The 72,089-nt window shown below is 38.4% G+C and overlaps 1 protein-coding gene across 4 annotated transcripts; it reads left to right on the plus strand.

Moving 5' to 3' along the window:
- Positions 1–2,292: 2,292 nt before the first annotated feature.
- On the plus strand, positions 2,293–55,977 carry IBTK (inhibitor of Bruton tyrosine kinase). 4 transcript variants are annotated; one of them, XM_068678097.1, is made up of 29 exons: positions 2,293–2,505; positions 10,125–10,779; positions 12,578–12,674; positions 14,026–14,150; positions 15,814–15,924; positions 17,119–17,289; positions 18,495–18,612; positions 20,375–20,555; positions 21,772–21,895; positions 24,687–24,864; positions 26,002–26,179; positions 26,981–27,577; positions 29,661–29,747; positions 30,676–30,758; positions 30,849–30,886; positions 32,568–32,664; positions 33,043–33,144; positions 34,210–34,327; positions 35,145–35,205; positions 35,879–36,006; positions 36,788–36,900; positions 37,261–37,409; positions 37,629–37,792; positions 39,554–39,645; positions 40,915–41,074; positions 46,143–46,295; positions 52,891–52,959; positions 53,053–53,185; positions 54,582–55,977. In XM_068678097.1, exons 2-29 carry the CDS (start codon positions 10,456–10,458, stop codon positions 54,705–54,707), a joined length of 4,077 nt encoding a protein of 1,358 aa, XP_068534198.1. In that variant the 5' UTR covers positions 2,293–2,505; positions 10,125–10,455; the 3' UTR covers positions 54,708–55,977. The 4 variants fall into 4 exon arrangements, with proteins under 4 accessions (XP_068534198.1, XP_068534199.1, XP_068534201.1 ...); XM_068678098.1 differs by having other exon boundaries at positions 2,294–2,505; positions 39,554–39,646; positions 40,919–41,074; XM_068678100.1 differs by having other exon boundaries at positions 2,294–2,505; positions 26,005–26,179; positions 39,554–39,646; positions 40,919–41,074.
- The last annotated feature ends 16,112 nt before the right edge of the window (positions 55,978–72,089 follow it).

A 72,089-nucleotide genomic window follows, 5' to 3' on the forward strand; every position in this document is an offset into this window, starting at 1 on the left:
GTTTTCCTACAGTCTTTTAATATCCACTGTTTGGAGATGAAGCCTTCTGAAAGGCTTAAAATAGTATATTTTCCACAACGATGTTGTAATTTTCCATTGCTGGAAAACAAAAACAAAATGAACAAAAACAATAATTTAAACAGAGGTTTGAGTTAGCCTTTTTTGTCTAATTACAAGTTATTTTATCGCCTCAAATCAAACTACATCATCCTGATACTGTGAATTGCATTCATTAGTTGTCTGCTCTTGCAGAAGCGATGCAAGATAGAAGGAATTTCTACTGCTGGCTTTTGAGCTGAAAGCAATAAACAATAGGTAAAGTAGTTAATATTCTGCCTTTTTACCAAAATATAAAACTCCTGCAGAGGAGATCAAACTTTTGCTTTGAAACCCGTTACTAAAAGACTGTTGGTTATTCTGCCAAGGTTTAGTCTGACCCAATGGACTACATCAGGTCCTATTCACGACGCATAATTATTTTCAAAGTTTTCTGTATCCCCCGTAGTCTTCTATTTGTTACAGTTGTATTTTGAGCTGTGTGAAAGAGTAAGTACCTAAAAAGCACTCCAGCATGTTAGAAATTATTTTTTTTTCATATAGGATTTACCACTGTTGCCTTGGACCTTGTTCTCTTTTAAGCCCCCTGATCTTTCCACTGTGCTGTTTACCTCTCCAAAGGATGCCTGCCCAAGCTATTCACTTGAATTTATTATTGTACAACAAAGCATTGTTTATGGCTGACTTCAGCTGTATTTGGACCTCTTTATCTCCCCAGATGGTCATTACTGTTTGTAGGCCAGCTGGCAGAATACTTGTAGCAAGGCCACCTCTGAGACATGTTCATGACTGAAGCAGAAAGAAGCTATCACTAGGAAAGTAATGCATAAATAAACCTCACACAGCATGCAGGGTTAGTTACGAAGAGGAATGACTGCTGGCAAACTGAACCTTTGTACAGTGAAATTCAAAAGGCAGACTGCAAAGTTCACATTAACTGGGGCAGATGGCCTGAGTAAAAAAATGCCTGTGATTCACCTACACACAATTTATACTCAATTTTCCCCAAATTAAACTGCTGCTGAAGAATACACATGAAACTTTTTTTCAACTTCAAATGTTTTGTGGTTAAAAAACAACTAGGTTGTTTTAAACTCCTTAATGCTTTCACTACTCTGGTGATAAAATTGTGGCTTTAAATAAACACAGAAAAATTCTAGCCATTGGCATAAACATTAATATAGCCTGTCTTTCCTTTCTATTTTGGAAAAAGTGATGTGCATTTTTTTTTCTATTTTACACTGGGTACTACTTGTCTGGTTCCTTGCTTCCCACCCAAAAAGGCAAAACCCGAATCTTATTCCAGATTAAACTGTAATCTACACCTCCTATTACATCATCCTCCCCCCCATTAAAAAAAAAAAAAAAAAAAAGTAGAACAGGAGTTTACTTCAGATACTTTCTAAGTAGGTGATTTAGAGAATTACTTTGCAAGATTGATTTCTGAAATCCTTGTGTACTTAACAGGTTTGCTTATGAGACTGCCCTGTGGGTTGGTGTCAAAAGCCTTACAAAGATCAAGTTGTATCATAAATTGGACCACTCGCAGTGTCATAGTGAGAAATCACACTGGTTTGGGAATACCCATCTCGATAAAGCCTTCTGGATGCTTTCTCTTACTTCTTTATTTCCTAGAGATCCGCAGATGGGTTATTTAATGATTTGTATTTGAGACCTCCCAGAGAGGTACTGCCCTGTCAGCAACCTTGCTCACACCCAGGCAAGCTGCATCTCTTCACCTTCCTTTGGGACAGCCTCAGATGTTGATAATAATTCTCCCGAAATGTTTTTAACATTTTTCTTAGGCAGGGGCCCGCGTCCTTTGCCTGTTTCATTCCACCAATCGATAGTGCTTCACGACATCGCAGCCAGCACTTCTAGCTGCGTGGCCACAAATTTTCCTTTTCCCATGAAAACTGACAGGAAAAAAAACTAAAACACCTCAAACACCTTTCCTCCACCCGCTCCTTCCCGACGACCCTTCCCCACACTCAGCACCCGCGGCCGCCATTTTGTTTAACCCTTGCGCGCCCCCCCGTGGCAGCACGGCGGCCATTTTGTTTAACCCTTTCCCGCCCCCCCGTGGCAGCACGGCGGCCATTTTGTTTAACCCTTTCCCGCCCCACGGCCGCGGCGCGCAGGCCCCGCCCCCTTCCCCCCTCCCTCCCTGTCACTCAATCCGGGCTCCGCCGCGGGCGGGCCAATCAGCGCGCGAGCCGCGGCGGCGCCTCGGCCAATCGCCTGCTGGCTTCTTCAGGGGTGCGGCGGCCGCCGTCGCTTCGCCGCCCGTTGCTCCGCTGGCACCGGCCGCCGGCGCCGCCTCCTGCCGCTGAGGTGCCGCGGTCCCCGCAGCGGCCTGGCCCTGCCCCGCTGTCACTGAGGATGAGCCCCCGCGCTGCCCAGCGCGCCTCCCGCCCCGCCCGGCCGAGCCCATTCATCTAGCGACTGGTAAGGGGCGGGGGCCGCTGTGTCCGGGGGGACCGGGACGGGGACAACCGGGAGGGGGGGGGGGGGCTCCGCTGAGGCAGCTGCGTGGCTGGTGAGGCGGCAGCCGGACCCCCGGCGGGCCCACACAGCCTTAGGTGGAGGTTCCCGGGAAGCCTTTGCTGTGTCTGGCCCTGCCGGGGGTGTTTGTCCGCTGCTTGTGGTAGCAACTCACGGTGTTGCTGCCGAGCCGCAGCGGTGAGCGCCGGGGAGTTGAAACGGCCTGTTTGGGCCACAAAAATGTCAGTGCGTGGCTCTGTTGGGGCCGGCCACCTGATCTCCGGCGTCCGGCCCTTTCCTTGCTGACGTGGTCAATGTGGTTGTCTGTCCGCGGGGACCGCAGCTTGGGGCTTGCAAAAAATAAATATAAAAGTACACAGGAACATCTGGTGGGGGTGCTTTGTAACAACGCTTTACTAAAAGGTCTGAGTTCATACAGAAAAGTCTGCTAAGTCTAAGACTTAATTTATTTATTTCATGGGGCTTTAAGTACAGTGAAATTCTAGAAGGCACTTCTGGTTCATTACTCTTCACTTTTACTGAAAGACAGATAAACTTAAGATCTGGAGCAGGATCCCAGTGTATTGTGGAAATGGCTTTAACTGTGCTTCTGTGTTACCACTTCCTCTGTGTTTTAATTTTTTGATAATGTTATTAAACTGTGTAGTTCTCATTGCTTCCAGAAAAGCGAAGCACAGTATTTCACAGTTTCCTGTTTGTGAACTGTTAATGGAGATACCTCATAATTTCTGACAAACTGAACTTCTCTGAGGTGTTGCAGCTGAATTTAGCCCTCAGTGTTACTTTGGTGCTTGTTTGACAGTGTCTGCCTCCAATTCAGAGTATTTGTTAGCAGTCTTAGCGGCAAACGGGCTGGAGTTGTTGGTATTCTTTTAAAGAAGGAAGTTATGTTGAAAGGCTGCATCACTGATTGTTTCATCCATGTAAGGATTGTGCTGTCCGCACTGCGAAGGCAGAAGTTGCAGAAAGCCTGGAGAACATCTAAAAGCCACCAGCTGTAGGGTTTCTAAGCGGTAGCAGAGAGGCCCCAGCCTAGTAAATGCAGCAACTTGGATCTGCCATGGCTGAGGGAACATAGGGAACCTGTTATTTTATAAATGCAATTGGATTTCATCCGTATCTGTACTTCTAGGCAGGTGACACCTATTTAAAACTTGCCAGCTTGCTTGTCTAGTCCGTTTTGAGAATACATGTGGGTAGCCTCATTTGTGCTCAGTGTATCTTTTGAAAGTGATTCCTGACTTAATCTTTTATGAAGTTTGAATGAATGAGTACTTACCCATTGTCAGGGGTAACAGGTTGATTTTTGTTCTTTTTGTAAATAACCTTCCTGTTTGAAGACTGGGGTCTGCAGGAAACACAGCTGAGGGATAAAACAGATCCTGTTTGTTCAGGCTGTACTCACAGGTTGTTTTGTAAACCTTTTGAACCCTAATTGCTCTTTCCACAGTCTTGTGGAAAGTCAAAGAGCTTGCCATGCCCTATTAAAATTATTGAGAAAGATCTATGTTTTTAGGATTGTATTTGGGACCATCTTATTTCCAAATCACCTGGAGATGGCATACAGCTTAAATTTCTTAGATTTCCCCTTTTTTGATATTCAGATGCTTTTCCCCTCTCTACTTACTCCCCCCTCCCCCCTACATATTCAAATAATATTGTTCAAGGGGTTGAATAATCTTGATTGATGTTCAGACTTCCAGCAAATGTGCAGAGGATTTCCACATGGGTTAAATGCTTTGTGGAGATATAATCTCCTGATAGGAATTAGTAATCTCGCTCTTCTTTAAAGCCTTGGTCGATGTGCTGCTTATAGCTGAAGGGTGCGTTTGCTGTTATTTATCTAGGAATTCATCTGTCTTCAGTGGGTTCTTGCTGTGTATCCTTGGGGATACATTGCTTAATGTCAGTGCTACATTATCACCTAGCTTCAACTTGCTAGTCCCTTTTATCAGATTCTAAACCGCTGCTCTAACATGTATTGGTGTCTTTAAGTAAGACTTCAGTCATCAGAAGACGCTGGAAAATCAGTAACATGCTAGCAAACATCCAGTCTTCAATTCTATAAGCTGTAATCTCTTTTTTTTTTTTTTTTGATTACTTCACAAGGCAGATTACTTGATTAGGAAAGTTTTTAGATTTCCCATGCTGTTATGTCTACAGGTCTTCAGTGATGTTATGAAACCACTGTGAATGGACTAACTTGGAGAATATTATTAAATGTCAGCATACAGGTTCAAAAATCAAAACAAAAGCAAAACACCACCCTGGAAATCTTTAAGAACTCACAGTACACGTAGAAGGTTGGATTTACCTTACTGAAGTTTGGTGGTGCCAGTCATAACTCTTTGTTTAAGCTTCTAGCAAAATATCAAAAGTTCATTCACTCCTTTTGATCATTTGATAAGTTTGAATTTTGCATCTTCTTAAAAGCAATGTTATTTACACTAATAAAAGGAGGGATATTAATCTTGACAAAGAAAACTCTAGTCTTCTTTCTTTTATGAAAAATAGAAACCATTACATGCTTTGGTTGTAGGAGAGCCCAAACTCAGGTAGTTTTTTCACCAAGTGCATCCTGGATGCAGTTGGTAGTTAGAAAAAAATCAATACTGCTTAAAAATAAATTGAAAAAGAAAAAGGAACAGTGAATGAGTGGATAAGGGTAGGTTGTGCTAATTTAGTGAGGAAATAAGGTCTGAGGAAATGCGTTCTTACTAAAGCATCCAGAAGATGGGTTTCAAAGCCATATCGCTCTTTTAACAGTCGAGTTACTGTAATGCAGTGCATGTGGGAGATGCAAGCTCAGCAATCTGTCCTTGTGGAGCATTGAATTCTCCCTGCTGGAATCTCTTCTTGTTTTCTCTTCTGTGCCAGGGCCATTGTCTTTTGTGCTATTGGGAACAAAACAAAAAAACCACCCAACAGTTGGCACTGCCTTGGTATGGTGTCCGTGTCCATGTTAGCCAGATTTTGCTAGATACAACGCTTCTTCTTGTAGACATAATTTCTGATTGTTCGATACAATAGGCTGTCCTCAGGACGAATCTGAAATACCATAGACGTGAATTCCAGTATCAAATGTATCCTAGGCTGGCACTTTCAGTGTCTGTTTCTGGCAAATGCTAGGTAGGTGTTGGTTGCTCTTCTGAGAGCACCCCTGTACTTTTAAGCCAGGTGTGTGTGTGGAAACACTTTCTAGAGAAAAAGGAAGTGTTAATGGAGAATAAGATTGACAGACTGCTCATAGCCACTTCTGTACATTCTCCTTCATCCATTAGCTCATGATCTCTCTGTGCTGACTGTCAGTGTTCCAGACATCACAAAAATGTTGTTGGAGATGCTCTGCCATGGCTGGGTTTGGCTTCTGAAGACTGTGACCAGGAAACAGGGAGTTCCGAAGGCTGCTTCTATGCTGGAACCTCTCTTCTGGCTTTATTGTTCTGAGATTTATGTTACCAGAATGTAATTGATTATATATTTTCCTCTCTTCTGAGAAGTTTAGATAATGAAATAGCTCAACAGAACCCTTGGACCAGAAGACCTCTAACCCACCAGCACTCCCTTGTAGGCAGATTTGATACGCTGTGAGATTTCTAGAGCTCCCTAGTGGGAAGCTGCTTCTGCCTGCTTTGTTTATTGTTCCAAAGATTGACCAGAATCTCAATATTTCATCTCTGCACTCTGATGTTTGCGGGAATAGAAATGTACCATTGTCATCCTTAGTTGTTACAGGATATCTTAGCTTATTCTGACAGATGGGTAGAATCTTACTTTCGTACTTGGAGAGAGAAGTGACAGTCTTGATCTCAGACTTCTTAAGAGAGACACATTTCTGCCTATTTGTAGCAACTCCTTGAAAGAAACACAAATTTGGGACAGCATGTAAGGTAGAAACTTTTCCAGCTGGAGGAGTTCTGACTCCATAAAGTCAGAGGGCTCCTCTCTCTCTATAGCCCTTACACTGGGAAGTGTGTAAAGAGAAATAATTCCTTTAAAGCTGCTCTGCTTGGAGGGAGGCTGGCAGCTGAAGGTGTGGTGGTGCTTGGCCCTCTCTAGGGGAGGAGCCGAGTGGGAAGGCTCTTCCAGGAGGCCAGATACTGCCAAGGCTTTGTTCCTGCTTTCCAACTGCCTACAGCTTGACTGTAATCTTTTTAAGTTTTCTTGGGCTGTGAATACATGTATTATACTAAGTAGCTCATGTCTCTTGGGGGAAAATGCAGAAAACCACTTGATGCTGAAATAAAGATGTCTTCGAGATAGTCTGTGTGTTTTTCTAATTCCTCCATTTTGTGTCAACTTTTTTCTCTAATTAAAATGATAATTAAGAAGAATTTGAATTCCAACCCATTGTATCATACATAAAATCGTTTAAAAGGTGTTAATCTTACTTACATGTTTGCCTTTTGATAACTGCAGTGTTAGGAAGATACTAGTGCTATTACACGAATTTAGATAATGGTGAAAAGTCTATAGAAGCATCTGCAAATATCTGCTGGTACTGTACCCATTTTGAGCTTGTTTTAGGTACTGGTTGTTCAGCTGAGACATCATATAGCAGAACTAAGCATTTTGACAGCAATCACAAGATTTTCACACAGACATGAGCATCGCTTCACAATTTTAAAGTTGAAAGGTTTCATTTAAAGACCTACTTCATATTTCAAGATAGCTGGATCCGATTGTTAACTCCTTTCAGGTATTGCAATAACGTGACTGTTATTGGTGTGTCATTGTTGTGGAGGGTTGAAGCCGTGATTGACAGCCATCTGTCTTGAAATGCAAGGTGCATGTATCAATGTACTAATATAGTATCTAGTGTTGTAATGTTTATAGGAAAGGAGGGCTGGGTTAGGATGACTTACAAAGAAGTAATTCAGCAGACTCACATTTCACATAGCTGCAGTAAGTATCACCATAGTGGCATTCATGTCAGGGTTGTGTCGGTTTGCAGACTTTTTGTCCTTTTGATAATTGGTTTGTTGTCCACAGTGTTTTGGTGTTTGGTCTCTTAGGCTAGAGCTCAGATGCTTTAAAGGAGCAATTTTTCTCTTGCCCCTCTGTTCCTTTCTTGTAGTGGCACATGTGTTTTTGGAGCCAGGATGTATGTTCTCTTGAACCGTTTACCTATGCAGTTCAGTGCTGTAAATAGATGAGTACTGAAAGGGTTGTTAGACATTGGAATGGGCTGCCCAGGGAAGTGATGGAGTCACCATCCCTGGGAGTCTTTAAAAGACGTTTAGATGTAGAGCTTAGGGTATGGTTTAGTGGGGACTGTTAGCGTTAGGTCAGAGGTTGGACTCGATGATCTTGAGGTCTCTTCCAACCTAGAAATTCTGTGATTCTGTGAGTATTTGCTGAGGGAAGGCACGCCATGGGGCATGGCGGGGCTGCTGCCTTGGGTGGCATTGCTGTTTCATTCCACTGGGCCGAACAGATTAGTCAGCTTTATTTATGATTTCCCTGAGGATTTTTTCTTTGTGCTTTTTATGTTTATTTTTCTTCGTAGCACTACTAGCAATGTCTTAAAAAATATGTAAGATGTACTTCACAAGGCATGAAGTAAAATTCCTACTTCTTCCACAGCATGATCTTATTGCCTAGTAGAGTATTGATGAAATGTGACAAATTAGTTTGAAGGTAATAATAGCACTTGTTTTTCCTACAGATGTCCAACTAAGTTTTAGAATGATTGCTGTTTAGAAGAGTGTGTGATGCACTGGCAATCTAAGTCTGAAACATTTCTAAATGTTGCTCCCAGACAGAGATGAGGGACTGAACTATAGGGAATAAAGACTATTTTTTTCCACTGCTCTGAGAAATTGTTTTGAAAGTACCTAGTGAACAACTGTGATCTGTAGATATCCTATCCAAGTATTTAATCCCTTCTGAATGAAGAGGAAAAATAATCGTTGGAGGCTTTGTCATGAGATGTTTAAATGCCCTTGGATTAGAACTGTGGGTTATTTTTGTTTGTTTATTCTCTCGAAAGTTTAGATTCCATCGCTAGCATTTGTTTTAAACTGTGATGCAATCCATGATCATTCTTAAAACAGGAGGAGGACTGAGATCTCTGATTTTTCCTCCAAAGTCATTTTTCCTTGACATATCTTTTCAGATAGAGGCAGTAGCAAAATGCTGTTATATGTTCAGTGCCTGAGAACAATAGAAGCTGAGATCGACAGGCTTTTGGGGAGAGAGCAAGGAGTGGGGTATGCATGGCTATACCTATGCAGGTCTATATTGACTGCTGAGCTGGAATGATGGCAGATTTTTTTTTGGGGTGGGGGGAACGGAGGTTGTTAACAGTTTTATTTATCCATCTTTCATGGTAGCATTCTCTGGCTTCTTTTGGAATATTTTACTCATTGGTAGAACGACTTTAAACTGCGGTTTGAATAGTGAGCAAAACCATCAAGGAGTTTGGTGTGATTTAACACTCCTTGACTCATTTTGATGCTTATGCTTGAAATGCTAGTGTGAAGTCTTTTGGGACTGAATAGCAGTTTGCTTTATGCAGTGCGCTGGTGATGCACGTACTTCACTTTTTCTATTGTAGATGGTTTTATGTGTAACTTTTATTCTCTCAAGTTTGTGTGCTGTGACACTTAAATTTAACTGCACGTTTTTAATAGGCTAGATGAGTACTTCTGTCAGGCTTTGCTTACAGTTCTTAAAGTATATGCCAAAGAAGGATGGTAAAAAAACATGTAATACATATGTAATAATGAACATGTAATACATACAATATGCTAAAATACAGCAAGCATATCCGTAATATCAGCATATGAAAGTATACATAAATAAGTGTGCAGATGTGCTCCATTCCTATCCAACCTAGACCAGGATTTCTTCCTGCCAGTTCCAGGAGCTTTCAACCTTTGCTTTGCATGACTGCAGCAGTCTGAATTCATGTCTCTTGTACTAGTTGCTTTTCTTCGCTTTGTTGCTATCCTCCCTCTCACCTTTGTTAGTAGCTCTGGGAGTGGTGGAGAGAAGCCTGCTTTGTGGGGAGATGGGTGGATGTTCAAGCCAGGGAAGACAACCTGAGGATAATACTTCATTGAAGTTGCCAAAGGAAACTGTGGTGGTCCCTCCCTTTGGCTGGGTGGGACTGAAAGCTTGTGTCAGCCAAGATGTACTCAACACCTGTGTGGGTTTTTTGTTTCATTGTTTTCCCCATCTGTCTTTGCTTTCTGATCACAAAGTAATAATATAATTAGTAAACTGTTAGGGTCCTAAGGAGGCTGGGAAGGAAAGGGTTATTTTTTTTGTTGTTGTTCTTTAGGTTACTTTTTGCAGCAGTTCACTGAGTAGCCTCAGACTTCTGTCAAAGGAAGGGAGGAGGTATTTTCTGAGGAGGTATTTTCTGGGGTGGGGAAAGGAGTCATGGCTTTTCAGACTGGCTGAATGCCTTATTTAAGCTCAGATGGCATGAGGAGTCGGTTAACCCTTGCCACATTGCTCTTGTATTCATAAGCTCTAGTTATGCATTTAAGTTGGTATAGTTGATGGGGAAAAAAATTCTGTTTACTGATCTTTTCTGTTTTGTTCTCTTTCAGGTCTCCCTTGCAATTATGGAGTTTTAGAAGAATAAAGGTGTGTGGAGGGGGAATCCCCCTCCCCACATGTGAGGCAGTTCTCTTTGGAATTTTTTATGGACAATATTTGTTATATATGATGGTGAAATAAGACTTCTTAAAATATATATTTATAAATATTTATTTGGATCAAGTGCCAAACATAAGTTTTCTAATGGCAGCTCAATAAAACTGGATTTATGTCCTTGGAGTTACAACTTTTTGAAGGCACTGTGTTGTATACTGAATTGGAGTGCCTTGATATACTTGATGGTTGTTCCCCTTAAGGAGAGGAGCAGCCTCCGAAGTGAAGATGAATTCTCTCATGCCAGACTGCACGTCAAAGTGTCGATCTCTACAGCATGCTCTGGATGTTATTTCTGTAGTAACCAGAGGAAGTGAAGGCCAGATCAAGGCCTTTCTCTCTTCTTACTGCTACAATGCTGCAACTATAAAGGATGCCTTTGGTAGAAACGTTCTACATCTTGCTTCGTCTTGTGGCAAAAAAGGTGTGCTAGACTGGTTGGCTGAGACCAAAGGAGTAGATCTCTCGGCGAAAGACAAGGAGTCTGGATGGACAGCTTTGCACAGAAGTATATTCTATGGGTACATCGACTGTGTTTTGTCATTACTGAAGGTGAGTAATTTGCAGCTGCTGTTTTCCTTGGTAGCTATAATTTTTAGATTTGTATCACTTCTAGAAATGTAGATCTTTAAACTTGATGGAAAGCCTCTTGAGACTTAGTCTTAGTGCACTGTGATCTCAACATAAACTGATTTACTTGAAACTTGTCTTTGTATTTACCAAAGGCGTCTGTCTGTGCCCATGTAGACATCAGCACTGAGTCAGGCTCCTTGATCAATCGTAGACTTCCTTAAAGACTGGTTTGTATGAACAGTATCGGCACTAGGATCTGAAAAGTGCAGAATGAACGTGACGTCAGACTAAAGATGTTGCAAAAATAGACCCGTCAGTAATTATACCAATTAGTATTTTTAGACAGCATGAAATAATGAGCTTGAAAGGGGTAGTAATTAGCAGTGGATCTCACGTTTGGGAGAGAAGCAGTTCAAGATGCACAGCATTTTATTAAGTGAATCCCCATTTCATTTATATGTTAACCAGGGCTTTCGCTCAGTCCCCTTCCTTTCTTTCTTGCATTGCTGTTTTTTCCCTGCTTCTTAACAAGAATAAATACATATTTCACGTGCTGTATTCCTACATAGAGAAGATGTTTTCTTTTCAAAATAAGTGTTTTTAGGAGAATTGTGATTCTGTTCTTTAGAAAACTCAAAGCTGTGTGTGAAGTTTGGAAATGTATTGTATCCTCTAACATGTGTCTTTGTCTGTATCTTTGATACTTGCTTATATGTGATCTACGCTGTTTTCCCCAAATGTATTCTTCTTTTCTGTCAGTTGCATAAGGGAGTGAGGTTTTCATGATAGGTGGCTCTGTTGATATTCCTCTAAGAAGCAGAACGAGTCATGGAGAGCGTTCTACCTTCCAGTTCCTTAGCCAAAGTCTCTCTGCTGTACTGTGTTAAGAGCGAGTGTTCTTAAGGTATTATAGCAATGACAGGAAGGGATTATAGAATATAATTATAAAATAGCTGAGCTAGAAGGGGTGATAGTCTTGTCCAAACATCTGCATTCTGGTGTTCTAACACCAGGCCAATAAAAATATTTTTATACGTTTAAATGGAATTTCTTATTTCAATTTGTGCACATTGCCACGTGGTTTATCACTGGGTAGCACTTATAATACCTCTTCCCCCATCTCCTATCAGGTATTTTTTATACCTGTTGATAAGATTTCACCTCTCCCTCCCCTCAGTAAATCTTCTCTAGATTAATCTTGTCTATCATGTCTAGCTATTTGCATCCTCTTGCTTTTTTTTCTCAGCAACTGTGAAGTACTGTTCTCTGCTTGTTTTCAAATTCATAGTAGATTTTTTCAAAATTTTCACTTCTCTAGTGTATCAAAACTTTTAAAACAAAAAACAATCAAACAAAAACAAACAAAAACTTGACAGTAGAAGAAAATGTATTTTTCAAAGATGATAAAAGCATTTTTGGTAAATAGTTGCCCTCTTGCCTTTTCTAGATGGCAGTGCTTTACTTTCATTTGGGTGAGTTTCCTCTGTGTGTCCCTGATTCTTATTGCTCAATCAATTTTCATGCAGTAATTTCTCAGTTAATGAATCACCACAAAATGTATGCAGCTGAACAGAATTAAACTGTTGGTGTTTTGTTGTGTTATTTTTTTCCCCAGATCTACTTAAAATTAACCATAAATTTTCTGAAGATTTTCTTTTATCAATATTGAAGTTCAATTAAAGATTTGTCTAGCTTTGTAAATGTTTACGTGGTTTACTTCAAGCTGTGGAGTTAACCTTAGCTTTTCTTCTCTTCCCTGTCTCTGCTTCTATTTCAGCATGGTGTTAGTCTGTATGTTCAGGATAAAGAAGGCTTATCAGCCTTGGATCTTGTGATGAAAGACAGGCCAATCCATGTGGTGTTCAAGAAAACTGGTAGGAAATCAAATAACTTACATATCCTTGCAAAATACAATTTATGTCTACAGCATATTAACGTACATACCAGCACAGACAGTATTTTCAGTTTCTGACTAGGACCTTATAAATTATCAAATACCTGAAGACATAGTGTCCCTGATGTCACAAGACAGCAAGTGCAGAATGTAGATACTGAATGCACATATGTACCCTGAATGGACAAAAGATGACTGGCTTAGTGGTTTGTTTTTTTTTTTTAAGGGAGAGGGGCCTGGGGGAGAGCAAGTGATTTAATAGGTTGCCCAGAGACATTGTGGAGACTGACCGTGGAGATACTCAAAACCTGAGAAGGACGTGGTCCTGGGCAGACTAGATGGTTTGGTCCTGGGTGGACTAGATGGTTTCCAGAGGTATCTTCTAACCTCTGCTATTCCACAATTTTTCTCTTTATCAAAATTCAAGTTACCAGAGAGGCTATCAAGTTACCAAAGACAATGTCTTTGAATTCATCAGGGTAGTTTACATCACTTCTATATCTTTTGTGGAAAGAGAGGGACTATGTTCTTGAATCTTCAGAATACATTTAAGGTAAGATAACTTGGTACATTAGCTACAGTCACTCTAAATACAGTAACTTGAAATAGGAAACGATTGTGTAAGAATAACTCGTATCACACAAGCTTTTGGACAGGAAACAAATTCTTCCGGTGTTTTTTTACTTACTTTTATGCTGTTTTATTATTTTTGTACCCCTCTTCTAGGTCCTTTTCTCCATGTCTCCAAATGTAGTGTGGTTGTACATGGAAAGTCCTTTTCAGCTTTTTTTCCAGTCAATTTAAGTGGTTTTGGTTCTGCAAATCCTGAATTTCATGTATTAATTTTACATTGCAATGTAGTGTGAAATTCTTTAGTTCTTATAATAGTAGTGCAACATGATTGAATGTGCGTTGGTTTCCTGGATGTCACTGTAACTGAGAGGTTATTTAAAAAATAATAAAAGATAATGAAGGTGCTTATGGCTTCTGTGCATAAGAGTTTCTGGGAAAGGCTTTTTGCTAAATTGAAAAAGAAAAGTGGATGTAACCTAAGGTGGTCGTAATGATCTTCTGAAAACATCTACAGTAAATATACTGATGTGGAATGCTTGCATTTTATGCAGCTGGAAAATAATGTGAGTAGTGATGGTTGTTTTCTGTATGTTGTGGTCAAAGTATTTTGTTGTAGCGTCTTACTTCTCATAAGAATATCTTTTTAAACAACTTTTCTCTTCAAATCTTAAATAGAAACAGCAGGAGTTATTTTTCAAATTCAGTATGCATGACACTGCTATGTTGACAAGCTGCAGAGATAATATTTTTCATTGCAGATCCCACAGAAGTTTACACCTGGGGAAACAATATAAATTTTACTTTGGGTCATGGCGGTCAACAGAGTAAACATCATCCTGAACTGGTGGACCTCTTTCCTCGGAACAGCATTTATATCAAGCAGGTATTCTAGAAGTCTTATGTAGGCATCTTACTCACCGAACCTGGAGGGGTGTGTAGGGGGAAGCAATTATCAAAAATGTCATCAACTTTTGAAAGTATACAGAGGAATAAAATGTTGGGTCTGATTTTTATTTTATTTATTACGTTTTTTCTTCCTAGTTATTTTTCAGCAAGCAGTCTCCATTGATCTGGCAAGCAGCTTAGAACAGCCAGGAAATGCTTGACTTGGCCTGCTCTATTATGTTTTTGCTGCTCTACATCCCCATATCCCCCAATGGGAATTATGGTTCTCTGTGTTTGGTGGGGAGAATGTTTTTTGATAGATATTGATGATTTGCCTTGGATATATGGCTTGTAGATGACTAAAATAATTCAGAAGTGTGATGCTTCTGTAAATGTTTTATGTTTCTCACTTCTAATGCAGCTCCCGTAGTGAACTGAAGTGGGACAGTGAACTTGTTTGGTATGTGTGGAATTAGAAGTTGTCTTGTGTTGAAAGCAGCTTGTGCTGTTACAGCACTTCTATTAATGTAGTTTGTTCCTAATAACTTGTGACTTCAGTTTAAGAATAGTTTACAGTACAGATTGAACAAGCATTTAGTGCAAAATGCAAAATCTACAGCAGTTTTAATGTGTTTCTTTCAGCAAATCTGAGTTGGTATTGTTGCCCTTAAAACTGCATCTTTTGGGCTTCTGCTAACCTGCAGGGCCATGCTTGAACAGATTTTGATAAATACAAACTCTTGAAATAAGTTAAAGCAATATATACTAAATTTAAAGCAAGTGTTTTGTGTTCCTTGTGACTTGATTTGGTACTGCCTGTGCTGTAATACTGGAATCTTACCCATATTTTCATGAAAAGGTAAATCATAACCTTAGAGAGTATTTGTTGTATCATTTAAATCTCAGCTTTTAAAGAGGTTTACTACACAGGTAAAGCAGTGAAATAACGAGAAGTGTGCCTAGATCTGTTACCTGAGTAACAGAAAATCCTGGCAATAGTTTTATAAATTGGCCTACTTTCCTATACTGTGGCCTACACTGTAGTTTAATCTGTTCTGGGGACTCTGTGTGCTGTGGCCAGCCTAGTCATCAGATTCATATGGAAAGCTGCAGTAAATTCGCTATCTAAGCAGAGATCAGGGAAATGCATGCAATAGATGCATTTCACTTTCAATTGAATTTTCCCTTTCTTTGTGAGGTTGTTTGTTGTGGTTATAGTGGTAATAGAAAGAACTCACATTGGTTAACTGAACTAACTTCAGGGCAGGTTTTGCAATTGAGGCTGTAATCATGCCTCTTCACTGTGTTTTTACCTATTCAGTAGCAACAATTTCTCTTTTTTAGTTTGTTAGCGTTCACATGAGTAATTATAAAAGCATGCTAGAAAGGATATCGTAGTAACAGCTTGGATTATTTGCATTTTTGAAAACACTGCCTAGGTTATTTAAGCCTTGGGTTGAAGATTCTGTATTGCAGCATTGGATACGGATTTACGAGTTCTGTTTGTATTACGATAAGTTATCTTTATTAAAGTTGGACTTGTTTGTGTGGTAGTTTTCACAGCTGTTTTGGGACTATCTAAGAAAACTAATGTGTCCTAAGAAAACTAATGTGTCCTGTATTCCCCCTGCCCTGCTCTTTTTTTGTCCCTTTTCTTTCAGGTGGTACTCTGCAAATTTCACTCGGTGTTCCTTTCCCACAAAGGTCAAATTTATACGTGTGGACATGGACAAGGAGGACGTTTGGGTCATGGTGATGAACAGACATGCCTGGTATCTTAATCCTGTCTTGTGTGTAGTCTAGCATGATATTTCTTTGATATCAAACAGGAAGTCTGAATTAGAGTTTCTGTGAGTGTACTCTTAAATTTTTTTTAAGCCAATTTACTGTTGATTTTAAATAAAAAACATCCCCTTTCCCCACCAAAATAACAGAGGAAAACTGCTACAGTACTAGAAGTGATGTGACAAAGAGTAGAAGCACATATATTTAAATATCTTATAATTTAAGGTAACTTTATACTGAGGTGAAACTTTTGGGTTAGGGTTAAGTTTGTCCAAAAGGTAGAGGATGCCAGGTAAGTGGAAGCAAATGGTTTTCTGCTGGGCTGGTCTCTTAAATAGATTGATGATGCTGTCAGATAAGTGTCAAGACTGGCAGAAGCAGTTCTGTGGAGTTGGTAGTGATGGTAGGGTTGCTTCTTGTTAGACTTGCACAGCTATTAAGTGAACTCATTTGAATAGTAGTATTGCAGTATGCAAAACCAAAATTTGAGAAGACAGATATGATGGCAATATAACTCAGATTTCAGTATCTTATCCTGTGTACCTGGTAGTGTGTATTTAGTTTACAGCACAATGCTTCTAATTTTTAAGAATTACTAATATTGAATATCTGGTAGAACTTGATACTCTGTTGCTGGATGCTATGGTGAAGATTGGAGATCTCTTTTGAACGTTTTTTTAAAGAACACAGTTCTAGAAAATGAGATTTTCTTTTCAAAGGGGATACAAACTGTTTACAAAATGGGATGTTGCTCAGTCAAATAAAATTCCAGGTAGAGGGTATAAAGCGTCAAAGATACAGAACTGCTTCCTTATTCTGTGTAGTTTTCTTTAGATTATCTTGTATTTGGGTGGAAGGGAAAAACCATTATTGCTCACTGTAATTTAAAAACAAAAGATCTAACAGTTAATACACTTCTACCTTCCTCATGATATGGTTCCCACCCTGATTTCAGAGCAGGTAGTTTAAAATCTCTCTCTTGATAGCAAAGGATGTGTTTCACATACCTCATGGAAAGTAATTTGTCTCATTGCATTGGATGTGGTAACTTTGTTAGTGAGTATATTGTATTTTCACATCGATTTTCATCTGTATTTGAGTATTTTATGATGTTCTGTTTGTGTCATTGTAGTTAATTATGTGGCCAATGACTAAAATAAAACTTTTTTTTTCTTGTTTAGGTTCCAAGACTTGTGGAAGGCTTAGTTGGCCACCAGTGCTCCCAGATAGCAGCAGCTAAGGATCATACTGTTGTTTTAACAGAAGATGGATGCGTTTACACGTTTGGTCTAAATACTTTCCATCAGCTGGGTATTCTTCCTCCTCCTGCTAACTGCAATGTTCCCAGACAGGTAAAAATAAAATAACATCAGCCAAAAACTTGTGGCGTGGGGTTTTTTTTGTTTGTTTTCTTTTAACAGAAAATGAAATAGAAGATCATATAAATAACTTTTAAAGTTTTGCAGGACAGTAGAATGGAATCTGAGTTCAGATAAAATCTGTTACCATACGTCTCAATCTTAAATACTTACTTACCTGTGTCCTGATTTACATCTCAGTTTGTAACCTGGAAAATGCTAAAGTTTTTAGTAGCTAAAGTTTTTAGTAGCAAGTACAATACAAGCTCCAGTTTATGAAAACCTTTCCCCCCAAATAGTTTTGTAGCTGAAATGGACTAAGAATAATGAGTATGTATTACTTAAGACTAATAATCCTAAAACTTTTTGGATTACTGAATGATGGATCTAAGAATTTGACATTAGTGTACTTTGCTGGAAGCACTGATTCTGGAATTGTAGTACTTTGGGAAGAATAGAAACGGGAAGGAGAAATAACCAAAGAGAGCTCATGAGGCTTCAGGAGAGGTTAAATACTTGCAACTTCACTATATTCCTATGTTTGATCTATATATATTTCTAAAGGAAATAAGAATTATTTCACCTTTTATTGAAAAGAAGTTTGATCTGGAGTAAAAAAAGTAAAATAAAGTTGTACTGCTAGTATTATAAAAGTACGCAATAATATTTGGCAAAAGTGCAACAGGGTAGTGTTTTGGGGTACAATGGGATGCCCTTCAGTTGTGTAATGATAACTGTTTATCCACAGTATTTACTTTAATCTTGATCATCAAGAATTATCTGGAATACCAAAAACAAGTTTGACATGTGGAATTAGCATTACAGTGTTCTGCAGTGTGTTTAGGGCATTATGGCTTACAAGCTGAAACTTTTTTAATTGACACTTTAGCAGCACCTGAGTTGTCTTTGCCTGTCTTACATGTGTGCTGTGCAGTCCTGTTTGGCATCTTACATATGAAGACAGCCTAAGAAGATTAGATTCTAGTTCTGATGAGATACTGAAAAGAAAGATTTTTTTGGTCTCAAGTGTCCCACTCGACAAACTTCTGAAATAATCCTGACTTATTAGACTGTACATGGATACTGTACCAATACTGTATTCTTAATGACTTTGGGAGTTAAATGTTGTCAGAAGTTTGTACATGTGAAATTCACCCGTTGCTGCTTAATATTAAGATGTACTTTGGATTTGTGCTTAGGTTCAGGCAAAAAACCTGAAAGGTAGAATGGTGATTGGAGTGGCTGCAGGCAGATTCCATACAGTGCTATGGACTAAGGAAGCAGTGTATACCATGGGGCTGAATGGCGGCCAACTAGGTAAGGTAGAAGTGTTCTGAAAGTAAAACCCAGCCATTAAAAGATGTTACTCATACTAAAGCTGTTGTTTGCTTCTTACAACAGAAGCCTGGTTAAAGCTTTCTCTCTTTATTTTTTTTTTTTTCCTCTTCCAATCTGGTGATTTCAAGCTTCTACGCTTCTTTTGGAGAATATTTTTCATTACTGGCAATCACTTGCATTTTGAGATGATGGGAGCTAGTCTGACTCTAGCTCTGGCATTTGAGTTCTTTATAATTCATTTTCTTCCTATGTATCTTGAGTGGTTCTGCTACTGAAGCCACTCAGGAAACAATGTTACTGTTTGTGTTGCAAATTACCCCAAGTCTCACTGATACTGTCCTTAATAAATCATAAACTAGCATTTATCAATCCTGCCTATGTCCTTTTTTTCCCTGTGCGCTGTAAACAAGCTACGGATAGCTTTTTGTATACTATCTTTTTGAAATAAAATGCTTTCCCGTATGTAGATTTTTTTTCAACATCGTTACCAGAATCTTCACTTAATTCAATATAAGTCTGAAAGAAAGAAAACGTTTAAAAAAATATATATTTTGCCAACTAGTGAACTTCCTAATTTATTGTACGAATGGGATATTTTAATTGCATTTGTCTCTTCTAATAAACAGATGTTGCAGTTTTGGTTTAGATTTTGCACTTCCACATTTCTGTATCTTTGTGCATACAAAACTTAGCTAGCTTGGTACTTAGTTAATGGTACTTAGTTAATCATTGTCGCTTCTGACATCAGGTTCAGACACTTTTGTATTCCTATTTAAGATTGAAAAGGCATGTGAAAAAACATGTCTGTCTGAGAAGTATCTTACTATTGCATATTTGTTCTTTTTTTTTTTGATGCGTTTTTGTATATGCATCTATCACATTTCTTTGTGGTTGCGTGTGCTGTTGAGATTCTTCTGATATGCACATGGCCCAGTGCAGGACCATACGGAGACAGTAACTTGTATCATAAGTGGTATAGTTTTATCAGCTGGGAACCGTGATGGATCTGTGGTAATAAACTTTGTCCCTCTATAGGAGGTTTGGGCATAGCACTACCCTGTCAGAACAGGGCTGCTTTCATCTTTAGAGGTAGATCTGCTGCATATTCCTGGATTTTTGTACCCCAGTCCACTCTGTGGTGCAGACATAAGTGCATGCAAAGCAGGATTATGCTGTGTACCTTTTCATAGATTATTTGTTTTCGGATTCTTAATGCAGCAGAGCAGCAATGACTTGATTTTTTTTTTTTATGTTTTCACAGAATTTCACAGTTTTCGGAGTTCTTACATTACAACTCCAACCTTGTCTTTTCTTTCACATTAACTCCCAGCCTTTGTGCACTTAACAGCAATTTGTATTACAAGCTTGCTTAGTTTATTCCAATGGCTTTAATAACCTGTAATTTATGCCAGTGTGATAGCACTTCTAGTGTCATGAACTGTAATGTGATCAAACAAACGGTCTTTCTTTGGAATGAAAGGCAGTATGACTGTAGAGTCTAACCATATTAAATAGCTGGCCCTGTAGAATATGTCTTACTTTATTATTTGTATCAGATCTTGAATATTTTCTAGTATGTGTGGTGCATCTGTTACCTGTCTTACTTTGAAGACAAATTATCTAACTACCGAGAAAGTCTTACAGAACTTAAAAAGTTCTTCAAAGTAGCGTAACGATGTCCTCTGAATGAACAATGTGTGGAATGTGAAATGATGCTTTTGGGGTGGGTTGTATTTTCTAGGTTATCTGCTGGATCCTAATGGTGAAAAATGTGTAACTGCGCCTCGCCAAGTTTCTGCTCTGCACCATAAAGATACCTCTGTGTCCCTGGTGTCTGCAAGTGATGGTGCTACAGTGTGTGTCACTGAAAGAGGAGACATATATCTGCTTGCAGACTACCAGTGCAAAAAGATGGCTTCCAAGTATGTGTAACTTATCTAACTTGTCGTGAATTATGAGGTGAAGATTTCACTGTAGTCTTATGCTTGCAACTATTTTAAAGACTTTTGTGTATAAAGTAGTGCTAATACAATGTTTCACCAAGTTTTCTTCATTTGCAGTTCTTACATATGAACTGGAGCCATCATTTTTTTTTTTTTATTAGATGAGCCTAAGATCCACTCGTAGTACACTGAGGAAGTTTAGAAAAGCATATTAACAAGAAATATTCCATGCTGTGGGTTTTAAAATTTTGAAACTGGTATTTCTTGTTCATCTGTTGACCTCAGTTTGTATATATTTGTCTTGGCAGAGGCACTGAAGGTGTGCTGTTGTGTTTAGTTATGTTGTTATGATTTTGAGTCAGTAAGCTCTGTATTTAATAAAGAACATGTGGATGTATCACGCTACGCGGAGTAATTTTGGTTTGAAAGGGTGACCTTGTGAAGTCATCTGGTCCATGTGCTAAAACTGGAATGTAAAACCTGTTGAAGAAACTAGGCCTATGACTCATAAATTACTATTATTAAATCATATGGTCCCATTCCCTCTGACTTAGTTTACATTAACAATTCAGAAGAGGTGATTAACAAATTTTGACAGCTCCCAGTTATATCTTTTCAGCTATGATTAAAATTGTACCAATATTCATATACATGTGTTAGCTTAAGGGTTATTTTATACTTTATTTTTTACATGTTAAATAACAGTGCTGATACTTGGAAAAACTTAACTCTGTTTACTACAGTCTTGTATTAGGAAACTGAGAAGTGTTATCTTGCATGGTTCTGATCAGTTAAAAACAATGCCCCCAAAGAAAGTGAGAAACAGCTTACTGGGATAGAATAGGTCTTTTAATAAAAACTGCTAAATAAAACTCTTAAGACTGTAGTCTTTGTAATGCTTAAAATCAAAGCTAAACCATACAGTAGTTTTTACTCATGGAATTTTGTGAAGAATGTGTGGATAGGATGCAACTTACTAAAAAAAAAAAAAAAAAGGCAAAAAATGCAGTCTACTAATGGTATTTTATTAGCAATTGTTAGCTATACCAGCGGGGGATAAGTAAACTTAAGTAGCTGTTCAGTGTCACTACTTCAGCTTTTTTAAACCGTTTCTCTAAATGAGCGAACGCATTTTATCATAGGAGCAATATCTGTACATGAAGAAGAAATACTATAATATTTTGTGTTCTTTCAGACAGCTGAACCTGAAAAAAGTTCTGGTTAATGGGGGCTGCTTGGAATACAAGGTAGATACCCAGCATCTTAAAGAAAATGGGGGTCAGAAGATTTGCATTTTAGCACTGGATGAAGCTGGAAGAGTAAGTTGTGTGCCTAAAATCGTAATTATATAGTAAGCTGCATAAATAAGCTGATTAATAAGGGTGAAACCATTTGGGCTCCCTTGGTGAGTCTGTGTTTTGATATGAGAATTGAAGTGAAACTTACCTTGGGTAGGAATTTAAAATGCATGCTGAAATAATAACCAGATAACTGTATCTTTACTGTTCTACTTTAAACATAAGTTGGTGGTACAAAATCATTCATAGAGAATATGCAATTCATTTAAAAAAAAAAAAAGACTGTGGTATGAACTGTGAAAGTAATGTACAGTAGTTTATTTTTAAATCTGTAAACATCTGATGTCTTTTCATTGGAGGTTGAAGCTCTTTTACTTCTGCCTGCAGAAGTGGTTATAACATGCATGGTCTTTTCTATTTCCTGTCTCCTTTTATCCTGCATCTCTGGTCACTTTTATACCTGCCAGAAACAGTTTTTGGATTACTTAGAAATAGCCTCTGACATGTTTGCTGAAAAGCAGCAGTTCCGTAGATATTGTCCCCTGTATTGCAGAGAGGTTACAGCTAAACCCAGTGAATAGCTTAGGATTTACAGCTAAATGTAGACACTGTGTTTTCTTAAAACTGCAGTAATATGGAAGATTTATTGTTTTCTTTCCTTGTTCTCTCACAGAGGAATAGTTCATGGGGTACTTCAGTAGCTTTTTCTAGCATAGGTCTGTTCACTGGGAGACCTAAGCCTTCAGTGCCATCTAGTGGCATTTGAGAAAACATGTTACTGAAGTGCTGCCTTCAAGAATGTTAAAAAGTGACTTTGTGTATCAAAATAGAGATCAGTGTGTGTATTTTCCTTTCTCTCATTGCATTTATTTGAATAGATCTTATCGGTTTATTAGGTCATTAGTTGTATCAGAGATGATAAACTGCCAGTTCAGTATTTGCTCATATGAGGCTTAGCATCTCTAGCATCTGTACTATTGGTAGTGCCCTTTTGATGTTTTTGTGATACTACTTTGACAGGGAGAAACTACTTATCTTCCTGCATCAGTGGAACTGTGCCAACCTACCTGGCATACTTCCCATGCTAAATGCTGGCAAATGCTAGGATTTGTGATTTAGTGATGTAGGCGTTACGGAGTAAAGAGAGGGATGGGATCTTAGTACTTCTTTTTCCTTAATCAACACTTCCTAGTCTAGTACTTTCTTCAGGAGAGTGCTTCTTAGCCAAGAGAAGAGAGGCCTTGGAGGGAATCTCAAGGAGGTTCCCTCTGAACATCAGGAAGGTTCTTCACTGTTAGGGTGACTGAGCATGGATGTAGGTTGTCCAGACAGATCGTGGAGTCTCACACCTTGAATATGGTCAAGCCATCTGGCCATGGTTCTGGGCAGCCTGCTGTGGTTGGCACTACTTGAGCAGAGCACTTGGACCACTCTGATTCTGCAATGCACGAGAGAGGAAAATAGGTCAGATTCCTTTGTCCCTTTCTTAGGTAGGTATTGACAGACCTTTGCACCTCCTTCAATGGGACGAGAAGAAAGCCCAACTTTAGCACCACTGATGTCACATCTGGGCCTACTTTCCACAGGATTGTTGCTGTGTGCGCACTTCTTACAGGCACCCACAGTACACCTGTGTATGGGGTCCTGCTGTGCATAAAATCATAGAGTGGTTTGGATTGGAAGGGACCTTAAAGATCATCCAGACCCAACCCCTTGCTGGGGGCAGGGACACCTCCCACTAGACCAAGTTGCCCAAAGCTCCATCCAGCCTGGCCTTGAACACATCCAGGGATGGGGCATCCACAGCTTCTCTGGGCAGCCTGTGCCAGGGCCTTGCCACCCTCTGAGTGAGGAATTTCTTCCTTATATCTAATCTGAATCTACCCTCTTTTTGTTTAAAGCCATTACTCCTTGTCCTATCCCTGCACTCCCTGACAAAGTCTGTCCCCAGCTTTCCTGTTGGCCAACTTTATGTATTGGAAGGTTGTTCTAAGGTCTCCCCAGAGCCTTCTCTTCTCTAGGCTGAACAACCTCAACTCCCTTAGCCTGTCTTTATAGGAGAGGCGCTCCAGCCTCTTGGTCATCTTTTAGTACCTCCTCTGTACTCATTGTAGTAGGTCCATGTCCTTCTTGTGCTGGGTGCCCCAGAGCTGAACATGGGACTCCAGGTGGGGTCTCATGAGAGCAGAGCAAATGGGGAGAATCACCTCCCTCAGTGTACTGGCCACACTTCTTTTTCATGCCTGTAGTCCTTCATGTTTGTATTGAATGTTTTCATGTTTATATTTGGTTGTAGTCTCCGCTGCAGAACCTTGGATGCTACAGAGAAAATTAAGATTTTTGTCAAACAATTAGCAAGAAATGTTTTATGTTTTTGCTCTGTTAGCTTTGAATTTCCCCTGATTTCTAAGCAAACTAGGGGGAAAAAACTTGTAAATCAAGAATTGGATTAAGCTTGTTGCTTGACTTGACTTGTTACCTTTTGCTGTCTGTACTGAAATGGCAGTAAAAATTGTCCTGTAAATAAATGTTACAAAGATGTTTAAATAATCAGAGAAGCTTTTCAAATGCCCTTTGTAGGCAAATAGATTAGATATCGTAATAGGGTTTCCCTGTTTTACTTGTAGGTTCTTCGTAATAGATGCTCATAATGTTTTAGGATAAAACTTTAGAGGACATTGTTCTCTTTCTATATGTGACTTTGAGGTGGCACGTTCTTGTGTTTAAAAAATACTGTGTTGTATAATATCAACTGTCTTTATATTGTATGGGTGTTTTCCCGTTCTCTGAAAAAATGGTACTGATGTTACAGGTTTTTTGCTGGAAGTCGTCTAACAATTCCATGAAGCAATGTCGTTGGGTGTATGGCCGGCAAGTCTTCATGTCCGATGTTGCTTTAAATAAGAATGAAATGATGTTTGTCACACAGGATGGTGAAGCCTTTACTGGCAAGTGGCTGGAAGAAGGGAAAAAAACGTCAGAAAAGAAAGGTTAGTTACGACTTTCTAATTTGAAGTACTTAAAATCAATAAAAAAGTTTGATTAAACTTTTACAGTCTGTTTCCTGCTGCTTGATCTAATGGTACTATGTGTCAAATTCTTTCTTTCAGTGTTGGTACACTGACCACTACTGTTTTCTTTCATCAGTAATCCTAAGGCTTACGCTTTGGTTAACCTTCAGGTGGAGATTTCCAGGAAGAAGAGTACTTCTAAAAAATCAGTGATAGTACAAGTGTCCAGCATAACAATTTTGTCACACATTAAATGACCAGTCCTAGAAAACTGGCATTGAATTAAAAGAGGAGCATGTACTTGCTTCTCATTGCTCAGCCAGTGAAACCTTATTTTGCTTCACAGACCCTTATCTGAAAGTAGTATGGTCTCCAGAGCAGTTTCTTCCTTATTTTCTTGGCTCATATTGCTGAGAAGAGGTCCTAATGGATAGTTGTTCTGTGAAGAACATACCCCTCTACTACAGGACAGGATTTTAATTGAAACTGTGGTCTCTATTTATTTAGATGTCTTAAAAACCTGTAGATAGCAATGGATTTACTCCCAACCTGGGATGTATTTGAGCTTTACAGATTTATTTTGTAGTTCTGCCTTGTTTGATACCTAGATTCCATCTTTAGTTTTATGCAGAAGTGGGCTTATTTTTTGACAGCAAGAAAATCCTCTGTTGCTCATTGCAGAGTTGCGTACTAGTTTTGTTCTGTCATTACTTTCCTTTATTCTACATCATATACTGGTTCCCAAACACACCTTTTTGCATTCTTTGTCCTGGTGCTGCTATATATCTGTAGGCACTCTGTTCTTTCTGCTTATTGATGTTCGTTTTGTAGCTTTAGTATCTTTAAGGAAGCTTCAGAATTCAGATCTGTTGATGGGGTGAATGCCTAGTTGACGTTCTGACTGCTTTGCAGTAAATGAGAGCTTTCTATGTGTTACTGTTTTTTTTGAAAGTTTTAATAAACATGTTGATATGTGAGCTGAAATCTTCAGCATAGTCCAGACTCTATCAGTGACTGCATCAGTGGACTTGAAGGCAAGATTTATGACTTCTTTAGCAGTTGCACATTTTAATTAGCTTGACCATTTTGTGTTCTTTTTCACATCTGTTTTTTTAGCAGAACTTGTATCAAGCCCTCAGAATGCTTCATGTGAAACACCTTCTTCATCCGAAACAAACAGCGTGTATGAAAGAATTCGACTTCAGAAACTTACTTTTGTCCACCGAGCAGTTAGTGTTGCTACAGATCCTAATGGATGCAACTTTGCTGTTTTACAGTCAGATCCTAAAACCAGGTATATTTAAAATACCAATGAATGTATTTCTTCCTCTGTGTGTCTGTGCATGTGATAACAATTAAATTGTTCTGCTTTTCAAAAAAGCCTAATTTTCAGCTCATAAAGAAGTCACAGTATGTGCGGTTATCTATACTGCCAGAGAATAGCACTTGTTAGTGATCAGCTATGTTATACAAATGAATAAGCTGAGTTCTTTGAGTAATTAAGATAGGTAGCATTGATATCTTATCTGAAGAGTTTAAGGCAAGCATTTACAATGTAGTTCTTAATACACTCTGAGAGCTAAGCACTGTAGAAATTCATCCATTCATCAACTTCTAAATGAAAGCGAAAAGTGGATCTCTGTTTGGAAAAATGAATAGACTACTGAATTATGTTCCTTGCACCCCTGTAATAGTTTCTAATATATCTGACACAGGAGTAGATATTAGCTTTTTTCCTATTGCTTTGAACTGTAATGTGAAATACAGCAAATATTTGTGTCCTGTTGTTGGAAAATTGAGAGAGATCTGAAAATACATGAATACAGGCTTAATTATGAAGATGAAATGCTGGTTTTGATATTCTGAAACGATGGATTTTACATATGTGGTTTAATAGTCTAAGTAGCATATTATTGGTTCTTCTAGTAAAGAATAAGACATGAAATTGATTAGTCTAGCAATGTAAGAAAATAATAATAAAAAATGATAAAAAAAAAAATGAGAACACCCTCACAGCTCTTCACTAACTGTACTGTGTAAAATTTTATGGGATTGTAAAAGGTAGATTTTCTTATGGGATTAATTTTTTTTCTAGTCTCTATGAAATTCCAAGTGTGTCATTATCAAGTTTTGGAGAGGATTTTGGCAAGCTGTTAAATGAAACAGATGAAATGGACAGCATCCATGATGTGACTTTTCAGATTGGCACAAGAACTTACCCTCTGCACAAATACATCTTGGCTGTACGCTCTGACTTCTTCAAGAAGCTGTTTGTTTCCAGTGATGATCAACTAGACACTCCAGATGTCTACCGTAAAGATGAAGATGCTGTTGGATGTGACCTTTATGTAATTGAAAAAGTTCATCCAGATCTGTTCGCATACCTTCTGCAGTTCATTTACACTGATACTTGTGATCTTTTGACTAATGGTTATAAACCAAAAATCCTGCATAAAGAAAAATCAGAAGAATATGAGAATACTTTAATTTCTAACCTGAACAAAATGAGCTTCGAAGAAGATATTAACAGAAAGTCTGCATTTGAAATTTACAGAAATAATCAAGTGCAAGTTCTAAATGAAAAACAGAAGAACAAGTCTAAAAAAGGCAAAATTGTTCGTGAGGAATCTAACCTCATAAAAATGCTGCAAAGTACTGCAAAAAAATTTGGACTCAGCAATTTAAGTGGAAGGTAGGTGAAAGGAAATATGTTTATATTCTGGCAAGCTCTTCGTGGTGTATTATTTAAGCTGATTTAACTTGTTATTAAAGTTGAAGACTAGTTAGGGTTGCTGAGTCTGCCTTTTTTGCTTTTTTATGTTTTTAAGTCTAAAAGCTTACAGCATAGGCTATGTCACCTCTTTGAAGCACTGTCAGTTTGTTCTGATCTTCTTTCGTAAGACAAAGCATACATGACTTCTTCGAATAATGTCAGAAGCAGACTTCCTTAGTGCAGTCCTGTACTTAAAGCAACATTTTCCAGTAAGCTTCTACATGCTGTGAATGTACTGTTGGCCCTAATTCTAAAGGCCAAGACTCAACATCTGATGCAAATGACCTGACTTTCCAAAATGACTATCGTAAAACATCTCTTTTGTAAGAGTCAGCTGATCTGATTGAGTTTTGGATTGATGGATTTCTATGCTGTGGTCCATAGTCTACCACTTTTTTCCACAGACAACTTTGCCTTGTTTTATTTATTTACTTTGTCCAAATTCCTGTTTAACTGATGCACTCTTAGTGTTGAAACTAATGGAAATGATTTCAAGTATCTCTGTAGAATTACGTTACTCATTTTTTTTCCTGCATTTGTCTTTCTGTTTTGGAGGAGGTAATGAGGTGTTTTATGGCAGTTGTCTGCACTGTATTTTTCACAAACACTGGAATTAATCAGCAAAGATGTAAAGCTGCTGCTAAATCTGAGTTTCCAAGTAAAATTGCCGTGATAAAACATAGAATCATAGAATATCCTGAGTTGGAAGGGACCCTTAAGGATCATCAAGTCCAACTCTTGACACCGCACAGGTCTACCCAAAAGTTCAGACCATGTGACTAAGTGCACAGTCCAATCTCTTCTTAAATTCAGTCAGGCTCGGTGCAGTGACCACTTCCCTGGGGAGCCTGTTCCAGTGTGCAACCACTCTCTCTGTGAAGAACCCCCTCCTGATATCAAGCCTAAACTTCCCCTGCCTCAGCTTAACCCCATTCCCACGGGTCCTGTCGCTGGTGTTAATGGAGAAAAGGTCTCCTGCCTCTCGACACCCCCTTACGACTTACGAGGAAGTTGTAGACTGCGATGAGGTCTCCCCTCAGCCTCCTCTTCTCCAGGCCGAACAGGCCCAGTGCCCTCAGCCGTTCCTCGTACGTCTTCCCCTCCAGGCCTTTCACCATCTTCGTAGCCCTCCTCTGGACACTCTCCAACAGTTTCATGTCCTTTTTATACTGTGGTGCCCAGAACTGCACACAGTACTCGAGGTGAGGCCGCACCAGCGCAGAGTAGAGCGGGACAATCACCTCCCTTGACTGACTAGCGATGCCGTGCTTGATGCACCCCAGGACACGGTTGGCCCTCCTGGCTGCCAGGGCACACTGCTGGCTCATATTCAACTTGCTGTCTACCACGACCCCCAGATCCCTCTCTTCTAGGCTGCTCTCCAGCGTCTCATCGCCCAGTCTGTGCATGCAGCCAGGGTTTCCTCGTCCCAGGTGCAGGACCCGGCACTTGCTCTTATTGAACTTCATGCGGTTGGCGATCGCCCAGCTCTCCAACCTATCCAGATCCCTCTGCAAGGCCTTTCCACCCTCATTCGAAACACTTAAAAAAAGTATAAAAAAAAAAGTATATTGCTGCATAATCCACCAGCAACACTCTTGCATCTTCCCCATTCCAACTCAAAATCTTTTTTATAAATAAGGATGTAAAAAAGCCTATGCTGAAACATACATCTCTTCCACACCACTGTCTTTGCTCAGATAACTGACTGGTGGTAGAATATATAACTCTTAGATTTTTGGCTGTGTGATATTGGACTTTGGCCTTAAGTATAGCTTAAGTATAGTGTTCACTAAAGATAAATAATAGTGCTGAGGTGTAGAAAGGTCAGTTATATTTTACAACTGGTCCTTTGCAGTTTTCTGTGAAAAATGGTTTTAATTCTTTTTCATGTTTACAATAGTAGCCCACTGAAGTGCTATTAATTCTTGAAACTGTTTTTCTTAATAGTTTAGACTGTATACTAATTATATTACTTACAACTGATATTAATGGTTTGCAGATTGGATGGAGTCAGATTAGAAAATGGAAAAATTAATGTTATCAACAGGAAGAATGGGAACAAACTGAAGTTTAATCAGAAGAAATGGTAAACATTTAAAATTAAGTTTTCCTCAGCTCTGCCATCTTCTTCTTCTGTTGTCTCATTACCTGTTAAGTGTATGCTAAAGTTGATTAGCCATGTTTTTAGCTTCTGGTGTAGCCTTGTCCCCTTCACGGTGATGGGTATTTAGAAGTTCTCTGTAGATACCCTGATCTGTGATTTGGTAATCTGGGATTGGTTATATAGTATATTTTGGCTTCTTTCTCCTGTATGTAATTATGTTCTGTTGATTAACTGTCATAGAATACTATTGCCAGGAGAAATTTTGTGGGTAGTTTGACTTCTTGCAAATATGCTTGCTATGACACTGAGATTACATGGATTTGGAAATAAGTAAATGTGTGATGTCCTTTTCTAAGGAGAAAAATCTCTGGAATATCTTTCAGTAGAAGAAATTCATTACCCTTATAAAAGGGCTCATTGTTCTTTAATTCCCTTGGTATGATTGGCTTGAATAGCCTGCTTAGGTAATTAATAAAAACTATGTTGTGCAAAAGTAACTTTTTTTTTTTTTAAAGAAGTAGGGTTACTTTACTTTCAAAATGCTTTGCCAAAGCTTGTAGTAGGTATTAATTTAACAGAAATAACTAACTTAATATAGACCACTTGAGATTAACTAAAATTAGCCATAATTAATTTGGTTGTAGCTGTTTGGAATAGTAATTGGCAAAGTTCTGAAGGAAAAACCTGAGATGGGATTACTGCCTTTTGTGAATCTTTTCTTTGCCCAAAAAACCCTTCTCCCTTGAAACTATCATATCTTTACTGTTAGGTTCATTTTATTTAATGTTATTAAAATTCAGATGTATTTTATGTGAAGTTCTAGCTTGCTCAAGTAAGAATGTGTTTGTATAGTACACAATTGACAGTCTCCTGAACAGTCACAGTTCTGATCCTATTAAATCTCTTCTAGCTCATACGTCTGTGATGTGACCCTGAAATCTTCAGATGGAAAGGAATTCCCATGCCATAAGTGTGTACTTTGTGCAAGACTTGGTATGTGTCTCTCTTTGTTAAATATATATTTTTTTATTATTTTAAACTGAACTTTTATTGCATCTTCAACTGAAATGCCTTTCTTTACAGATTATTTTCACAGCATGTTAAGCAGCTCATGGATTGAGGTAAGCTTGCCAATAAATGTGTGTGGTAGTATGTTTTGTAACAGCAAATAAGTGACAGCTTTTCAGTTTTTTCTAGACTAATGTGTCTTCAATAATGGGGAAAGGGAAGGTCTGGATTCTTAGCTTCTGTTTACAAGGAAAAAAACATGTTTGGTTAATTGACGTTTGTACTGTTGATTTTGTGTTATATGAGAATAATAAATGTAAGAATATATATCAAAGGAGATCAAATTATTACTTTGCAGTTTATTTTGAGCTAGTTCATAGGTTGATGCTGGCCTGTTCTTATAAGATACTGATGCCTTTGGTTGTATTATCATATCTTTTTTGTGAAATATCTTACAATATAAGTAGTATGCATTATTGAATAGCTTTTCATAAGTAGTGAGTGAAAGGTACAGTAAAACTGAAAGTCATTGTGTAGAATCTCTATTTGACTTCTACTGTTAATAGAATAGAGCATATCAAAGGCTATTCCACTAAAGTCACCAGATGCTGATTCAAAAGGTGTTGGTATTCTATATGTCTTAGTTTCTATTTGCTAGTTGTCTGTCAGTGTCTTTCTCTTCATGAACATTAGGATTTTACTAGATGCTTCTATTTAAGCGTCTGAATACTATTGATAATTTTTAGTGGATGAGTGGAAAGATGTAGATGGATGAGCGTTTTTCAGAGACTGAAAGCTGAAGGAATGTTCAAGACTTTTCTCAACTTTCTGTAGCTTTTTGCCAATACTTGAATCTAAAAACCTGGTGAAATACTGGCAGCTTTTTGCTGAGTAACAGAACTTTACAAATCATTTAAGTTGCTGTGCTGCCTCAGTCATCCGTGAGAAAACTTATCTGAAACACTGGGAGATAAGTGATTAAAAAAAGTGTTGAGTGTCTGTGTTGGTGATGGCTGTATCAGCTGTATGTAGATTGTCAGTTGTCTATTATTTCATAAGCAAATCTAAATCATACTATATTCATAAGTAAATCTTTTGCGAATCAAGTGCTCTAGTTGTTGCATAAAAATCTTAATGTCTGTATGAGTTTTTTAAACCTAAGGTGGGAAATATGTCAGTACCCGTAGCGCATTCTTAAGCAAAAGAAATCTTTTAGTATCAAACTTTGTTTCAGCACTGACTGAAATAAAGAAGTTGTTAAGCAGTGACATTGAATAAACTTGAATGGTGACAGTTACATGATTTAATGGCTAATGTTTGCTCATACAAAAGCTTTGCCTATGTGGTTAGAATGGTTCTTCAAATGAACAGTTTGATGAGGACCTTATTTTCTGTGGGATTAACAGTAAAAGCTAAATTAACCTTACAATTCTTTTCTTAAGTGGCAACTTGTGATTTCACTAGATCTCCTACCTTGAAAGGAAGGGAGTTCAGTTCTTTACTTTTAAACAGTTGTGGGTAAAATAATTAGTTATAAGAGGATTGTTAGAGAAGACCCTCGAACTGACAGAAAGCACTGAGCAATTTCCTGGTTATGCAGAAGTCTGGGCCAACTTAATTGTTCTGCTTCAATTAGTTCTTAAAGAACTTGAAGAGATTTTGTCCAAATGCTTAAATAATTGTTTAACATGGAAAATGTGAACCTCTGCTAAATATAATTAGTCTTACTTCTTTATTTTATTCTAAGTAGTCAACTTATTTTACCCGTTTTTTCCCTCTCCTTTTGCATTTTAGGCTTCCTGTTGTTCTGCTCTGGAAATGCCAATCCATTCTGACATACTGCAGATAATTATAGATTACCTGTATACAGATGAAGCTCTTGCAATAAAAGGTGCCAGTAACATATTTTCAACTCAACTGCAGTTCCTGTATGTTTTATATTTTTAAAATAGAAATTCCATTCTTGCATTGAAGGTTTATGTAGAAAATCCAAATTGGTATGTCTTTATTTTGAGACTGTTTACCCCGAGCTTTGTTGTACCTTTTTTTCCCAGTTTGTCAGACACTCCAGTTTCCCTTTTCCCTTTTTCTTTAGCTTTAAAAAATAAATAAATCACTTTATGCTTTCCGATTTAATTCCTTGTGTTGTTAAAATCCCCAACAGAATTGGCAGAGCCAGTACATTTGTCTCCAGCTAAAATCTTGCTGAAGCTCTGTGTGTTAGTCGTTCATGACTTGCCCCCATTGTCTGTGATGCTTTGTTTTCCAGATTCTCAAAATGTGGAATTCATATGTAATGTTCTTGTGGTAGCAGACCAGCTACTTATATCCAGGCTAAAAGAAATGTGTGAAGTAGCCATTGCAGAAAAACGTGAGTTCTTCCACTTCTGCTATAATGTTCAGAGATGAAAATACACTTTTTTTTTTTTTTAGATATTAAAGTTCTTGCCTTTTCTTCTTAGCATGGAATTCCTTACTTATATTTCTTTGCTGTGGTTACCTTCTGCCGTTAATTGCACAGTGCTAACTGTTGCTTCTTTAGTTTGGGTGAGGTTCAGGATTAGCATAATCAGTATTTCTTTAAGCTTCCTTTTCTTCATTTCACGGTCTTCAATTATTAAAAAAAAAAAAAAGGAAAAAAAATCATAACAAAAACCAAACTTTCATCAGAGCTTTACTTCTGCTAATTTCTGTTTTCTTTTCATTAAATTCAAATTTCTTGTCTTTAAAACATTACAAAATTTATTTTATTTCTTTTTCTGTCCTTGCATTGAGTTCTCCTAGGTCTTCTGTTTAGTTGATGCAATAGTGTTCCTACATAGCTATGAAGATCTGTCTCTTCTAGAAAACATTAGATGTTGCTCAGCTTCATATGCAAAGTCAGCATACAATTTTTGCTTGTCATTTCTTGATGACTTCCCTTTTCCCCCCAGCTTTTTTTTCCTTTCTCCCACCTAAAGATTATGATTAGAGATATGGAGATTAATGAAGAGTTCTATTCTCTGTATATGAAACTTGCAGTTTTTAACTTTTTTTCCCCTTTATAGTGATCCACTGAATTTCAATATACTGAAATTAATCTATAGGTAGGATCTCTATATTTCTGTGAAGTAGCCTTTGCATTCAAGCTGCTATGAAGTTATGTGGAGCTTGCTGTAGTTTATGACTATTTGAGCATTAGTGTTTTTTCTAGGAAGGAAAAATATTTCTTTTCTTGATGTTTAATTAACTTGTTTTTGCTGTGCAACAAGTCTGAGAAAATGCTACATGAGATAGCAGTGTTTTCCTGTTCACTGTGATTCTATTTAGGGTTGTGGTGTAGTGGGGGATATTGGTGGTAGGGGAGCGGTTGGACCAGATATCTTGGAGGTCTTTTCCAATCTTATCCAGCCTCCATGATTCTATGAGTTTAGTTTGTTGTGTTTTCTCTTTGCAGTTACTTTAAAGAATGCTGCTGAGCTGCTGGAGTTCTCAGCAATGTATAATGCTGAACAGTTAAAACTGTCCTGCCTGCAGTTCATAGGACTCAATATGGCAGCTTTGCTTGAAGCAAGGTAAGGAGAGACGCATACATGTTTGTGTACTAGCTGCGTAATTCAGATATTGCAAAAAGGCAGCTTTTGCAAGAACTAGAAGGAACAGTTACATGTTGATGTGCAACTGAATGCTGCTCCTGTAAAGGAAGGCTCATTTTTGCCAAACAGAGACAGAAACTAATTACATATCTGTATGTACTCTACAAGTACAAAAAACTCTTACAATCTTGCATGAAAAGCCTGAATTAGGGGGAGAAACTTCTCTTTACATCTTCATACATATGAAGTCATACCCAGTCATTAATAGGTAGCAAGAATTCTGATCTGGTTGACCTGAGACAAAATTTAGCCATTATAGCCTTGGGCAAGGAGAGCTGTTCATGCAGGCAAGATAGAATTTTGCTGCAGAACTTGTTATAGTATTACTTTCTGGCATAAATGTCAGAGGATATTGTGGCTGAGTTTTACCGAAGAATTTGCTTAGACTTGGATGTTAGATATGTGTCTTTCTGCCACAGATCTATGCAGAAACAGGTAAGGCAATAATCAGTTCATAGTAATCCAACTACGTAGGTCTGTGTTGGCTGTGGCTTTAAGGAAATGCAGACTGTCTGGAAAGGTTAGGGTTTTAATCCTGCCTTATAACAAGAGCATTAACTAGTTTATACTTCTATTTGTGTGACTACTATGGATGTGTAATAATGCATCTAAGTGAGATTTATTTAGGACATGCATTTGAGCTTTTCATTAATGTAATTTTTATTTTTATCTTTTTCAAGCTAAACCTACCTTAAAAGCTTGAAAAAGCAGTATTTGTTTTTTGCTTATTTTTAAGGACTCTGGATGTCTTAAGTGATGAAGTTGTAAAGGATCTTTCTATTTATTACAGGAAAATGGTAAGTTGAACAACTTGAGAGTAAGGTGCTCAGGTTTAAAGTGAGAACAGGTAATGGGTAATACATACCTGCAGGGTCTATAGGTGACAGGTTGCAAGTGGAACATATGACTCAAAAAATGAAGGCTATCTGCTGCTATTACCACTCTCATGGAGCTCATTGCCTTATTTATTAGCCATCGCTACAACAGTATAGTCCTATAAATCCATTAAAATATACCTTAAATGTATGAAATGTTCTTTAACAGTTGTTGTGCGGGGAAAAATTAAGGAAGATTTGTGGAAAAAGACATCCCTTAGAAGAAACAAAATCAGTGAAAAGTACAGTGTTCTCATTAGATCTTAAGGGTAATGAGAAAAATAATGTGAAAATTGAACTTCCATACGTAAGGGTCTAAGCAAATTCTAATTTGTTCATACAAACCTGAAGCATCGTTTGTCAGGAGTTATAGGTAGTTTAAACATGTATACATTCTGAGTCTATCACTTAAATGAAAGAATTCTTCTGTTCTACTTAGAGAAGTAACTCAAGTTTATAAGCTGGTTAAATAACCAGTTACTTAATCTATAAAAATGTTCTAAATAACTGTCATTTTTGGTCCTTCCACAAGAGATCAATTATTTACTAGCAAGCAATTTAAGAGCAACGATTTTAACAGCTTTTACAACTACAGATTCCAGCTATGGTCAGGAGGGTAATTACTCCATATCCAGATGGACCTGATTTGAGTTCTTTTGAGCCTGAAGATGGAGAGAACTTTGTTTTTTTAAAAGAAGAAATGAATACAGAACAAAATTCTCAGTAAGTATCTGTTTTACATCAACATTAGTAACTAAGTGAGGTACATATGGTATTTATACCTCTTTGTATGGTGCCTGACTGACTCCCTGGGTAGGGAAATTTTCTTTTAAAAAAATATTTTAAGGTTACAGTATTGATGCAGGAATGAATAGGTTTGTATATATATATTTATCCCCCCAAAGTAGAGAAGAAGTTGGGGTACTGTAGCTGTGGTTCATTTAATTGTGAATTTCTAGTAGTATTGTTAAAATAAAGAGTCCTTTCATTTGATTCTGTTGTCCCTAATATTGTAGGATACGTTGGAACGACTGACATTCTGGTTACATGACCACATACCTACTCTGTTGTAGTGGTAGTGCTAACATGGTGTCAGTATCTGTGCTGGGCATAAAGAGTTACTTTGATTTCTGCCAGTTGTTGTGATGTGTAGCAAACTTAATCTGGCCTAGGTGGCAGTGCCAGCCTATGCAGCTGCTGTATCTTCCACTGTCTCAGCAGAAGTGTTTGTGCAGTGGAACAGATCAGAGACTAGATCCACATAAGAGAATTTTTCTTTTCCTCCTATTTTTTTTCCCCATGAATCATTTAGTAAATATTTATGCCAACACATGAACAAGGGTAATGCCAGAGGAGGAGGAAGCAGCTAGTGACAGCAGATGGGAGCAACTATTACTGCTTAAAGTATAACCACGGCTGTTGCCTGAAAAGCTTGACATTGATTCTTCTGAGACTAGACTTCCTTGATGGTTTAATCCATCTTGTATTTTTCTGTTTTTAACAGGGAAGCCCTTTTCAAAAGAGCAAAAACTAAGGCAAAAAAGAAGCCACGGAAACGCTCTGACAGTTCTGGGGGATATAATCTATCAGATATTATTCAGAGCCCAGCCTCCACAGGTCAGTAGGAAAGAGTTTCCTTTCAGGTATAAAAACAGAGCATAAAGTTTAACATCCAATGCAATTTTTATACTTCAACCATTAAAACTTGCAAAGATCATTTGTCTTCTAGTAAACACCACAGGTGAATTCCTAAGACTAAGTTATTTAAAGGGATGGTTGTCATCTTAAGCTGGTGTGCAAAGTTTTCTGTAAAAGCATGGGTTTTGTAAAAACAGCGCTAATGGACACTTTAATGTAACAATTTATTTATTTTTTACCCATGCTATGTAGTTAATAATTTTTGCTTTGCTTTTTTTAAGCATTGTTTAGTCCTGCTTTCATGATATAATAGTTTTACTTCCTGTTCTTATTTTTTAGGCTCCATAAAGCTGGATAAAACTAACTCTGTAGAATCGCTTCCAGAACTCCTAACCTCTGACTCGGAAGGTAGTTATGCAGGAGTGGGTAGCCCCAGAGACTTGCAGTCCCCTGACTTCACAAAAGGATTTCATCCAGAGAGGACTGAGGTTGGATCTATTTGTTTCTAGCAATTTATTTTTATGTTTATCTAATCCATCAAAAGCAGGGCTTGCATCTTTGGAGTGTTTCTGAGAAACTGTCATCGGGGGGGGGGGGGGGGGGGGGTACAAATAATAGCCTGAGCAAGGATTCACTTTTTTCTGAGGGGGAAAAAAAGTGAGAATATTTGGAGAATATTCATGCAACATTTTTTGGTCTTTTTTTAGATGAAAGACAAAGCATGTAGTCAGCCCATGAAAGCCTCTCAACCTAACAAGGAGATGAAGTCATACAGGGGATCGTCAGCAGTGGTACAGTCTGTTCCACAGTTCATTCCCAGTACCAAAAACAACTCTGCAACCTCTCCCAATTGGGTAGCAACCAGTTTCAGGTGGAGTAATAGTTGTAACCTGTAACCTATGTAGTTGTAACCTAAGTTACAGTCAGTAGTCTTCATTTGCTGGTGAATGCTATTGCCTGCAAAGTTAATTGATCTCAAAATGATCATAAGTTACTTGACACATGTATTAAAAATGTTGGTAGCTTTATTGAACTGGTATTTATTCTTCGAGAATTTTTCTTTGAGAAAAGCTAACTGAGTTTTACCAGTCTAGACTTGTGCAATCCTATTTTAAAGAGGCCAGCTTCATTAACTTCTTGTAAAATACTCGGCAGTTTTCTGTCGGATGATGCTTGAAGCCATTGGAAGCATTATTGTACTTTGGCATTTTTAAGCCATTCCTTTAAACTTAAACGGTCTGTGAAAATCAACACCTCAGCTTTAACTGGTACAGTAATGAAATAATTGAATATGAATTTTTTTAATCTGTAGTAGTATCTACAGAGCAGCAGTACTCTAAAGGGCTGAAGTTCTGTCCTGCTTTATGTCCTGGCTCTGACAGTTGTCAATAAAGGCTGATGAGGGAAGAGGTCAAGGATTTAGGGAGAATCATATAGCAATAACTTCCCAGAGTTTTCCCAGTCTCTGATGGTTTGTGTCTGATGGGCTTTGTGAATGCAGGTGATAAAGCTATAGGAATTAAAAATCCCAGCTCTGAAGTACATGATTCAGCGTGCAGGGTCCATTAGGTCTTGACTTTTGTCTTGTGACGTAGTCTGCGCAGAGAGGGTGACACATCCCCCAACTGAATCTTTAGTGTTCAGACTAGTTGGAAGAAGTACCCCCTTCATTTTCTGCCTTACAATTCTTCTGGGATATTTTTTTTTCTCAGTTACATGGTAAGGGAACAAATAAAGCCAAAGGACTTTGTTTTAATATCCCCGTACCTTTATGGGTTTCCCTTGTACTCGTTTGCTTTTTCTTGTATTGCTAGCACATGGTGTCCAAAAAAGGCAGGCAGCATTGTTCTGTTGAGCGTTTTAAGCATTAATAGTGTAGCATATTTGGTTGAAGTACTACTAAGTAGCAGTGATGACAGGGTTTGGTTTGACTTCCTACAGATTAATTCACTAGTTAGTCCATGGCAGTTGGTTTTATGTAGAGAGAGAAAGTGCTGCTTATGTCTGATTTCAGGGTCTGTCTTTAAATGTAGTTAATTTATAAAATCTTCAAATACATAGGTTTTAATTTATAGTTTTACATAAATATTGGAAATGTCTGGATTCAATTCATGTTTGTTTCTCTGGAAGTTTAAAAGTAGATAATTTACAAGAAAAAAAAGATTCCTAAAGTTTGACAGTGTAGCTAGTATTTGTACAGAGCTTTAACTGGCAAAGAAGGTTCTGTGCCATGTGAAATATTTTTATACAAGTTCTTCAAAGAAAGATATTTCAGCCTGCATGAAGAAGCTATGAACAATGCTCCTCTAATACTTAACACGAACAGTTGGCTACTAAATAAGTATCCTGGATTTAGGTTCCTAATTTTTGAAAGTAATCACAGTTCACATCTTTTTGTTTCATAGCATAATGAGTTTGAGAGTATTTTTATAGTACGTTCTTAAATATGTATATATTTATAACAATTTTGTCAGGAACATTGTGTTTGAGGTTTGGCATAATTGAGGAAACAGACATAAATTATACATCCAGTTACCAATCTTATGTATGATTTAGATTTCATTGAGGTTGGAACTGTGGAATGTAAGTAAAAATGAGTGCCTTGTAAGGTAACTTTTTATTTTTCATTTAGTCCTGCCAGCCCTCCTGCTATGGATCTAAGAACTATCATGGAAATTGAAGAAAATATGCAGAAATGTGGAACCATGCCAAAGACAAATTCAAGGTTGGTAAAAAAAACAAAATCTATAAAAGAAAAGTGTGATAGACTAGGCCATTATGAATTTACTTACTGGTTATGGCAATCCAGAGCTGAAAACGAGGAGGAGAAAAGATGTCCTCTTTCTTTTTTTGGAAAACTTTGTTTACTCACATTACAGTTCATTATAGTGTTTTTTTTTGTTTGTGTTTTTATCATTCAAAGTGTATCCCCTTATTTTCACTGTAGTCTTGCTTGGTCAACTACTGTGAAAACATGTCCTAGCTTTTGAAATGAAAAGCAAGGAAGTGCTAGGAAGCTGCTGTCTTAAATAATTGGTTTGCTCTGCTGAACTTTACTATTTTCAACCAAAAAGCATTAACTGTTGTACATAGCACTTAAGAAATTACTTGTGGACTATATTGTAACTGATTTTGAAATTTTATCTTGTCTCACATTCTTTCTGTTACATTCTATCCCCTATCACCTCATCATATCAATATGTTGATACTGACAAATCTTAGTCAAGGGTGGTTCTTGCTCTGACAAGCACCTCAAAGACATAGTGAGAGAATTAACCCACGCATTTATTACATGGTAATGTATGGAAGAGAACTGGAAATGACTTGCATGGCCTTTGAAGTGTGACATTCTTGTAAAGGATAGCTAGGAAAAGAGTCCTAGAGCCCTTTTATCAAGTTCTTTCTCTCACAGGAGAGAAATTTATTATTCAGTCAATAATATATGCTTATGGTAAATTGGAAGAAACTATTTGTTGTGGTCTTGTTTTGTTGTTCTTTGAGCCAAGTAAAGGATTGCTGTGTAGGTTGATTTAGAAGCTGTGAACCAAACATCCGAGAATGAAGAATCCAAATAATTTAGAAAACAAATCACTACACATAGGAAAAAATGGCTATATTCTGTTGTGTTCTTTTTTTTTTAAAAAAAAGAATATTTTTGGTTTAAGGGAGCTAAATTTGTCAGTCTAAAAAGTCACAAAAATTGTCTTAATCTGGTGGAGGATCTCTCAGAATTATTCCTACCCTATATTTTCTTCTATAGGAATTGGAATGAGGAGTCATTTTATGGTGCTTTTCTTTCTGTCACTCTTGATACTGATCCTCCTCTTGCTCCCCAGCTAACCAACCCCCCTGCCCACCCTCTGCCCATTGTCACCCCACTGGATAAAGTATTTTGGTCTAGTAAAGAAATTTCTCAGTTCAGTATGCAGTTTTAAAGGCAAGTCATCTGAAAGGACACTGTTCTTATGTCTTTCTTTGCAATATCAATTCATGGCAGAATGGCTTCTCATGGAATCAAGCTTTCTCAGAAGCAAAGGAAAATGATTGCCTTGGCAGCAAAAGATAATGGTTCAGGAACTACCAGCACGGAGCCTACTCCACTAATAACTGCACCACCCACACCTACAAAAGTTGCAAGACTGGGGAACGCATGGTATGTTACAAGTCAAATATCACTTCTGTGTTTTGGAGGGTTTTTACATTAGTGTCTTAAAAGCAGTTTCTTAAATAAAAATGACCTAGATTCCGTTCATTAAAAAGATTTAATGTTATTTGTATCTACATTTGGTAGTAATCTAGAAACTTGAAGGGGGAAGGGAAATGCAGTGGTTGCTATAGTGAGTCAGAGGGCTGTATCCCATCTGGCTCTTGCCTGCGTGTGATGTGGTATTTGCAGATGTTATCAAAGTGACGTATAGAAAAAGAAGGTAGAACACAAGCTCTGAAACTTAGTCAGGAAGAGGTTATTAGTAACCATTAGCAATGCTGTTTTTCTTTGTCAGGAAAGAAAAAAGTAAGCTTGTTCTTCCTGGGGGAAAAGGCTAAAATGATTTTGGAGTAGAGCAAGGGAGTGATGGATGCTGCTATTAAGGATCCCTTAAAGTGGGAGGAGGTATAATGTGTGTAATCAGTATTAAAAGTCATTTTAAACACAATTTAAATGTTCAAGTAAATTTCAGTATATCAAACAGGAATGGTTTATAGTCTGCTCAACAAACTGAGTTTACAGCAGTGAGCAATTACAGCTAGCCTGATTCACAATTTCTTTTTCACAACTAGAATTGGTGTTGTATGATGCGTAGAGACATAACTGAACAAGTAGCCATAAGCTTTGTGAATTTGGTGTGTTGAATTACTACAGAATAAATGCTTGTGTGCATGCTTTCATGTGGAGGCAAGTGTTGAACAGTTCTCCTGCTTTCCCCATTCAAGGAGGTTTTTCATTACAATTTGCTTCTGTACTACTTATACAGAATACCTAGGAGAATTTAAGGTCATTTGCTTTCTCTATAGTTTACCTTTTTGTGCCTCAGTAGGAACAAAGCTTGCTGCATACCCACTGCAGTAACCTTTTTTGTTCTTAAATGAATCGTTCCCTAGACAGTTAAGCTGTTTTAAAAACTTATGTTGTAGTTTCATATTGAATAGGTAATCAAAGTAAAATTGGAGTATGTCTTTCAAAGGACAGGCATGCTTTCCACAGGTAGGGTCACCTCCCTCTTGTATTTTCGGACTCTTTTCTTTGATCCTCTGTATATACTGCTTTCTCCTTTCAGAAATAAGAGTAGTGTGCATCTGCTGGAATCTTTGCCTGTTTGCTATGTAAGTTGAAAACAGACGTGTAGTCTGTTAGCTATTTAATGAGTGTAAAGAGAAGAAAAAAAAAATCACATGAAGAGCTGGCTGAGGAGAGGATACTGCCAGAAAGCAGCCTAGTTGCTTACTGAGAGTTATCCTGTGTCAAGAGATTTACAGTAACATCTAGAACTTCGTGCTTCCTCTGTTCCATTTCATGTATTTCTCATCTTTCTTGCATGGATGTTAATATGATAACCACCTTGATTTTGGAGTGCCCTTAGATTTATTAGAGATTCCACTTAGGTTTATTGGTATGCTGTTACCGTAGTTTTAGACCACAGTAAAAATAAAAATATTCCTGAACATAAATAGCAGTAGAGTAGAGCTGGGGTTACAAAATATTTATCAGTAACTCATGGGAAAAATTTGAGAGCATGTTGTAATCATCTCAAAACCATGCGCTTTAAATCAGATAACAAGTGGTTCTAGAAATAGTATCCTACTTCCAGTTATGGCACCAGAACAAGCTTTGCTTCTCTAGTGACACCATGTAGTACATTCAGCCTTATGATGAAAGGGCATTAGTATTTTATAGGGCCTTTCAAGGATCATGTCAGTCTGATCTGAAATGGAGTACTGCATAGTAGATCAAGGTATTGTGGCATGAAGTGTGACGCATCCTTCAAGTAGTAATTCTGACAAAAAGTCTCTTCTGTAGGCATCTGTTTATCATGCGTTGATTATAACTAAAACATAAATTGTGGCGTATATTTCCAGTGTCCAATGTACAGAGGTATGTTACGACAATAATTTTTATCTACTCTTTCTAATCTGACTGCTGGTGTTACAATTATTCATAAACAGTGTGTGTAACCCAACATCTACAGTGATGATGTATGCAGTCTTAGAAACACAAATCACTCAAGCTCACTTACACGTCAGTTTACGTGTTCTTAGAAACCCACCACGTTTGTACCCATCAGTGACTCAGTGTGGCAGCACCAGGGAAATGATGCTCTTGTGCACCAGCCGATGGGTGACTTGGGGGATGTCCGTGCTGCCATCTGTATGGGCATCTGTCTGTCTCTTCTTCCCTTCATACACAGCTTTTTAGATACAAAACCTGAAGTAGGCTTTGGAGGACATACATGTAGAGCAACTTAGAGAGTTACCTGAATTTCTTTGGAAGTTTGTGTTACTGAAGTCCTATCCCCAGTGTAAGATAAATAACTAGAAGCATTTGAGTCAATGAACTTAAGCATGAAATGGGTGGCTTCTAATTAAATTATTTACTTCCGAATACAGGCAATGAATATCAGAGAAGCACTGATAAAAGGTGTATCAAAATATACAATGTAACTTCATTTGTTTGACATCTGAGTAAGCTATTATCACTATTCATTTACTCTTCTGTAGATAATTCTTTACTTACTGGGTGGTGGTCAGTTTTAAGCTACCAACTGCCCATGAACTGTTCCTTACATTTAAAAAACAATTATGGACTGATTTTTGAGTATATCGGATAACTCTCTCCAGAAAACATACTGCATTCTTAAGGTTCTGATTTAGCAGGTTTTGAAAGTAGCTGGGCTCTACTGTGTTACACACAGAATCCGAAGAGGAAAGGCCAGCGTCTACTTCAGGAGGATGGAATCCAGTCTAACGCTCACCACACACGATTCTGTACGTTCCTCAGCAGCGTTCCACTGGCTTCTGAGCTGGAAAATGCTGCTAGCTCAAGCAAAGAACCAGTGGGAGGTATATGAATATTTAAATGTATGCCTAACTGCGAAAAAGAGCATTTGTTGAAGAAACTTTAAGCAGCTTCAGGCAAGCCAGCAATTATTTGATTGCCCCTGCTAGTTGTTCAAAGTGTTTTTTGTATGTGAAATAGAAGGGTGTTACTGATCTGCGCTAACACCATATTTGCAAAGTTCTATTCTGTAAATTCACAATGGACTGTTAGAGTGTGTCTGGCAATGGAGTGAGATTTCCATGCATGCAGTATAGTCAAAGCCATAGAACTCGTGTTCCAATGAAATGAGATACTCATCTTGGATGCGCAGCGAGAGCGCTTGCCAGAAGGGTGTGGGACCTTCCGGCTCTTTTTTCGTTGACTAAAAGGCACAGTATATCTTCTACCATGCCCTACCTTTTCTGCCAAAAGTAACCTACTGTTTCATAGTTTTAGGGGGGAGTGAAGATGTGCTACCTTCTCCAAAGAATGGTGGAAATTTAGGGGAAGATGAGGTGTAAGGAAAAAAAAAAAAGCAACTAAATCTACTTTGATCATGATCATGGGTGGTTATTTTTTGTTTGCTTGGTTTTTAAATTCAGGAGAGCCAATGGCTTTTCAAGAATGGAAGCATAGAGAAATTTAAACTTTCTCTTCAGAATTAATTTATATGATACTTGTCTATTTTAATGTCTAGGTGTTGAGCTTATCAGAATTTCAGCTTACTCTGAAACATCAGCTGTCTTGGAATTCCATGCTTTGATGTTTTGCAGTTACAACTTAGAGAAGATTTTTTTTTAAAGGATGATGTTTAATTTATTTTTTAATGTTATATTTTCATTTCTATCTAATTTGTATAAGGAAGAGCAAGCTTAAACTTAGAAACTTTCCCAACAGTATCGCCTCTAAGAGTTTAAGCCAAACCATTTTAAGCCATCTGCATTGTTTTGGATAGGATCACAACTGGAGAATGACACAGTTGGGTTGTGGGTTTTTTTGGTGGTGGCGATGTGTGTTTTTTTTTTTTTTTTGGTGCAGTATTGCAAATGGATCTGATTGCAGTACAGAATTTTCATGAAGATAGGTAGGCTATTTAGATGGTATCAGAGGAGGCTTCTGTGACGGCATATCCTAAGAAAACCATTTGCCTACTCAGTAAGTTTTGGGAACTTCTGGTCAAACACTTGCCCAGACTCTTAGATGCCAGCTGTTAGCACAAACAGAGGATGTGGGGAATGGCTCTGAGTCCTATTTGGTGGTTCCCATTCAGCTTTATGTGTCTACGTATAAAGTGTATGGCATATGTGCTGCTGATGCAATAGGGGAGGAAAAAAAAAAAAAGCAAATAATGCTGGGTAGTCTAGCATGGTTTAGATATCATATATTGCATTCAGATGCTTTTGTTGTAACATTTTAATTGCCTAATGTTTGTTTTCTTAATTTATATACCACATTGATGTAGTTCAAACATCTTTGACATCAAGTGCTTCCCTTCTTACAGTAGTTGCACAATTAATTAGCATCGTATAGGTAGCTTGTTCTACTTCAATGGTATTTATAACTAATCTTATAATTAATCCGTTATTTCTTTGAGTAGATGATGAGCAGATGGGTTCTAAAATGTATTTCATGTTTTTGATGTGAATGTGAATATTTGTTTGAAATGAATGGGACTTCTCTGGTTAGTAAGGTTAAACGTAAGCACATTTATGTAGAGTTAAGTCTAAAGCCTCAATGGGGAGGGGTGAAACTGAGGGTAAGTACCTTAATTTCTGTAAATAAATCTTTGGCTCAGAAAGCGTTAAGAGTAGCTATAACTTTAAATTGCTGTGTTTTCATAAAGCTTTATTTTTTAACGATGATATGCAGGCTCTAGTTCAGTAGCAGTGTATGTTATGCTTATGCAAGTAAAAGAAAATGAAGCGCATGAATTTTGTCAATTTCTTTTTAGGTTAAGGGATTTTTACAAGTAACTCGTTCAGTATCTTGGTTCTGTTTGACAGCTGCATCTGTTAATTCTGCAAAAGTCCAAAATGCTTAAGTACCTTAGAGTAATGAACTTATCTGATGTTTACCTGTTTGATCCAAAGTGACGTTTTAGTGGATGGGGTCTAGCAGGCATAAGGGTTAGATGCAGAAGCTAAGATCTATTACTTTATATGTGTGTATGTATGTATTTATTTAAAAGGTCATCTTCATCACGTTCTGCTTTGCCGAAGTCATTCCGTGATCTTGTAATGGAAGAAGAAAAATGTCTGAGTGTGAATAATTCACCTGGTACTGGTATGAAAAAGGCTGGATATAAAGGAACTGAGGATTCACCGGTCCAAAACACCATAAAGTAAGTCTTTTCCTAATTGAGAACTCTTTTTACAAGAACCACAATAACCTATTTAAATTTTTGCTGGAATGTGAAAGGATGAAATTGCCATTTTTTTAAAATCCTGTAATCATTCTTCTAATGATTCTAATGATTTTAAATGTCAATAGGATTTCATGAAGGAAATATTATGAATTGGAAACTTACAATACACTAAAGGAACTTAATGTTGCTGCTAATATTTTTGTTTGAAGTGCTTGCCTGTACATATACACACTTTGGACTACAAACAAAATACATGCGCATCTGTATGTAAATAAGTACTGGTGGGAGAGAGATGGGTTTTTTTTTGGAGAGTGTGTGTGATGGAGCGGTGTCCTTCAAAAACAGGAATAAAGCTGAAGTTACTGTGGTGAGTGGAGATGCAGGAAATTGAAACACAGATCTGAAGAAATAGACAGGTGTCAAAAGTTTCATTGCTAGCGAAATAGCAAAGGTTTTCATCCCATGGGAGACAGCATGGCTGGTGATAAGGGAACTTGCACAGGATGCCATTGCTAGTTTTGTCACATGTGGTCTGTGATCTCCATAAAGTCCCTTCATTTCCTTTTGCTTTGCTCTGTCTAGTCTGTGCAGTCTGGCCTGTCTGCAGGCTCACAAACTGGATTCTTTGAGCTGAATCCAGGCATGATACGTTAGTTGTCTGGAAATGATACGTTAAGCTAGTGGGAACCTAGATGACCGACTATCATCAGTCGGAAAAGAGGGCACTTCCAGAGCTATTTCAGGTTGTTTTAAATCGTCTCTGAAGATGCTTATTTCTCTCTATTAGGTATAAAAAGCCTAGGTGACTAGTTCATCCATTTGAAAGTTAGGAATTGCATTTCTACTTTGAGGTAATTTTATTCGTTGATTGTACAGTTCTTGTCACAGCAGGCTCTGACTTCTGCCAGTGGCATTCAAGAACTATTTCACTGAAGATTAATTATCCGCATCCTTTCGTCTTCCTTTTTAAGAAAAGGAAATTGAATGTGTGTAGAGCATAAGTAATTCTCATCTCTCTCTTGATGTCAGCCTTACTGATACTACACAGCTACTGTTTCTGCTTTTTCTTTTTTTTTTTTTTTCCTCCCCTGGGTAAGCTGTGTAGTAATTAAACTAAAACTTATTAAATCTTAAATCTAAGAGATTTTGGGGGGTTGTATAAATGTGCTTCCATGCACTGTCTCCTTCCAGTTTCTGCAATCCAAAAATTTTCTGTAGATGAACAATGTCATGAATGTGGAGATGTGAACTGGATGGGGTCCAGAGGCAGATCAGTGTTGTTTCCAGGGACAGCTCAGCCTTGGGAGTTATGCTGCGCAGCTGTGTGTATGTAGCTCATAATGCAAGCTAAAAACATAGGCCTGACATGACTTAACTTTGTTGTGGCAGCCTGGGTTGTCTTCACTGTGTTACTCCAGGGAGCAGTGAAGAGTCTTAGTGGAAACATGTCTCTTTGGCTTCGCATGGGAATGGCCTACTTTTGGCTTGGCTAATATTGAGCTAATAACTAGTGCATGAGTGATACGGTACAGCAAAACCCAAGAGGTTCTGCAGGAGACCAGCCTCTGTGTTCTTTTTCTGAGAGCAGTCATTAGGTCACGGAGGCACCAGACCTGACATGGCTTCAAGTGAACAAATCCTCAAGAAACACTGGGAAGTCAAGTGTTGGGACATGTCGTTGGCTGTGCAGGAGTCATGGCAAGTTCAGCCAGCTGGGTTAATCAGGCTGGTTCAGTACTAATATTTGGCTGCTTTGTTTCCATGCAGAGCCACTTACATCTCTGCATCAGTCTTTAATTTTCGAGACTTCCAGGTTTCCAAGTTTGATGTTCTTAGGGCTTTTTTCCATTTTTCTATATATCCTCACTTCCCGTTTCCCCTCTGTTCCTTTTCTCCTAGTCATTTTGGTGCCAGCTAAGGAATTAATCTAGCATGTTGAAATATCTGTAGTTGATTTAATATCTGGAATAAGTGTCTTGCTAGCAAGAAACACAGATGTACATATGTATAAACAGCTTCAAAATATCTGGACTTCTTCCTACATTTTAAAGCCCTACCTATATTGAGGTAGATGACACAGGTACTTAAACTTGTCATTTAATTGATCACTAGAGTGTGCTGTGACACTGGAACTGTGACTGGCAGTTAGTGGAAGTTTGCGTGTGTTTTATTTTTCTTCCTCCAGAGAAAAACTCTTTACTCTAACAGACTGGTTAAGTACAGCAGTCTATCTTGACTTGTTTATGGTAGTGCTGTGAGTTCTTTGGATTTTGAGTGGGAAGGAGAATGTCTTTCAATGGGCCGGATAGGTGAGGATTATTGTCAATGTGCAGGAAGGTGAGCATTATTAGAGCGGGTGGAAAAAGGGAAAGTAGAGATGACACCAGAATAAAGGCATTCAGTAAGCTGTACAAACATGCTCTTAATTAAATGAACTAGCAAGTTCTAAATTAACTAAATGAACTAGAAAATCATCTTTTCCTGTTCTCTGCCCTTCCTTTTTTTGATTCTTTCATGGTTTTTATTCTTGCTTTATTTTTATGATCTGTAGTAAAATCTGGAAGCTGATTTATCTAGACTTCAGACAAAAGTAGTCCCCCTATATTGAAATCATAGAATAACTTATAGAATAATTTAGAACCTGTAGTCCAGCCTCCTGCTCAAAAGAGGTCTAACTAGATAACGTTGCTCAGGGCCTGGCCTAGTTGACTTGTGGTATTTCCAAGGATGTAGATACCCCAACCTTTCTAGGCAACATGTTCAGGATCATCTCCATGGTGTGTATCTCCATGGTGTGTTTTTTTTTTTCTTACATCTTACTGGGACTTCCTATTTTGCAGCCTGTATCTATAGCCTCTTGTTCTACCTCTGCACCTCTAAGAAGATTCTTCTTGCATATTTCTTCAACCCTCCAGTGAGGTAGTTGAAGGCAGCAATGAGATCTCCCCTTTGCTGCCTTCTAGGACTGAGCAAACAGTTCTTTCAGCGTGTTTCCTGCCATGTGTCCCTAATCTTGGTAGCCCTCCACTGGACTTTTTCCAGCATGCCAACATCTGTCTTGTACTGAGGAGCCCCAGAATAGGTGAGATACTCTGTAGCCACATGAATACAGCACAGAGAGGAAGAATCATTTCCTTTGACTGTATGGCTATTTTTGCTAGCCCAGTGTGCCATTGGTCGTCTTTGCTGCAAGAGCATGTACTGGTTCATCTTTACCTTGCTGCCTGCTCAGACCTTTTCTGCAGAGCTGCTTTCTAGCCAGTTAGCTCTTGTCCTGTACTGCTCTATGGGAATGTTCTCTTCCAAGTACATAACTTTACATTTGCCTTTGAATTTCATCAGTCCTCATTTGCCCATTTCTTCAGCCTCTTGAGGCCCTTCTGAAGGGCAGCCTGGCATTCAGCACGTGGACTGCTGCATGCACCCTCAGCCTGGCCCCATCCATCTCTTACTGGGAGCTGAGAGTGCACACCATCCTTCCTTCCAGATAACTGAAGACGTGAAACAGTATTGGTTCCAGTATCAGTCCCTGTGGACCACTAATAGTAACTGGTTTCCAGTTGGACTTCATATATCTGATTCTGCACCCTTTGAGCTTTGCAGTCCAGCCCATTTTCCACATATCTCATAGTATGTTTACCCAGTCCATATTTTTCAAACTGATTGCAAGGGTGCAAATTATGTGAAGGCCGTGTATAACTATTTGGTTTGCAAAAGCAAAAAAGAAAGATAATGACATCATCTGCTTTCTGGTCGTGTCTAGAGCCAGTCACTCTTCCATAGAAAGCAGGTTTCCAGATAATTTGCAGTTGGTGATAAAATTCATGTGGGCTCTTCCCACTCACCATCTGGTCTCATGTGCTCAGAAATGACTTGAGGAACAATTTACTCTACAACGTTCCTGGAGATAGAGGTGAGACTGATCAGTCTGTAGTTCCCCACATCCGTCTTTGTGAAAAGTGGGTATTAGAACATTTAGCTGTTTGTAGTCATCATGAAACCTCTGTGGTTGATTGGTTGTTTTTTCTTCCTGTTATTGTAGAAGTACTTCTCTTTGGTTCTACTGGTTGCTTCAGCTTCATCTGAGCTTTTGGCTCTTACAACTCTGTCCCTATACGGTGAGGTAATGTTTCCATTTTCCTCCTGTGTAGTCTGTCCCCGTTTTGACCGTTGTCCCATTTGTATCTGAGCTCAGTCTAGAGTTGCCTGCTCATTCATGCCAACCTCTGCCATACTTGCTTGCCCTCAGGCATATTGGAATGATTGGTTTTGTGTCTGGAAGAGGCTGTTCTGAAGATCAGCAATCAGTCCAGATCTTGTCTGCGAAGTACAGTTGTATTCCCTCTCTTTTTTTTTTTCTTTGCAAGGTTAGAGATAACTTGTAGGCTCTCAGAAAATGATCAGTGGAAAACTCAATGCCAGTTTTTCCTTCTCTGCATTTATAACAATTTAGATTGTTCTTCATGGAATCTAGGAGGCAAAAACTGAAAGCTCTTCCAAATAATATTCTTCCTGTGTGGTATATGGTGGCAGAAAGACTTATTTCAAATGGAAACTTGTCCAACATATTTCTGAGTCAAGATTTTTCTCCCAGCCACATACTTCTGATTCGTGATCAGTACACCCTGGATTCTCCTCTTTCTCTTCAAGCTGAAAAATTCCCATCTTAAATAGCTGCACTTCACACAGTCTCTTTTGTTTGTACTTCTGAATTTTCTTTCCAGCTGCTTTGTTTCGCAGGCACTCTGTTTACATTATCCTTTCCTAAATTAGTAGTAACTATTAAATTGGTTTGTCACGCTTACCTGGAGTGACCTGATACCTTTCTTCAATAAAGTAGGATTGTCTATCCTGCCATTAGTTCTCTTTAACCAAAGATAAAACAGAAGAAAAAAAGTTACTGCTTAAGTTACTGCTTTTCTACTTCTTTTCCCCCATCTATTCTTCAATCCTTGTGGAAAAAGAATTAAAATTAATAACATCACTTATTTTAACTGTGGCTCTATAGATACTCAGTATGGAGACTGATAAAGCATATTTGACCTCTTTTGCCATGCAGCTCTTATTTCTTGTGTCAGTTCCTTCAAAGTTCTGGAACAGTGGTTATTCAGAAACACTCAGTTTGGAAAGTACCACACCTTTTTGGCTTCCTCTCCATACAGTGTCTCACTGGCTGTCTTGCTAGAGTCTGATATGATCAACATTACTGAAAATGGAGGCAAGCGATCATCTTGGCTCGTATGAACTGTACTTTTCCAGTGGAAACACAGAAGCAATATGAGCTGGCAGAAGGTAGATCTGCTGGGTTTGATTCATGGGAGTGACACTGCAGAGATCCTCTTTTGAAGTCCAGTGTTGTGCCTTGGCAGATGTTAATGTTTGTGTTCATTCTGTTTATTGAGTATTTGGCTGTTTGGTGGGCAAAATTAGCTTTTGTGACGAAAAGCTGGGCATGATTCATTTAAATGTCACTTTTGGTGATGGATGTTTCTTTCAGCTTTTTTGACATCCTGCTCTCATTGCTTAGCAGTAGGAATCATGCTTCTTGTTGTCCTTGGAGTTTTGTTCTGGGGAAAAAATTCCAGGCAGAGAACTTAGCAGTTACTGGAATTCTCTTAATAGATAGCATTCTATAGATGTTTCCTCTTTTCCAAGAGTTTGTGGCCACTTACGAAGGATTACCAAAGCCTTGAAGAAAATTGAGACTGATTTATTGAAATACCAACACCATTAGAGTACTTCAGTGCCATAGAATAATTCAGAAAAAGTCTGCTACCATTTCATATAATGCTATAACACTTTATTAGAGTTCTGGAAATTGCACATGTTGCCGAAGATTTTAAATAACAAGAATAGGTTTCTCTCATCTCACTGATGTAGGATTTTTCTGACACACATACTTGTCTCTTATGGCATAAAATATACCAAATGTGATTTCTTTTTGTAGACAGGTTAACATTTTACAAAGGAATAAAATGTCTTCTTGTTGGGAACTCTTTATTGGTATTTCAGGATAGGATTTGTTTTTTCAATTCCATTAATTCTAGTTGTATGCTGTCCTCAATGAATATAGGAGGTGTTTGCAGGATACATACTGAAAGTCCATAATTTCTGGTATTACACTTCAGGAAATAATTTGCTAGTGCTTTTATAGTACTGACTCTCTTAATGTTTTGATTTGAATACAGGGTTTTTTTATATCTTAAAGACATACTCTTCCACATGAATTGCAAACAGATCTATACTAAATGCTGTTACTGTATAATTCAGTTGACTATTTTCCACCTTAAAAAATAAAAAACAAAACATGTTCAAATACTCAAAAGTTGGGAAATGCCAGTTAATGCTCAAGCTGAAAATCTGTGAAGTTCTGGTAGTCAGAAATGAGTATCAAAGTGTCCCCACTAGCCACAATGTCACACTTAGAGACAAACTCAGCATTACTTCGCAATGACTATCTTATGGAGGAAATAAATAAATAAAAATTTGTAACTGGCTACTCTGAATTTGTAATTCATTATGATTTAGGAGAATGCTTTGTCAGTGACTTTTCTTTCCTGCCTTTTTCCAGGTGGACAGCTAGAAGTAGCCCAAGTCTGGAAGACCATGTTCTGGATTCTCCGCCGCTAGAAAATCATAAGTAAGGCATAAACTCTGGTGTTTGCTTTCTGTGGTTTGTGCTGACCTTGTTTCTGATGTTGCCTCATAATCATTAGCTTTTTTTTCTTTGCAGTCCTTGGTTAGCAACATCACCAACTAACTCTCCTGTGATGCCACCTGTCATGTTTGCATCTATTGTAGAGGAAGAGCTCCAGCAAGAAGCTGCTCTTATTCGGAGCAGAGAGAAACCTTTGGCTTTGATCCAGGTAAAGCGCTAAGTTACTGTGGGTGGGTACACAAGGATTTTCCACTGGTTGTTTCAGAGATAAGTTTTTAGGACTAATTATGTATTGATACACTCAGTATCATGTATATAATAGTAAATATAATTTAATAGCTTCACATTGCTGTTTGATGAGGCAGGCCTATATTAAAGTCAAATTGGCCATTGAGTCCACAACTGATAAATTCACAGAATCACAAAATGGTTGAGGCTGGAGTCTCCGTAAATTGTCTAGTCCATGTCCCTGCTCATAGCAGGATCAGCTAGAGAAGGTTACTCAAGACTTTTCCCTGACAGCTTTTGAATATCTCCAAGAATGGATGGAGACTCCACAGCCTTACTGGGAAGCCTGTTCCAGTATCCAACCACTCTCAGTTTTTAAAAAAACAAAACAAAACAAAACCTTGAATGCAATTTTCTGTATTTCAGACTGTCACTGGACACCACTGAAATGTCTTGCTCAGTCTTCTTTACTCTCCCATCAGCTGTTTATACGCATTGCTTAGATCTGAGTTTTCTCCATGCTTAGCAACTGCAGCTGTCTTAGTTTCTCTCCCATGTCAGATGCTCCAATCTTTTTGCTGCTTTATTGTTGCCTTTCATGTCGCTTGCCAGACTCAACTCCATCTGGGCTTTTGCTTTACTAAATCTGTTGTGCATGCTCAGACAGTGTCTGTGTTTTTCTTCTGGGCCATCTGTCTCTGCTTCCACCTTGTATATTATGCTTCCTTTTTGTGTTTGAGTTTTGTAAGGAGCTCTTTGTTATTGATGCAGCCATCCTTCCATTCTTGCTTGACTTTCTGTTCATTGACATAGACCATTCTTGAGTTTAGAAGCAGTGATCTTAAAATCAAACAGCGTTTCTGAACTCTTCTTTCAAGGGCCATGTTCTTTGATTTTTTTTTCCAAGCAGATCCTTCATCAAATTGTCTGTTCTCCTGAAGGTCTAGGGTGTTGTGATTCTGCTATTTGTCTTGGTCCCTTCTCTTGAGATCCTGAAGTCTGCTGTCTCAGGTTCACTGCAGCCAAGGCTGCCCTTGACCTTACCATTCCTGAACAGTCCTTCCTTGTTTGTGAGTCTGAGATCCACCAGTGTGATCAACATCAGCTGCCTGATCACCTGTATTAGGAAGTTGTCACCAATGCAAATACCCTAAGAGCAGATATTAGGGTGGCTTAAGTTTCCCATGACGATCAGGGCTTGCAGACACGAGGCTTCTACCAGTTGCATGAAGAAGGCCTCATCTACTGTTACTTCCTCTTGAGGAGGTCTGTAGCAGACATTCTCAGGGCCCCAAAATCCTGTTTGTAACTGTGGTGTAATTACTGGTATAAATGTAGATCTGGCAATGAAATACATATTCTTTTTTTCCTTCCAGATTGAGGAGTGTGCTATTCAAGATCTATTAATGCACTATGAAGCTTTTGACAACCCTGATGAATTTGTGACTGTTGAAAGGGCTCCGCAGGGACCTATGGCAACACCTATGTGGAACAAGCACTAATTTGTACTGTTCACAGTCCGTATTATATGTGCACTTCTGAAATCCTAACTCTTTCCCAATTAGAATGGGACTGGAAGAACACAAATCATGTAACTTTTAACATCAGCATTAAAAATTGCACATAATCAGTAGGTATTTGGTAGAGAAAATGGAAATAATTTGTTCACTGTGTCCTTTACCCACAGTATATATTGTATGTATGTTTTGAGAGAATTTCTTTAACAAGGCCTATTATTAGTAGTGTCACATGAAGCTGTAGATTGGAAATGCGTTTGCTAATTTAAATTGTAAGGGTTTTTTGTTAAATTCACAGGTGGCTGAAAAGCGAGTGCTTATTTTGTGATTTAATGTGGAATTGATTGTGCAGAATTATACATCTTTAAAGTTTTTTGGGGGGGTTATGTTCTTCAGAGCATTCTGGCAAATTGGGAATATGATAAAAAGTTTGTGCTTGACCTTAATGTAAAAGTACAGTTTGATAATGCAGTTTTTCCTTAACTTCTCTATGTAAGCACTGGTTCTCTTACTGCTGTGACCAGTACTCTTTACTGTTATGCTCCACAACGAACCTCTATGCTGTACCTAAGTGCCCAACCATTGCCTGCTCTCAGTTCAGTTGTGCATGTTTTTTTTCACTTGTTGTGAGACTGGCCTTAGAGCAGTCAGTTCTGTTGTGAAGTAAAGTACACAGTTGAATGCAACATGGTGGCACTTAATTAGCTCATCTATAGTCTTATTCTGGTGAATATGGTACAGTTTTAGCACCACTGTGTTTAAGGTACAATTCACTTGAAGTGCTGAGGAAGTACAAGACCTGTTTGTTCATTGTTAAAGCTATGGGGATGAATGCTTGATTGTGGAATTTGCAAACTCCTAACCTGCAAAGAGTATCATAGGTGGCTTTCAGTATTGTGTTTTCTGAAGTTCTCTGTGCCTGGTTTAAACAAATTTATATATATATAAAGAAAAATGGAAAAAAAAAAAGATAGCCTTATCTACAATATTCTGTCTAGTTTGTTTGTATAGGTGTGTTTGAACTTCCACTTTTGAAAAAGTGTCGGTACTCATGAACTCTGGAAAACTGGAATTGAGAGAGCTACAGAAGATGAATGTAGAGAATTGATCACTGTGTGATAAGAGTTGAATCTTGGAAAAAAAACAACTGTGTAGATATGTCTAATGGTTTCAGGTTAAGCTACACCAAAAATCCCCCCATGGAAGTTGTAAACAAATGCAATAAACCATAAATTCTTGATTTACACAAAGTTAATATACTTTTTTTGTGCTGTTTATGTATAATCAATGCTTTAGGTAACTACAAAGTAACATAAAAGTTTCTATGTGTGAAACAAGAACTATAGGTATTGTGGAGCTACACAGAGAACAGAAGATGCAGATGTTAGATCTGTTTTAAATTCTACTGCTGATTCATCAATATACTGATGAGGATACTTTCATTAAGTGCTCTGCTTGATGAAGTGCTGTGCCTTAGGGCCTGCTGAAACTATCCTGAACTAAAAGAAAGCTTATGTACTGTGAGAAATAGCTATAAAAGCACCAGCCTTTTCCAGATACGAACCCAATTTGTTCTCAAGTATAAAGTAGTCACTGTGTAAAGAACTCACTGGTTCACTTTGGGGATAGCTTATACGGTACACATGAAAGCCCAAACAAAAATCTGTTACCTCAACAGATAAAAATGTCTTTCTGTGGAAGTGGTAGAACTTTAAATTCTCAGTTGCATACTTTGCTTTCATTTAAAGCCAATGCCATTTCCAGGGATTAATGTGATGTAGTTGTATATATTTCATATAGACATTACAATCACATCATCAAGACTGAGTGGAACCTCTGGAGATTGCCCAGTCCGAATGGAGACTCCACAGGCTCTCTGGGTAATCTGTCTTATGTTTGACCGTCTTTACAGTAAAAAGGCACTTTCCCGTTTCAACAGAATTTCCTGTATTGCAGTCTGTGCTTTTTGTCTCTTCTAATGTCACTGGGCACCTTTGAGAAGAGTCTCTCCATTTTCTTCCCTGTCCCTCCCCATCAGTTATTTATACACATTAAGATCCCTTTGAACTTTCTCTTCTCTGGGCTAAACAGTCCCTGCTCTTTCAGTCTCTCCTCATATGTTGGATATTAGGTTGGATATTAGGAAAAGCTTCTTTACTGAAAGAGTTGTTAGGCATTGGAATGGGCTGCCCACGGAAGTGGTGGAGTCACCATTCCTGGAGGTCTTTAAAAGACATTTAGATGTAGAGCTTTAGGGATGTGGTTTAGTGGAGGACTTGTTAGTGTTAGGTCAGAGGTTGGACTCGGTGACTTTGGAGGTCTCTTCCAACCTAGATGATTCTGTGATAGCGGATGCCCCAGTCATCTTTGCGGTCCTTTGCTGGGCTCTCTCCAGCTTGTGCAAGCTCATCACGAGAGTTATTTTACCAGATGTCTTCTGAAAAAATATTCAGGGGGTATTTTAGGACTTCTAAAACTCGATTCTATTTATACCTGTTTGATATATAGCACTGGATCTGTATTCATCTAGTGAAATGTGCTGAGATGTGCTGCTCACTTCATTCAATAGGTAGGTGGCTGTCTGATTTTAATGATCTATGTAAATGTGCCTGTGGACATTATGCTACCTTCTTCTCTAAATGGATTTTCGTATGACCTTTGAAAATTTGATGTCGCAATCTTTTTTGGCAATCATTTTTTTTGTTCTAGTCTATCAGAATTCTTAAGGCCAAAGAAATAAGTACATTGTATATAAGGAGGAGATAAAAGCAGAACCATTGAACTGGCTAGAGATTTTATACATGTCAGACAAACATTCACAGTTTAATTTCTTCTAGTTATTTTTCCTAGACAAATTAAAAAAAAATCCCACAGGGACATTTTCCTGGGTGTTTTACCTTGATAAAACTGTTTTTACACGAAGCAGAAAATGACAGGCTGAAGTCATAGTTGAAGTCATTGACAGGCATCCATACCCAAAGCTTGCATGTAAAGAAACATCACAGTTGTCTGTGCAACTGCTCTCTTGCATCCAGTCTACACAAGGAAAATGCTTAGGTTTGAGGGAGTAGTAACCAGAAATTAAATGACCTAGTGCATGTGCTAGGTTTTCAGCAACAAAATCTCGCGTTTTCTAGCTCAGATGCCTATGTTTGAACAGCATCTCTATCAAAACTTGTTGCTAAGTCAAGGGTGGAATTCCCAGGTCCTAATGAACATAAGGCACCATGTGAAAGGGTGAAAGGTTATTGTGAGAATTGTGTGTGTATATAGGTAGCATGTTGGTGTATAAATTTCCAGGAGATACCTTATAGCTACTCAAGAAAAATGAAGTTGGCAAAAGCTTTCTTACAAAATAGTTGCTATATTTCAAAAACAAACCTTCAAAACTTTGAGCACAGGTAAATGCTTTTTTTTCTCCTTAATTCATTATCTCAAACTTCAGTTGCTTTTTTTAAAAAAAAAATAAGGATAAGTAGAACTTCAAAATACTTTAACATTAAAATTGAGACAAAATTGCATCTCAAATTCTAATACTGCTGCAGTGTCTTCAGCACTTATTAAAGTCTGTGTCAAGGCATTTTTGAAATGTATAACTTTTCTCCATTGTGTATTGAAATGAAAATGCAGGAAAAGTAGGTGACTTAGTCAATTAAAGAACCCTTTTGAGCCTTTAGGAAGAGAGGCTATTTCTAGAGAATAAATGGACTAGAGTTTTGTTGAATAGAATCTCTGTGTAAAGACTGATTTTGCAATTTTTCAAAGAAGAGCATTAAGAGAAAATTACTTATCTCACTTGTGTTTCAAGTCTGGATAATACCTTCTTAACATATGCATTTAAACCAAATTTTTACACAACCCTTCAGCCCACAAGATGGGTAAATCTTATTTACAAGTGACAACAGGAAATTTTAGCTACAAATTGCTAAATTTCTGTACAAAGGCTCTAGCACAGCTTTCTGCTGGAAAAGTGAAATTATGGTGCTTCTTTAAATATGTTGGGACTTTAAATGGTTTTGGTTCCCCCCCCCCCCCCATTTTTTTTTTTAAACACTTGGAATAGAAAAATGATGCAAAAAGTGACTTCATGCTCAACTTGAAAAGTTCATTTTTTGTTCCATTATTGCAAAGGGATTGGAGAATGTCATTTCAAACTGAACCTTTTCCAATGCCTGAAGAAATGCTTGCTCTAATGCTTACAATTTTGCTCTACTGCATATGATTTAAGTCAGGATCGATCACTGGATTACTAGATCTTGTTCTAAACATACAAGATTTACACTGGAATTAAGCAACTTCAACCCTGAATATTTGACTTGGGTGATACCATCTGAGGATGGGCAAGATTGAGGTGCTACTATTACAAAGATCTTTGCAGTAACAGGGAACTGGTTAGCAAAGGTAAAGCTCCACCAAAGAGCCTGTTAGGTTACCTAAGGGAAAATTATTTCTTTTACAAAATCCAATGCCTGTCACTCTGGCCAAGTGAGTTGTGGATGAGGTATCCAAAAGGTGAGTCCCTCCTGCCTGGGGTCTAGCTGTGGCAAACCTCAGAAATGCTGAGAGGGAAGGGACCCAGCATAGCCGGCCAGTTGTGCGCTGGAAGACAGAAGTCTTTCTGACCATGGAGTAGTACTGTGAAACACAAAAGTTCATTGTTAGTGTATTTCTATGCCTGCAAATGCTTAATCCCAATGATAGCGATGTAGATATATTTCTGTGTATGCTCTTGAAGGGATGTTAACAGGCAGGATCTGTTGATACATTCAAGTTAGTTTTTGGTCTTTCATAGTAAGCTGCCTTAGAAAAGCATCTTTGAGTGTCGCAGTGGTGATTCCCATAGGAAGCTGGGTGCCTGCACCTGTACTGGGTGTAGGTGGTGGAACAGCCTGTCTGTTCTCTGATGTAAAACTGGAAGATTAGATTTGAAGTAGTAATTACCATCGATTCTTGAATGGCTCCTTTTGGCTCTTACTCATCATGTTATCTAGAAGCAGCAGCTTTTCATATAGCAGCTGCAAGAAACCGTGCCTGGCAAAAAACACATTCCACTCTCATCTTGTGTGTGTATATATTATATATACGCACATATTATTTATACATATATATGTATATATACACACACATATATTTCCCCCTTGTTACCTGCTTCCTAGATGGAATGCTTATGATCCTTCTGGAATTATTCTTGTAGTGTCATTTCAGGTAACTAGTAACTGCTTTCACAAGGTTAATTGTAGAAGGCTGATAAATTCACGACTGCAATATATGTTTTATACATGTATGATAATGTTTTGGTAAAGCAAAGGAATTCTCTTGAGTTCAGTCTCGATTTAAATGAACTCTTTATTGGTCTGTAGAATTTCTTTAAAATGCATACCTTTAAAAAAAAAAAAAAGATGCAGGCCAATTTTCCCAGTTCTTATGTAAGCTTTTCAAATAGTAATGGGAATAACACTGTTAGAAGTCAGTCTTTGGTTATAATTTTGTTATAACAATTTTTATAACAGTTTATAACAGTTTTTTGTTATAATTTTGATTACATGGTCCATCACATGTCAAAAACTGATCAAAACCAGCAAGCACACAAAAAGCAAGTTTATGTACGAGCACACTTTAGCAGGTCCACAGGGTTTTCTCTGAAATAATAATGTACAGCTAGAAACCAAGAGTTGGCTAATGTTCTCTTCTTATACAAAAAAATAATAATGAAATGTTTTCAAATAAAGTAGCAAGCAAGGAAAATTGACACAAAAGTGACTTTTATGGTTCTCCGTGCTTCCTGCCATTTTATTTCTTCCTATTCCTTGAAAGTTTATTCTAGGAAGATAGGGGGGATGCAACAACCCAGAATGCCCTGAATTCTCAAACATTTTCTTTGGTGCTAAGCCATTTACAGATCTACATCTCCTCCAACTGAAGGGGCATTTAAGTAGATGAGTCTTAACCTAATCATTTCACCATCCTGTAATTCCACAGAAATATGTCACATCCACTCTTCAGCCAGTAAACCCTGACCCCAGGGAAACAGCTGCCTGATCTGTGGGTTATGCTGTTCTAGGTGGGAGAATGCCGGGTGCTCTTTGCTTTACGCACAGGAGCTGTATCTGCTCTGTGAGTCTGTCCATGATCTCTGTACACAAGGTGAAGAGTTCATGAGAACTGCACTGCGAATACGAGCAACTTGCTGCGGCTCAGTGCTCTACAGACATAGCTGATAAATCATTGTTGCTGCCTTGCAGGATGATCAAGCTTTTAGGGTTATTCCTGTCTATAGGTTTGTTGTGAAGCAGGCGCTACCTCTCTTCTGCTAAATGTCACCGACTGCGGCACAGTTCATTGAAAGAACTGTGCTCGTGCCATCTGCTGACACGATGCCTGGAACAACCTGGCAAAAAAACAGACAAAATCAACAAAGAAAAACAAACACAAAGACTATTAAGCACAAAGGTGTCTCATTTTCCTTATGGAAATTTCCTTAATCTATGGATTTTGTTTTGTTTATCCTGCCTTTTAAATGCTATCTTTATTGAAATGGAAGGGGAAATTTATATATATACATATATATACATATACATACATATATATATATGTATAAAATCCTAGTCCTTTTCCAACTGTATATTTTAAGATGTTTTCAAGACACGCTGCCCACATTCAAGCATGCTGTGAAGATGAAATGAAGCTGTAAGGCTGTGAACACAGCAGGGTTTTCAGGATCCTATCTTTGTCAATGTATTGCACAAGTAGCTGATAGCATCGGGGCTGACAGAGGATGTGTGTGCATGTGTGTGTGCATAACCAGAGCTCTTTGTCTGATTTGTTTGCACTTGTAAAATCAAATTATTGCACTGCTTCCTCAAACGGTTAGTATGTTATCTGTTATCTCCATCTTTATGTACCGAGTAATCTTTTCATTTGATAGTGCAGGCACTAAAACAGCAGACTTTATTTTTCTTAATATACATAAATTGGTAGTGAACCTTTTCATCTGAGCTTTATCTCTGCACTTCACAAACATCTCAGCACTTCACAAAGCGAGGGGATCTGCTGCCAGAAAGTGCTTGTCTGTGCTGCCTGGCCTGGGCAGCGCCTGACAGAGCCACGCGCCCTTCTCAAGCTGGTCAAGCCACAGCTCTCTGATCTTGTAAACTAATATTCTTGTAAAAGAAACATTTGACAAGCCTGTGATGATTGTTATCAGGCAGTTTTGGCGTGGTGGTTTCACTTTAAGCATAGAAGCACAACTGGAGTGACCGGTGGGGATGATTTCCTGGGAGGAAGGCACCGAGATGTGAGGCCCGTGCTGCCTGCTTGGAGGGGCTGCTCACGGCATGATTGAGGGTGAGCTGCAGGGACAAAACCCGAGTTTGTGTCCTCTGTGGCTTCCTGGTGACCATATAGAAGAATCTAGTGGAGAAATACCTTGTGAATCTCTAAGAGATTTTTTAGCAATAAAATCAAAATGATTACTAAATACTTAAGCTGGGCTTGAGGACACTAATGGGGGAGGGGAGGGGGAATGGCAAAATGATACAAATGTAAAATCATAAGCCTGATTTCATCATTTAAGGAAAAAAAAATAGTATTTGGTTACTTTTCAAAGCATGTGTTGTCACTGGATCTGTGTGAAGTTTCAGAGCAACCTCAAGGGCTGGGCGTTGATGCGAGCAGACAGGGGTGGAAACCACTCCCAGGGCTCTCCTCTGGCTGATGGCATCAAAAAGGAGGTTTTGGCTGGGTTTTTGAAAACTCAATGTGAATTGCAAGCTGCAATTGTTTATGCTGTCCCATGTTGATTCTCATCTTACAAACTCCAACCTCTCCTTTCCTAGAAACACTAATTCTAGGATTTACTCAGTCCTTTTCTCCCTCTTTTGCAGCTTTATAATGAGCAGCAATAACTAAATCACAGTTTTCATAAAGCTTTGGTGGAAAAGCAGATGTGATGATTTATGTGACACTATGCAGAGCAAACTTGTTCTGTGGAGCTTACTGGATATGTTAAATATGCACTAGTTGCTGGGGGAGTTGCAAGGCTTTGATGGCAATGATGAAATGTGTATGTGATTTGTTATTTTTATTGTAATTAAAAAGCGGACATAAACAGTTCCCAAAGATTCCTGATGTTCCAGTAGGAAAGTCTTCTCTGCATACCTGTTGTTAAACTGTGCAAATTTTACATTGTTCAGAAACTGGAGCTACCACTTTAATTTCAGTAATGTCCAAGTACATACGGCTCTGAAGCTGGATTTAATTTCTCCTGGGATGTGCTTGCATTCATCATATACTTAAAGCATAACGAAGTCTCCTTCTTTGATGATCAAAAATTCAGATCATTAAGGGGATGAGATTAAAAAATAAATAAATAAATAAATAAATAAATAAATAAATAAGGAGCTATAGAGTGCCATTCACACTAAGCAGAGGAAAGCCTTTATGAAAACAAAGTAGCAAAAACCTGCTGGATCAGAGGCAGAGTAACTACCTCCTGGCTCTCAAAGGTGCCTTTCTCCTTGTCACTCTAGAGCCGACAGCCTTGGCACAGTGTCTGCAGTGCTGGATATTTCAAATTAGCTCTGTCAATTTGTGGCTGTCCTAGTAGTTTTCTTCTGAAAGCTCTGATGCTTGCAGTCCAAAATACAGGAGGTGCTTGCTGATTCTCACTGGATGGGCGCAAAGAAATTGAAAGGCACACTGATGTAGCAAGGGGCAGCTCCTGCCCTGGGTGCAGTGGAGTCTATCTCCATCACAACGTCATAAATCTAATGGTTTTTGTTGTTGTTTTGCTCAGTGGTGTGCAGTGGTGGTGTAACACGATAGAGTTTTTATGTTTCCATGAATAAATTTGTGCCGATGCTCTCAAACCTTGCAGAATGCTGAAGTGTTTCTGCACTTTGTGCAGTGGCCCTCGGTGCTTGGGCTGAGCACAAACAGGGGGCTTAGAAGTGGAAATTACACAGCCTTCATGAGGTAACGTGCTTCTTTTCTGCTCTTAAATGGATAACAACCAAATATTTCCCTCTTGCTAGCGTTACCTTCATAATGAGTGAACTTTTTGGTCCTTGTTTGTATGATACTGTGTTCCTGTAGCTCAGCTGCATTATTTTCATGCATGAGCATATGTGTGGGTGTGCATACACACAGAAATCTACCAGGAAATTTCTAGGTAAGGTCTCTACCTGCTGCAAGCTGAACCACTACTAGAAATGCCATTGGAGTGTAGTGGGCATCCTTAGCGCCATTACAGATAGTATCAAAATGCTTTTTCAGTTTGTGAGATGCTGAAAGCTGTTAGTCAGCCTTCTCACCCCAAATGAAATTACAGGTGAGAAATGAGTGAGAGATGTCCGCTCTGGTTAGTGGTTGTGTAATGGCATATAAAGAAGTCTCTTCCCACTTAAGCTGAAGGAAAAATTTGGCTAGTTTAAATAGGAATGGGATTGATTATTACCTTGCATTATTACTTGTACGCTTATTCTCAGGGAGGATGATGGGACCAGGTGTAAACCACTAGTGATGTCACTCTGTTTCATTTTTGTCAGTTCTGACATTTGGTAAGAGAAAGGAACTGCTGCATGTTTTCATTCTGCAGACGCTACTGAGAGCTCAGAGTAGCTAGAGGGGATGCAGTGGGTAGCAGAGGAGACTGTGAACTCATTGCAGCTAAAAGATTTGTCATAGAATAAAAGCTGATGATCTTTTGTTTATTGAAAACTAATTAATCAAAGCCCATTCTGGAAGGAGGAAGATTTTTTGAATAGATATTAAATATTTCTTTAATTAACTCATTAAAAGTCACAGCGCTATGCTTGGGGTTGGATGTTTGTAATGCAGTATGCTCACATCCAAGAGACTGCAGAATTAACATTTTGGTTCCCACTCTTGTCTAAATATTTCTAATTTTTAATAGCATCTCTTTGGACTTTACTGATCATAGTGTCATGGTGATTAATTTCAGCTGCTGGATGTTAAATTCCTTTTAGCCTTGTTGAACAGTTCATGGGGAGAGAAGCTAAAGTTTAAGTTTTGTGAAGTTCAAATGTCAGACACAGACAGAAAATGAATCCATAATGCTGTAAAATCCCACTTCCTTTTTTATTTTATTTTATTATTTTTTTTAATTTCCCCTGACCTCTGCTGCTGGTGCTATGAGTTGTCAGTCTCTCTTTGCCACTCAGCCTGACTTCTGCAAGTACTATGTGCACTCCATCCCCATGGCCTCATTAGAATTTGGTAATTCTGGCTTTTCAGGACAATGTCTCTTTTTATGATGCTTCTGTTCTCGATGAGCTACTCTACCTTTTACGTAATGCTCTCAGGTTGGCTCAGTTTGTCCCTACAGTTCACATCTTTATGGGAACAGACAAGGCTTCCTTCCTCTGCAGGGTCAGCCAGACAGAGCGATGAATACAAGCACATGGATACCTCTGCTTTATTTTCCTGTTTTGTTCTGGCACCAGCCTTAAAACTGTTATTTAAACTGTTGTTTTATGCTGCTTTCTATTTGATTGAGAGTTTCACGTTCTGCTCAGGTGATGCATTCTCATATAGCAGGGCCGCTCAGACTCAGCAGTCAGCTACTTACCTCTCAGTTCCTTTACTGAAGTACTTGTGTTGTTTGTGGTATTTTTGATAAAATCAACTAAAAACCCACAACAAACAAATAACCCTTCCTACCACCCCCTCCTGCACTTCCGCCCAAACCCAGTAATCGTCTAAATGAGAAAACAATGAAAACAACAGCACAAAAACAACAAAACCCTCCCTTTCTTCCACTGGCTATGCTCCTTCTCTGGCAGTTTTTAAAATTCTGGCAAAGCTTTTCTCAAGCAGGCAGTTGTTTCAAGAGGTTCAAGTATTTCTTGATCATCAGTTGAGAAGGAAACTGAGGTGCAAGCCGGCAGGTCTCTGCCTCTCAGTGGCGCGGTGCTTCTGCTCTGCCGGGCTGACTTCACGCTGCGTGCTCACGGCCTTTTCACTCACCGCTTTATTTTTCAGGATGTGGTAGCTGGCTTCCATCTCCTTTCAATACACAAGTTGCAGCACGCTGAGGTAGTATCTTGTAGAGGATTACTCCATTTGTTGTCACAGGTGGAGAATGTGCTTGGAGGTCTTTGAGTATCAGACAGCTTGAAAACCCCGGTGATTATTGAGCTGATAATGCTCAGGACGGGTACCCACAGTAGCATTTTTCCTTCTTCAGGGTTGATGAGCAACAAATCTTTCACTTCTGAATTTGTGACTGACTCACCATCTTGCTTCTGTCTTTTATTTGTCTTATATTAAGTTTAGCGCAAGTAAATATATGCACTTTGTTTTTGTTGGAAGGTCTGACTTCTCCTCCACCCTTTATGAAACTTCAATCTTTTTACCTTTTGGCATGTCTAGTAGTTGTTTGAGGATCCCTTTACCATCTTGTTGTATAATTTTAATGTTCACTAATTGGTACAGGTTTCAGCACGCTGCAAACCTTTCATTTTTCTCTCGTTGGCTTCTGATTCGTTTGCTGCTGTTTTTATTTTTTATTTTCTTTGTTTGGGGCCGACAAACCTTTACCTTTTATTTTTGCCGTATCTTACTTGAGGAATTTCTAAGTCACTGACTTTTTTTTTGTTTGTTTGTTTGAAACCCTTTACAGAATGACTCTGTGTAAAGATTATTCTCATTAAGGTTTCCACAGAGCAAGAGCATCACTGGTTTTCTTCTTGTGCTCTCTTTGTATCTTGTACGTTTGGTACTGAGTGAGTGCCAATTTATTTTCCATGCTAGTTTATTTTCACTTGCTTGCTGCCTCCTCCTCAGTGTATTGTCTCTGCCTCTGTTTGATTTGTGGCTTGTGTTTGCATGTAAGCTTGTTTATCAAGTTGGCTTGATACTCTGGTGTAGACTTTGGATGAGCTTTCTGTGCTTTCATTTCAGCTACTGCCTTTTCCATTTCTGTTACTAATGCCATCTGTTCATCTCTGAAAACTGGGTAATTACATGAGTCAGCCATTTCATGTAGCTTGGTGAAATATTATTGTGTGGTTCCTTCAGCTTCTTGATTACACTGTTCAGAAAAGTCTTTCATGCATGCCATTTTTTTGTGGATTTAAACTGCTTTTGGAGAAATCCCAGGGTTCCCCTCCCTTACCCCCTGCTATCTCCTGGTTTATTTAAATGCTCTGGTGTTATGTAGCAGCATTTTTAAACTGCTGCTCCTTCTTCCACTGTGTTTGCCTCCCCCTCTCTTTTTATCTCCTCTTTCTGCAATTTCATAGTGTCTGCCATTAGCTAGGGAAAACTTACTTATTAAACATTTTCCCTGTAAAGTTCATCTGCTTGGAAGCAATTATCAGATCTGCTACCAGATTCTCATTGGTTATATTTTATTTACATATGCCTTTGCAGTATTCATAATGTCTGTTTTCATGAGTGTTTCTGGGACTTCTGCAGTGTTGTATCTAGCTGTATTTCTAGCTTTGATTCGTTGTGAAGCCAAAATCATGTGCCAGCTTTTCTCTAAAGCAATGCTCTCCTCCCCACCCCACCCCCCATTTTAGCCCACATTAAAGTGATTTTTTTTTTTAACACAATTTAGAAACTGGATTAAATTTTGCTATCTATTCTGTTCTCTGTAGAAAAGTCTGTACAACTGAAGTTTGGACATGTCTTGGAAACAATATTCTGTTCCCACAGAATTTTGGTGATGACAATCCAGCACACCCACCTGGCAATCCCCCTTGCCTGATACCCTTTACTATACTATCTCACACACAGGTTTTCAGTAGTTAGTGCTAGTGGTTTTAGTAGCTTAATTAAGTATACCTGAAATGAAATTAAGAGAAGTCAATGACATTTGAGTCAGATAATGTGAATCAATAGAGGAACCCTGCCAGCCCAGGAAACTAAAACAATCTTTCAGCAACTTCTATTAGAAAATTGCCAGAACCAAGACTGATTCCTGCATCCTGACTCTTGTACAAACTGACATAATTTTGGAGAAAGGAGATCCATGTTTTTATGAGCTGATTCTGGAGGAGCATGTGTCAAAATTGTTATGGGAAGCACAACAGTACATTTCTGTCCCAGAAATGGTGTCTGGCCATGCTGTGTGAAGAAACAAGTAGTTCAGAAAGTCTCTGCTGGGTTGTCTCTCCTTGTGGTCCTGACTGCAAGGTGTAGGGAAGGGCTTTCTCATGTGCTATGGGATACTCTAGAGAAATCAGAGATGATTTTTTTTTTTTTTTTTTCCTCCTGGTACAAGAATAAATAGAGGATCACAGCAGACTGTAACAGGGAAATGAAAGGAGCACTAGTAAGTTTTGTTGGTTATCAGCAAGGCTCATGTTAAGGTTTTGTTTGTGATTTAGGTGGAGGCTGGAGTCAGATCCTGTAATGCTTTTGTTTCCTATTGTTGCTGTTTTATTAGTTATTCTCTATCCGTTCAGTGTGTTTGCATACGATGTTGGGGGATAATTCATAGACTCCTAGAATGTCCCCAGTTGGAAGAGTCCCACAAGGATCATCAGGTCCAACCCTGGCTCCACACAGGAGCACTCACACAGAGCACCTGCTGCATTCAGGGAGCACACCGGGCTTTTGGATCACCTCCTGCTATGCCTCTGCAGCAAAATTGTGGAAGATAGCTGGACTTGCTTTCCTGTGCAGCTCCTCTGGTTGAGATGGGCACACTGGCTATCAAGAATTATTTCAGGTGTTGAAGATTTCACAACTGAGGAAAGGCTGGAGATACTGAAGTAGTTTAACCTCAAGAAAAGAATGGTAATGGGCAATGGGAATATACTGCACTGTGGGAAAAGCAACACCTCTCATTGATGTCCATGGTGAAACAGGAATAAATATGCTGGAGTGTGAAGGACTGTGGTTAAACAGTGGTAAAATCATAATAATAGCAAGGATGGTGAAGTCTTGCCGTGACTTTGCTAGACTTTCTTAATCACTGAAGTCTTTAAAAACAGGCTGGATTAAGGCAGGTGTAATTAAGCCTACCTCAGGATAAAGAGGGAGAGATACAAATCCAAACAATTTATTCAATTTCTCATGCAGATACCCTCCTGATTAGCAGTAAGCCTGAAATCATGGCCAAAATTCTCCCAAAAAGGAAGAACTTTCTGCCTGTGCAGACATCTGTATGAAACGGAGACCTTTGCATAAAGATAGTTATTATGAGAAAAGCTTCTGCATTAAAGACTGTTATTACTACAATGAACTTTTAGTATTTTTTTGTGAGGAGTTTTAATAACAGTTAATATTCATGAATCATGCAGCTAGGCATTCAGACTCACCACTTATTAAGAACACTGACAATTTTTTTAGGACAAATTATTTTAGAGTAATTGATAACAACCCTAGAGAGCTATCAAACCTCCACAAATCTATGCTTGAGGGGAAAACAATTAAAGAACTAATAGACATCAAAACATAAATATGATGTGTCATGGTTGAATAACAAGATTTGACTGGCCTACCAATTTTTACTGCTCTGAAACTGCTTTTCTTTAAGCATAATCAGGAATTATTATGATTATTTCAATTTATTTCAGCAAGTAGCTTTTAATATGCATCTATGCACTTGAAGTGCCATTCAAAGCAGCTAGAGCTTGGTGTTGTCTCAATGGAAATAATGTACTAACACTACTATGCCTGTGTGAATTTATGTAAAACACTCATTTTTAAAACCCATTATATTCCTAAAAAAGGGTGACTGTGATTTTGAAATTTGGGTGACTTGTACAGAGAGACAGGTGCTTTTATCTTGGGAATCTGATGCAAAAAATGTAGAATGCAAGTACCTGGCTTTTAGTGGAAATGTTCAATAACCATATGAATGTGGAAGTGCATATGGAAAAGTAAAGGAGGTTGATGCAAACAACAGAATGCATCTGCTCTATTTTACATAGTTTACTGCATGATCTCTTTAGCCCTGACCTTTTTCATATGCCACCCCCAACTCCCTCAGTTACAGAGTATTAATTACTGGACACCTTGTTAACACCTTCTTTTGTGTCAAGTCATCTGCAGAAGCTGAAAATAAGCTATGTTGTGAAAAGTGCCCTGGAGTGCCCAACCTCTTAATTAGGAATTGTAACTGTGTGTTACAGATTAAATAAACCTTCCCCAAGTAAAACACAGGGTTTGATACTGTTTTGGTAAGAAATCGTGAGGTCTTTCAGAGTTTATGCTTACAGGACCTCATAGTTGACTTTCTGGTGACCTTTGCATGAAAACAACCAAAAAAGAAATATATATATATATATATATATTTAAATACAGTGATTTAGTCTCGATCACACTTTATTGTGATATTTTTATTGTAACTTCATTTCTTGTGGTGTTGGCTTCCTGAAGCTTTTTGTACTTGGTAGCATTTACGGTTAGCTCAGTAAAAGTAACTGTAGCTTGGTTCACTTTTTTTCCATTAAGGAAATGCAAAGAAATTAAATCTACATGAGGGAAATAAATTAATATTTCCTGAGAAATGCAAGAGTGAAGCTGAGAAGGTACTGAAGGAACACTTTGTTTTATTTGGAGATTGTTCCAGCTAGAGACCATAGCAAGAGCTGGCCAGTATGCAGCACCTGTATGTGTTGGTGTTATAGGTTTGGTTTTTACAAGTACAACCAGTATTAGTCCCACGTTATGTGATCCGCTTGTGCTTGATCTGAAAGGGTTGAAGGAACAGTCACAGTGCAGTACAGAGAGGTCATTTAGACCTTACTGTACAGCTGCATGTTGTGTTGGCCTATGGACAAGGCAAGTTTGTGAATAACAGGGAGAGCTAAACAACATGTGCGACACAAAAACAAAACAAAACAAAAAAAAAGAAAAAAAAAAAGGCAAGAGCTACTTTAAAAGGAACCCTCTTCATCTTGAGGAAAGCTTCTGTTCTGCCTTCAGATGTCTCTTCTCCCTCCAGATACCTCCAGTACTTACATTTTACCATTAAGAGCATCTTTTATGTCTGTGCTTTGCAGCCCTATTTTTTCCCCTCTATTGTTAGAGTAATGGTAGTTGCAAACACTGGAGAGATTTATTTGTTGCCTGATTTATCTGATTAAATTGTCTGTGTGGAGGGTTACAAGATGAAGTTTCCTGTGGTGCCCCATCACATCGTTTGTGCCCTCTGCTCTTGTGAGGAGATTTAAGCAGACCTCTGGGTCAGGAGCTGCTACTGAGTCTAGGCTGTGAACTCAGAGGTAAACCTCTGCATAAGGTGAAGAAGGATCAGGGGCTGGAGCATGGATCTGGTGAAGGGTCAGTCTCCCTGTGCCAGCACCTCTGACACACACCAATAGGACTGAGAAATCAGAATTTACTTTTAGGGGTCCTCTTCTTTTAAGCAAGGTTGCCTCAAAGGCATAATGGTTAAGCAGGGATATATTTCATACCAGCAAGTGGATCACATTTACTTCTTGGCCTACCAGTTCACAGTGCTTTAGGACTGTTTCTCTGTTAATCCTGACTATACCACATGTCTAGAAGTTTGACCAGTTGTCAACACATGGAAGTACTGAGAAAAACAAGAAAGCTGAAGGCTAGACTTTTCTGAAATGCCAAAACTAAAAGTTCCTGCCATAACATAACTGCTGCATATGGCAATTTAGCAAGTGGAAATGAGGAAGAGAGCCAAAAAACTCTTTAACCATTCAGCTGTCCACACACCACGAATAAGCAGCATGCTCTTGGTCTGGAAACTGGAATAGAAACTGGATCAGCCAAGCCAGCCCAGAACAAGGGCTTCTTGCTATGTGCTCCCATTGCTCCCTGCCACCACACACCTCAGAAGTCACCACTCCAGTTAAAGCCTGTAAAAGGTACAGGCTTAATTCTTACAGATGTTTTTTCATAGCTCTATCCTCTAAGTCAGCAGAGGAAAGATTCAGACAGTGGTGATTAAGATGTGGGTAGCTCTACAAGCCTTGCACAGAGGTAAGACTCTGTGTATTAACAGCTATTAATAACTGTTGGAAAGAAAGCTAGCATAATTTTGATCATTGTGGATGAGCAAAGTCTGAACACATTCTGCATCTATTTCTGTTTTAACCTGACTTTGAACATTACCTCTGGAATCTAAACCTCTTACAGATTCTTGCAAAAAGAGTTCTGCTGTGCTCCCTCCTTTTAATTCCTGCTGTATTTTTTTTTCCTCTTTCCAATGCGGTGTCTTTTCTTTTACGTTTTCTTATCATATTGCTGCATGAAATGCTTCATCCTTGTTTTATTTTCAGAAATGTGTTTTATAGACAGAAAATATGCTGCAGCTTTCAAAGGTCCCTCATTGCTACCTCCTTGCTGCTTTTCTGCATGCTACATCTCACATCTCTCACCTCTAGTATCTCAGCAGGTATGTTTAAGATCCTC

The sequence above is a fragment of the Anas acuta genome, chromosome 3 (assembly GCF_963932015.1).
Source record: "Anas acuta chromosome 3, bAnaAcu1.1, whole genome shotgun sequence".
Lineage (NCBI taxonomy): Eukaryota > Metazoa > Chordata > Aves > Anseriformes > Anatidae > Anas > Anas acuta.

Bases quoted from the DNA above. Each gene is read 5' to 3' on its own strand.
- IBTK (XM_068678097.1), top strand. From the start codon at position 10,456: ATGAATTCTCTCATGCCAGACTGCACGTCAAAGTGTCGATCTCTACAG. The intron at 34,328-35,144 runs GTAAGGAGAGAC...CTTATTTTTAAG, and splicing joins GCAGCTTTGCTTGAAGCAAG to GACTCTGGATGTCTTAAGTG. The intron at 39,646-40,914 runs GGTTGGTAAAAA...TATCAATTCATG, and splicing joins CATGCCAAAGACAAATTCAA to GCAGAATGGCTTCTCATGGA.